The sequence below is a fragment of the Silene latifolia genome, chromosome 3 (genome assembly GCF_048544455.1).
Source record: "Silene latifolia isolate original U9 population chromosome 3, ASM4854445v1, whole genome shotgun sequence".
In the NCBI taxonomy this organism is placed as follows: Eukaryota; Viridiplantae; Streptophyta; class Magnoliopsida; order Caryophyllales; family Caryophyllaceae; genus Silene; species Silene latifolia.
In genome coordinates this window covers 109,230,658-109,302,746 of record NC_133528.1, presented here as the reverse complement: position 1 = coordinate 109,302,746, position 72,089 = coordinate 109,230,658, and the positions used below count along the sequence as shown (strand labels likewise).

The 72,089-nt window shown below is 36.2% G+C and overlaps 1 protein-coding gene and 1 long non-coding RNA gene across 2 annotated transcripts; one reads left to right on the top strand and one right to left on the bottom strand.

Moving 5' to 3' along the window:
- Window positions 1-42,893: 42,893 nt before the first annotated feature.
- LOC141647836 (uncharacterized) lies at window positions 42,894-47,102 on the top strand. Its single transcript, XR_012545870.1, has 3 exons — window positions 42,894-43,371; window positions 45,331-45,425; window positions 45,800-47,102. It is a non-coding gene; the product is annotated as an uncharacterized LOC141647836 (long non-coding RNA).
- Window positions 47,103-47,512: 410 nt separating this feature from the next.
- On the bottom strand, window positions 47,513-48,573 carry LOC141647835 (steroid 5-alpha-reductase DET2). The gene has a single exon (XM_074456185.1). It carries the CDS (start codon window positions 48,383-48,385, stop codon window positions 47,624-47,626), a length of 762 nt encoding a protein of 253 aa, XP_074312286.1. The 5' UTR covers window positions 48,386-48,573; the 3' UTR covers window positions 47,513-47,623.
- Window positions 48,574-72,089: the final 23,516 nt, after the last annotated feature.

Below are 72,089 nucleotides of genomic sequence, written 5' to 3'. Positions count from 1 at the left end.
AGATGGCTACTCTCTAGATGTTTTTGTTGTTGATGGATGGCCATATGAGGTACTATTTCTTCTTTGATTACAACTGTGCGGTTCTTTACATTCACTGTACATGATTTGAGCATAATGAATTATTGATGGTGCTTTTTAATCATCTTTTGATCCATTTCTTGGTCTCTTTTTGAAGATTGTTCATATCCATCTGTTTTTACTTTTCTTGTGTCCAGTGCTGAATACATTAAATTACCTGCCTTTTCTGTGTCCAGAGTATGTAGTTAGAGTAAATTCTGTAGGTAGATAGAGTAGTCAATAGGGTTGCTATGATTGGAACTTATGATGCAGAATTATTAGAGTAAGGCAGGTTAGTATGCTTATCCTGTGAAGGTAGAAAAATGGCCTGGCTATCGAGAACAGAGGGTCTCTGAGTCTTTGGTGTGATTATTATGGCTGGACAGGCCTACCTTTGCAGATCAAACTCAAACGTTTCACATAGGCTACACCTTGTGTACAATCACGTACTCTATTTTCTGCACGTCCTTGTTAATTAGTTGTTCTTTAATGCATTATTTATTATTTCGTGATAATTAAGTGTGACGTATCATCTATGCCGCCTATTGAGCCTTTGAATCCTCAAATCTAATAATGTTCTATTTTTTATGTTACAGGTTGCATTTGAGGTATTAACAATGATGACGGGTTGATTTTTTGTCCGGTTGGCAACATATATATGCTCACAATACAAGAATGAAGACTTATAATTAGTAGCTTTCAAATAGTCGTTAAGAATTATTATTTCTTCTATTTAAACATTTGTTATATTTGTTTTAGTTAAATAATTGAACATTTGCGATCGAAGTTCTACTTTTGATCCTTTTTTGAAATGTAATTGACAGATATTTTTGAGACTGAATCAATTGAATGCACAATTAGAGAGAATTACAATTGTTGTGTGCCTTACAAGTCCTTATGTCGTTGCACTTTATTAAGTGTTGTTTTTGAATAAATTAGTGTTGTATTTGTTTATTATAAGTGTTGTTTTGGGACGTAACGAGTGTTGCGTTTCCAAAATAAAAATGTTGCATTAATTTGATATAAGTGTTGCTTATCAACATGAAAAGTATTGCATTAGTTCAGGAAGTGTTGTTTTTTTTTACATAAGAAATGTTGCATTAGAAGATAAAAAATGTTGCCTTTGCAATTGAAAAAGCGTTGCATAAACATGACCAATGCAACACTTTTCAAAAGTGTTGCTTCAGATTAAAAAGTGTTGCATTAAGCGTTGCAATGACCTAATGCAACAAGACCTGATGTAGCACTTGATTAAGTGTTGCATAAACTCTATTGCAACATTTATATGACATTATGCAACAATAGCAAAGTGTTGCTATAGAATCTAAATGTAGTAGTGTTAATGAGTTCATATGAATGCTTGTTTATTGTTTTTCCAACTTATGCACATGTCATGTTTGATGAAATGCTTGATTGACAACCTATCATGTTTCTCTTATCCTTTCAACAAGACTTATAAGACATAAACCAACTCAAGGCTTGTTAGACCATGCATATAGTTGATTAGGTATAATTACGTCGATTGTAGGTGTTGTAAAGTCGTGACTGACTCGGCTCCGGAACCCAAACCTTCGTAGGACTCATTTATGTTATCACACCATGAATAGGGAAAACCAATTCAACTTGTAGGTGTTGTAAAGTCTTGACCGACTCGGCTCTGAGACCTAAGTTTCCCTAGGAATTATAAGATATATAATCGACTCCAACAATAATAATTCCTTGCGTCTTTATGATTCACTTATGCTATCTCACCATGCTTCCCCTATAATCCCATGATTCCCTAGTATTGTTTATCATTTGTTTACACCCTTGTTTCTATTTACTTGTCTTGTTTCTCAATTGTTTACATTTACTTGTTGTAGTTTAGAACACAACTTCAAACCCAAACCAATTGTGACACTAGCATAAATTATGATAGATAGACTTAGAATCCAAAGCACACCATCCTGTTGATCGACCTCGACTTAACCACTAACTAGTTGTTTGTTGAGAATATAAATGTGTTTGATTGAGCGTGCTGCGACAACGTTCATCAGTGACCCCGATCGGGGACACCCCACCCCAATCGGGGATGTGGTAATCTCGGTTTATTGCTTTTAATCCTTGATTAATTAGCAAATGGTATCCAGAGTCCCATATTAATGCTCCTAAATTTCTCGAGTTAAAGCACAATTTGGAATCCTAAGCTTCAATTTCCACTTGATCATTTGGACATTATTTCGGGCCTCATCTTCATTTATTTACTTGTGCATCAACCCATGCTAGTTTCTTCATGCTCGGGATTTCTTTCCTCGGAATTTCCTAAAACGCCCCTCCATGGTCAAGTATTGTTTCTTGTAGCCTCGTGAACTTTAGTGCTTGCAAATTTGACGAGAAAAAGCTACCGAATGCTTCATTTCCTACAAAAAGTACAATGAATACAAGCAAAGACATCTAGAACATGGAATTAGCTCACAAATAAACTAATAAAAGTGCAATAATCAAATAAAACCGAGCTAAAATAGGGAGTAAAATCATATATAAATTAGACACATCAAGCCACCTCCGTAATATTGCCATCCAAGTGATTGGAAAAGATGTTGATAAGAGACAACATATCAACACCATGAGGAGCAAGAAGGAAGTTCACTTGGCCTGTCGACAAGCCTAGCATGGAACGAAACTTCTCCTTATAGCACAACCGAGTAGAAGGAAGCACTAGAGTACAACTCGGCCACCCTCCAATAGCACCCACCTCTTTGGGACGAGGGTAAATTTCACCTTTCAGGAAGATGAAAACATGATGTTTCGCATCCCAAAAACGAGAGCATGCATCAAAGAACGAGGATTGCACCTTGACTTGATGAAGCACCAATAATTGACCCTTATCTTCTTATTCCCAGTGGATCTGGCCAGGGATAAGGAGATAAAAAATCAGACCAGGCAAAAGGTATAAGAATATTTAACGGAAAAGAGTTTGAGTTCCCTTCAACTTCCTTAACGGCTAGTGATGATAAATGAGGTAGGTTCATCAAACCCTAGGAGAGTCATGATTGGATTCATCCACTTGTGTTATCCTTTGGATTTTTGCGGTTATAAAATGTTTTGAGCCGTTTTTCTGCTTCTATATTCCCATTCTTCAATTCTCTAAAACTTTCTTTCTCTTCTCTCTAATTCCTTTGTGAAATAAACCTTCCTTTGAAAATCAACTTTATATTCCAATCATTCAAAAAATGGTCGGAGGAAGGAGAAAGGTTGTTGCACCAAAGGTTGTTGGGGTTGATCAGGCTCCGATGGTGGTAGATGTCCCAGAAACTATTCCTGAGGATGAAGTTATGGAAATTTTTGCCTCTGCAGAAATTCTGTCTATCACACATAAGGGTGTCACTTTTGCCCCTATAAAATCATTATCTGCTTCCTTCCTTGAGTCCAACCAATTGAAGCCTTTTTTCGAACATTATTTGAAACGTAGAGGTCTTCTTCCCTCTGGTGCTGAGGTCTGGGTCCCTGAGAATGGTCCAGTCATGGCTAATTGGTGCAGTCCTGGCTGGTTCTGCATCTTCGAATGGGCGTTCAAAGGGGGTTCCAGGCTTCCCTTTTCTCCATTTATGGTTGAGGTTATGAGGGCCATCAAGGTTGCTCCTTCCCAACTTATGCCGATGGGTTGGAAGATTGTTCAATCTGTTGAGCATCTATATACCAAGCACAACTTGGTGAATACTCTTGAGGATTTCAAGAATGTTTATCATTTGAAAATCAATACCACTGGACGCTTCAACCTTCGAGTCAGGGCAAAGATAGCTCATCTGATAACCAACTTTGATTCAGGTGATGATAAAGGTTGGGGCACAACCTATATGTTCATCAGGGCAGCTTCTGTTGCCCCTGATCTGGATTATCTTAACTATCCGGCTATGGAGGGTGGTAAGTTCTTTTTTCTTGCGTTCAATTCAAGTTATAGTAGTATGTATATTAAATTTTAATGATATAATTACTTGTGTTGTGCCATAGTGGCTGACTGGGCTTGTAATCCTGATGTTAAGGGGTCGGATGATCGAATTGCAGCTTTCATGGCTTTGCCAGATGAGGAGAGGGCATGGCTTGCTTGTCTTGGTTAAGAACCCTTGCCTCGTTTCAAAAAGGCTAACTTTGTAACACCCCCATACCCTAAGTGCCTTACCAGGACCATTTAAAGCATGGAAGTGCTACCATCTCGGTTACCCGAGGCAACGTATATCAAATAGACAATAAAGAAACATACTTTATTAAATAAGTTTTACGTGATACAAGTCCAAAACCAAAACTGATAAAGTAAATACAAATGTTCCTCAAAACTACCAAATTAATTAAAACAATGTAAAAGAACGTTTATGACACAACGAAAGACTTCTAAACAGCTCGTGGCGACTCAACCCAGCTATCCCATGCGCATCAACTCATACGTGTTCAATAACTGCTCACCACCCCCGAATGGATCACCATAGTTTTTAAAACAATTAAACGAGTTCAGTACTGATTACACAAGACAACACAGCTGCAACAACATACACTCCAAACTATACAACCAATCTCCTTCACAACTCCACACACCTGACTACACACTAAAATGTGTAGTCCTGCCAGAATACCCATCGCAACAAGTATTCCACACCGCCAGTGGTGGACCGCAGCCGTTCCCACCTAAGCCCCGCTCATCTCATCCGAGCGAAAAACCCAAGTTCCTAAATGTGCACATCCCCTCTGTGGCGGGTTCCATAGAGGGCGAATCAAGGGCGTGAAGCCACTCCTGCAAGTGACTCCACTTAGCCAAGGACGCACCTCGCAAACCACAGACAGTTATACAACCAACTATACAATCAATAATCACCAATTCCAATTCCGATATGATACAAATTAACAACAACAATCAATTATCAACAACGCCATGTAAACAATACTGAGTAGGGAAACCCTGCCTGGAATAGCAACAACAAGACCATCACAGCAGCTAATCAGTAACGTTCCTCTATGAATCCTCCTCCTATAACACATATACATACCATTACCACCAAATCCCCACAATACACCCAAGAACCCCAAAACTACTCAATTAGGGTTTTAACCAAACTCAACGAAACGTTATAAAAATTATACAAGAAGCTTACCCTTGACATGACGATCGCAACGGTGTAAAGAACAAGAAAATCCAACGATCCTAGCCTTGTGATTTGCTAACAATGCGATGAGAGAGAACTACGTAACTTTTTTTGTTTTGAAAGGTTTTAGAAAGGTGAAAAAGTGATTAAAGAGAATGACGGAAACCTTTTATATTAATCACGCGTTATTAACAAAACCCGGCTAAAATAACCCGTAAAACGCACTTACTCGATCGAGTAAGTGACTTACTCGATCGAGTGCCCCTTACTGGATCGAGTGTCACACGTACTCGATCGAGTACCCATCAGGCCAACTACTGTTTTGCGTAAAAACATACTTACTCGACATAGTAAGCCCCACTCGATAGAGTACCCAGAGACATAGAAAACTGTAGTATTAAAATCTTCCCTCCTTAAAAATAACTTCGTCCCCGAAGTTCAACCGATACACAAAAACAAAACATACTATCGCAACTCCGACACCACAACATAACCAAAAACTCAAAACAAACCCGAAACAAAACTCCTAACCAAAACTCAAACCAACTCAAAATAACTAGTAACTGAACTAAAACTAACATAAAGCTTACAAAACCTTATGCAACCATCTCCTACCCCCTAAAAGAAACATGGTTACGTCCCCGTAACCACACATACCTGATCAAAAAGAGATGGATACCGCTCCCTCATAGCCTCTTCTACCTCCCAAGTAGCCTCCTCAACCTCAAGGTTAGACCATAAAACCTTAAGCAACACTATTTCCCCATTCCTAGTTTTCCGAACCTTGCAATCAAGAATCTGTTTTGGCACCTCAAGATAAGACAAGGACTCATCCAACTCTATGTTCTCTACCTCTAACACATGTGAAGGGTCGCTCACATACTTCCGTAACTGAGATACATGAAACACATTATGCACTCTATCCAAAGTTGCTGGCATTGCTAATCGGTAAGCAACCTCACCCACGCGATCCAAAATCTCATATGGCTGGATAAACTTCTGGCTCAGCTTCCCTTTCTTACCAAATCTCATGACTCCATGCATAGGAGACACTTTCAAAAGAACCTTGTCCCCAACCTGAAACTCTATGTCACGACGATGTAAATCCGCATAACTCTTTTGTCGATCCTGGGCCGCTTTCATCTTTGGCCTGATTAGCTTAACCTGTTCTATCATCTCCTGTACCATCTGTGGTCCTAAAACCAATGCCTCAGCTCTATCATCCCAGCAGATCGGACTCCTACACCTCCTCCCATACAAAGCCTCAAACGGTGCCATCCCAATACTTGTGTGATAGCTGTTGTTATAAGAGAAGTCATTAAGATCCAATCTATCCCCCCAGCTACCACCAAAATCCATCACACAAGCTCGCAGCATATCCTCCAAAGTTTTGATGGTCCTCTCTGTCTGTCCATCTGTCGCATGATGAAAAGCTGTACTCATCTTCAAAGTACTTCCCATCAACTCCTGCAACTCTCTCCAAAACCTTGATATGAACCTCGCATCTCTATCTGACACTATATCCTTAGGCACCCCATGCAAACGAACTACATGCTTCCTATAAGCCAAAGCTAAATGTGTCTTGGTCCAAGTATCTTTCATCGGCACAAAGTGAGCTGACTTGGTCAAACGATCAACTATTACCCATATCATGTTGTTACCCTGTTGACTCCTCGGCAAACCCACTATAAAATCCATAGAGATAGACTCCCTTTTCCACTCAGGTACATCAAGAGACTGAATCTTACCTTGTGGTCGTCGCTGCTCTCCCTTAACCCTCTGACATGTCAATCATCGAGCCACAAACTCAGCTGTTTCCTTCTTCATCCCACGCCACCAGAAAGTCTTCTTTAAATCTTTATATAACTTGTCACCGCCTGGATGTACCGAATATGGTGTGCAATGAGCCTCTGTCATGATCGTCTTTTCCAACTCCTCATCATTAGGAACACACCACCTGCCACAAAATCTCACACTGCCATTTGTATGAATAGGGAACCGAGACATTGTCCCTTTCTCTACTCCAGCTCTCCACTCCTCAATCTTAGGATCCAAAACCTGTTTCCTGCGAATATCATCATAAATATCTGGCTCTACTGTCAAGTCCCCTTTAGCATCCCCTTTTTGTATCATATGTATTCCCATCTTCCCCACCTCATCTCTCAATCTCATTAAAGACATAGCTGTGCATAGAGAATGCACACTCTTCCTGCTCGCGTATCTACAACCACGTTTGCCTTCCCTTCATAGTATATAATATCCATGTCATAATCCCCTATAAGCTCCATCCACCTCCTCTGTCTCATGTTCAGCTCCTTTTCACTACAACGAAAACGCGGCATAATGACGGGCATACCGACGGAAAAAAGAAGCCGTCAGAAAAACCGGGATATATTTGGCGCGTTGACTAAGGCAATGGCACTAAATATATCTGACAGAATATCCGTCTGAATAATACTGTTGGTGATGGAATTTCCGTCATTAGCATTCACACAGAGTAGTGCATTACAGCTCTTAGACAGTTGGGTCATCTGACGGAAATTCCGTCAGTAAAATAAAAAAACTGACGAAAATTCCGTAAGATGTATTAGATTTTTGAATCCACTATGCTGCACAGCTGTCACATTATTTGTCCAACTGACGGAAATTCCGTCAGTAATTTGAAAAAACTGACGGAATTTCCGTCAGTTGGTCAAATAATGTGACGTGTACAGTATATGCATTATTGATCTGATAAAGTTGGCCTATGACGGAATTTCCGTCAGCTTTTTAGAAATACTAACGGAATTTCCGTCAGTAAATCTATTTAACTGGCGGAATTTCCGTCAGTCGTGCCTTATAACTGAAACACGGGTTCATTCCTTCATCACTTTACCAATTTTCACCCAAATTAATTAAAATCGCCAACCCTAACAAACCCGACACCACCACCACCCTCCTCCACTTCCGGTGCCACCACCACCACCACTAACACCACCACACCGTCACCGTCACTATAAGGTAATTAGCTTTGTCTTTTCTTCATCTCTCCTTTCTCTTTTTCCTTCTCCTTTTCTTGTTTTTAATTTTTTTGTCAACAGCTGCCTCCCTTGACGCCGCCCCTCCTTGCCACCGACCGCCGCCGATGCCGCCGACTGTCGCCCCTATCCCGCCTCATCCATCCTTTCCTTTTCATTTTTTTTCTTTGTCAAGTTAATTAGGTATTTCTCCTTTTAATTTTTTTTTTTTAAATTAGCTTAATTGATTTAAATATTAGTTATTGTTTTAATTGTTGTTGAATTATTGTTGGTGTTGATGAATGTTGACTTAGGATATAAGCCAATCTTATTTAAATGTATGCTGTTAAATTTTAATGTATGCATGTTGACTTAAGATAGCTATGTAATTTTATTGTTAAAAATTTGAATTATTGTTAATAATATTTTTAAAAATTAGAACTTTTGTTAATTAGATTATTGTTAAATTTTGTTAAATGTTAATTAGAATAGATATGAATTATACTAGATATGTAAAATGAAAAATATGTCATGTTAGTTTTTGTTAATTGAAAAAGTATTCATTGTTGTATGTTTTATTTTTAATATTGTTAAAATTATTATTAATATTGACCTAGTACCCGTTCAAAAATTACTCACTATGAGTAATTTTTGAATAGTCCCCGTTTTGGGACTGTCTTTTTACGTTTTAAGTCACTTAGGTAGTAAACATGTGCTTGTGATTTGTTAATAAGGAAAGATTTTGGTGACAATTCCTTTAATGTTCTCTAAATGCATATGTGGAGTAATTATTTATTCTACATTGTGTATTTGGAGAACGGATGGGAATTGCTGCCGAATTTTTTTCCTTATTAATAAATCACAAGTACGTGTTTGCTAGTGACTTCAAACGTACATTGAAGGGTTTAGATTGGAGTGATAAGGACCCAATTCAAAGAAATACAGATTATTTGTAGACAATTGTAAAAATATTTATATTGGTTAAAATGTTAAATTATTGTGTATTATTCTTGATTGTGATTGTTGTTAGGTTATTATCTTTTTTAATGACCTATATATATGTGTAGATACATAATAACATGAAAAGATTAGAACGGCAGTGGATGTATGAAAGATTAGACTGTTGGAATATGTGTCCTCCGACAATAATGCGATCACAACTGTCGATCATGATGATCACATGTTTAAGTCTCACTTTAAGAATACATTTGGGAAGTAATATTTTACTGTCAACTGGTCCACACATATCGGTAATGATTGGCTGACTAGAGTTTGACATTACTGTCGTGCGACGGTGGTGATCAGTTGATCCCCTTAGGTCATACCTAAAGGGTAACACTCTTAATTGATTATTTAATTGATCGTATGACGATACGGGTTAATTAAATTGCTTAAAATTGACGAACGATTTTGGAAGTAATATTTACGTATCTCGTTATAATTTGATTAAATAAGATACGGTCTAAGTAATCGAATTGGTTTATTACTTAGATGAAATTATTGTTTGCGGAAACAATTGAACTGAATGAATAATTTATTATAAATACAAGATGTTGTAATTTATAATTGGTAAATTATTTTGGTACAAGTAATTATGAATTACTAAGTCGATTTTGTACATGACGTATTTTATTAATGCGTTGATTTTAATACGTTAAAAATACATGACAATTTTACATGACTTGTGACATGTGACAAATTGACAAAGATAAAATGGAATCCATTTTATCTTAAATGGACCGAAATAGTGGGTATATTAGGCTAAATATTATGTTGATTAATTAAGTGGAAAACATAATCATTTTACCTAATTACTAGCCATGCAAACCTAGTTGTTTTTGTGAAGAGCGCCTTGATCATGCATTGGCCAAAGCCACCTCACCCTACCCGGTTTTCCTAGTGAAAGAGACCAATGGGTTTTCTCTATTATTCACCTAATACACTTATGAAAAGTTAGTGTATTATTCATTCATTCTATCATCTAAAAATATAGAGTTTTAGAGAGATAAAAAAAACACTTCTTTTTTCCCTTCTCTTAACCGAAATTAAGAGACCAAAATCAACATTTTTGGGTCAATTTTATATAGATTAATATTGTTCTAGTATTAATAATATTAATTTTATTAAGAGGTTATCTTGGGTATTATTCCTTGGGAGGGATTCTATACTTGAATCCTTTGTTCATCCAATATTTGGAGAGCTCAAGAACAAGTGAGTAGGAGAACTCATTTGTGCCTATATATCCGATTTCTCAATGTAAGGAAAACGATTTCTTATTTATCTTTATTCATGTTTGCATGCATAAGATCCAAATTAATTTTATGACTAAATTAAATTGTAACATATAAGAATATGTTGTATTAATGAGATATAGATTTCTAACAAGCGGTATCAAGAGCCTTAGGTTGTTTGCATGCAAATCGGTTATAGTTTTTCCGAGTTATACGACTAACAAATAAAACTTATAAATTTGTTCTTATTATGATATATCACGAAATTAATTATGCATGTTAAAGTTTCTGATCCTAAAATGTATTTAGGATATTTTGGTTAATTTATGGATTTTTATTGTTCATTTTATATAATAATGGCATTAAAATGTGATTTTATGACCTGTAAATTTTCATAATTTTATGAGTTCTTATGCTCGAAATATGGATTTTTCATGATAAAATCGAATTTAAATGATTAAATAGGTTAATATGAGAAATATTTCAAATCTGGTCATAAAAATTTAGTATAGTGTCACATGCAATTTTACAATATGTGTGTAAAATAATAGGCTATAATGAAGTCTTTATGCATGATTTATGAATTTTTGATGTAAAATAGCATAAATAGTGACTTTAATTAGTGAATAATTGCTAAAACATACTTCATGACTTAGAAAAAACGTCACATATTGCATTTTATCATATATTTCAGATCTAAAATTAAAAAGTTGATAAATATAATTTTTCTCATGTTTTTATAATTATAATTGATAAATCCGATAAACCGCAACATTGTTTTTCCCGATAAAATTCGAAATTTTTAACCTAAGTTTTTGAACATTATGAGTGTCATGGTATTTTTCCAGAATGTTCATGAGTTTAAATTTCAATTTTTGAATTTATTTGAAATTTTTGTGATTTATTTGAAGTTTATAGCATTTTATTGTAATTTTTGAGTCCATTTATGAACAATTTTAAGTAATATAAGTTAATTATTGTCAATATGTTAGTGGAGACTAATTTTGAGTCCTAATATGGTTAGGGTAATTAACTAATACATAAATGTGATTTTATGTAATTTATTGTGATTTTAAAAGGTTGAATCACGCAAATCCGTAAAAACCGTTTAATATACGATATTGGCTCCTTAAAGGCGATTTAGCATAAAATTGGTCATGTTTATACATATTATAATGCTGTATTTTATTTATGATTGTCATAATTTTATTTTATGTAATTTTTGAATTATGTAATTGTACTTAGTATGGCCTTAGTTTTTAATTGGTATTACCCGAAATGTATGGGAATATCGATTCGGTTGTAATTTATTGTGATCTCGTATCACCGTTTTGTAATTTAATAGATTTATTTTATTTTAATTACAAATGTATAATAGGAAATTATGTAATTTGATATGCAATTTATTTATTCCGGAGATCTTTGAAGACGGTGCCACTTAAGAAGGCGATCCATTAAAGACGGTGTTACCTCGAGATACGTGCCAAAACCGAAGTTCAAGGGACCAATGGAGTTGGTTTCCGAATTTGTAATAGTTTATTAGATTTACTATTTTAGGAAGGCCATACTAGGATTTTATTTATGTTTTGCATTTTATTTATATGTTGCATTCATCGCTAAATCGCCATAACTAAAACATGCATTATCATTTTAATCGAGTATATCGACCGTGTCAATTACAATTATCGTAGTTCACCGCTTTAGTTCACTTAAAACGTGATAGATAATAAATTGACATGACCTCTCTGTGGGAAATTATGTGTATACTTCCCTTATTATTAAGGATTATAACGATTCTATAAAGATGATTATAAGTCATAAATGAAAAATACATAAACAAAATAGTAAAGAATTAAGGAATAACCTTCGGTCCTATCAAAACCGGCCTAAGAACAATATCGCAATGATATTCGCCTATCAGTTGCACCCAAGATGATATGAGATATGCCCTTTGTGTTCTTACTAGAATCGATCCCCAATTTCTGTAAATTATCTAGGGTTTTTGTTTTTGTGTTTTGATGATTGTGTGCTAGGTTATAATTAGGGTAGAAATAATCTCTCCTTCCTCTTATTAAAACCGAAAAAGAGAAGGTAAAATGGAGATATTATTTTTCCCTAATTCGGCCCATAATACCGAAATAAGAGAGGTTATTTTCTCTCTTTTTCGGTATTTCTACCTACCCAAAAATAAGGAGATTAAATCTTCTTATTTTGGTAGTATGCAAAATGTATAAAATGTATTAAATATAAATTGTCATATATATTATTCCGTATTAACAAGTCTACACACAACAGCTTGCGGTTGATTTATTAATTCGGGTCAATAATAATTTATTATGACAATATCGTATAATTATCATTCGCTGATTAAATATAACTGATTACATTTAATTACGAATTAACATATTAATTCGTCCAAGCTAACATTATATACATTAATTAAATATAACATATTATATTCAATTTTACGAATTGACGGTTAATTCGTCTTGGCTAATATTATTTAATCGGCATTAAATAATCGTCTCATCAACACGTTGACTATCTGTTTAGTCAATTACGTGGACTAACCTTTTAGTCAGGCATCAATGTGATTATATTTTCATACAATCACATCTCTCAAACACATCCTTTAGGTGTGACTTTTAGGGACCAGTTGATTACCGCCATCAGTATGATAATAACGTCAAACTTTCTAGCAAGTCAACCGTTATTAGGTAATCGTTAATCAACTGATAAAATTCAAAGTATACCCTTGTGAACCTATAAGAGATTTATTAATGTTATCACACTAATTTGTGGAGGACACAAGCTCCAACAAACTCCCACTTGTCCTCACAAGTGTATGTGCGATAACCGATTCTCATATCCTAAAATTTCTCCCACTCAATGTAAAACAATTTGCAAAATCTGTATTCACAAAGGTCGTATTTTAAAAGTGATCTATATCAAGAGTGGTTTCCCCGACTAGAGAGTAACTTAACTGATCAACGAATCATCATTCGAGCATGGCCATGCATTTCAGTTACTACTCCTCGAGTGGCCCTGAGAAATAACTATACCTGATAAGGGTTGGATATTTTCCTCAACTCGAATCCTGTAGGTGTAAGCACGGTATGAAATGACCCAGAAAAAATCTACTTAGTCTCCAGTTACGGCAGACCGTAAGAAAGAAACCAAAGTCACCCAAAAACTGCCTTAATCTCAAGAGACAGACGATAGTCAAAAGAATCGACTCTAGGAACACAATGGATGTCCTATCCACGACCTGGCACCGAATGTTTTCAAACATTTAGGACTCCATTACGTTGTCACAAAATTTGTCCTACGAGGTATCGTTATAATCTCGCATCTGCGATCGATCAGTCAACCGTTTGACTTATGGCTCGTTGAACCCACCATCAATCGACTGCACAATATAATAGCCAGATTTATCAGCTCATTAAGGCGATTACGGATCAAACAAAATATAATGTAATTCAGTTCACTTTGTGTCGTTCAATGTTGTCAGTACAATCCACATGAAAAACAAAATATTATAAAAACGATGAAGTTATAAATAGTATATGAAAAAGATAATGTATCAAATCCATAATCAACTACTACAACTCAGGAACACGTTTAATTCCCATGGAAATAACGTGCCCTTCATGCTTATCAAAATTCAACGGTTTAGTGAGAGGGTCCGCGATGTTATCATCCGAAGCTATCTTGTCAATCACTATCTCTTCTTGCTCCACGTAATCACGGATCAGGTGAGCTTTCCGATATACATGTCTAGATTTGTTGCTAGACTTAGGCTCCTTAGCCTGGAAGATGGCACCTCTATTGTCACAATAGATGGTGATCGGGTCATTCGAACTAGGAACTATCGTAAGTCCTTGTAAGAATTGACGCATCCATATCACTTCCTTTGCTGCCTCCAAAGCGGCATAGTACTCGGATTCAGTAGTAGAATCTGCTACTACAACACTCTGTTTGGAACTCTTCCAGCTGACCGCAGCACCATTAAGAGTGAAGACGAACCTGGACTGAGATTTTGAATCATCTCGATCCGTTTGGAAGCTAGCATCTGCGTAACCGATTGCGCATAGCTTAGTATCGCCTCCATAAGTCAATACCCTATCCTTAGTCCTCCGTAGGTAATTGAGGATATTTTTAACAGTTATCCAGTGTGTTTCACCTGGATTCTTTTGGTACCGACTCGTCATACTCAATGCATATGCCACGTCTGGACGTGTGCATATCATGGCATACATGATTGATACTATTGCAGATGCATAAGGAACACGACTCATGCGCTCAATCCCTTCAGGCGTCGTGGGTGACTGAGACTTGCTCAACTGCATCCCAGACGTCATTGGAAGGTTCCCCTTCTTGGAGTTGGTCATGCTGAACTTCTCAAGAATCTTATCCAAATAAGACTCCTGACTAAGTGATAACGTCTGTCGTGATCTATCTCGATAGATACGGTTTCCCAATATGCGTTGTGCCTCACCCAGATCTTTCATCTGGAAATGGTTCTTCAACCATCCTTTAACCAAAGATAAGAGAGGAATGTCATTCCCAATCAAGAGTATGTCATCAACATACAATATCAAGAATATAATCTTGCTCCCACTCGACTTGATATATAAGTATGGTTCCTCGACCGATCGAGTGAAACCATACTCTTTTATCACCTGGTCGAAACGATGATTCCAACTCCGAGAAGCTTGCTTAAGTCCATAAATGGAACGCTTAAGCTTGCATACTTTCTTAGGATGTTCAGGATCTATGAAACCTTCGGGTTGCACCATGTACAACTCTTCCTCCAAATAACCGTTTAAGAAGGCGGTTTTCACATCCATTTGCCAAATTTCATAGTCATGAAATGCGGCAATCGCTAAGATTATCCGAATGGAACGTAGCATGACTACAGGTGCAAAAATCTCATCGTAATGCAATCCGTGCACTTGAGTGAAACCTTTTGCCACTAGTCGTGCCTTATAGGTATCTGGTTGCGCGTCTACAGAACGCTTTATTTTGTAAAGCCATTTGCACTGTAGAGGTTTTACCTTATTAGGTAAATCAACAAGATCCCATACGTCATTCTCATACATGGAGTCCATCTCGGATTGCATGGCTTCGAGCCATAACTTTGAGTCGGAACAGGCCATAGCACCTTTATAGGTAGCGGGTTCATTACTCTCTAGGAGCAAAATGTCATTCTCCTCGATCATACCAATGTATCTGTCCGGAGGATTAGAGACTCTACCCGACCTCCTAGGTTCCTCAGGAATATTAACCGTATCATCAGTTGGAGGAACAACTTCCTCCATCTGTTCCTCGGTTGTTGGTTCTGGAATCTCCGAGAGCTCGAAGGTTCTATTACTTGTCTTGTTCTCGAGAAATTCTTTTTCTAAGAACGTCGTACTAGCCGCAACAAAAACTCGATGTTCGGTAGGCGAATAGAAGTAATGACCAAACGTTCCTTTTGGATAACCTATAAAGTATGTCTTGACCGATCGCGGGCCGAGCTTATCCTCGTGTCTCCACTTGACATAAGCCTCGCAGCCCCAAACCCGAATAAAGGACAAGTTAGGGACCGTTCCCTTCCACATTTTATATGGAGTCTTGTCGACAGCTTTAGTCGGACTTCGGTTAAGTATAAGAGCAGCTGACAAAAGAGCAAAACCCCATAATGAATCAGGTACTACCGTGTGATTCATCATGGATCGAAACATATCAAGTAAGGTTCGATTTCTCCGTTCGGACACACCATTTAATTGAGGTGTTCCAGGTGGAGTTAACTGCAAAACGATTCCACAGTCTTTAAGGTGTTGATCAAACTCATTTGAAAGATATTCGCCACCCCGATCTGAACGGAGTGCTTTGACCTTTCTACCCAGTTGGTTCTCAACCCTGTTCTAGTATTCCTTGAATTTCTCAAAGGACTCACTTTTATGCTTCATTAAGTAGACATATCCGTATCTACTCAAATCGTCCGTGAAAGTGATAAAATATCTATAGCCATCTCTAGCTGTAATTGACATAGGTCCACAAACATCAGTACGTATGAGTCCTAATAGGTCACTAGCGCGCATTCCAACACCTTTGAAGGAAATTCGAGTCATTTTGCCAATGAGACATGATTCACACGTGCCATATGTAGAAAATTCAAATGCGGGAATAGTCCTATTATCGACGAGTTTTTTTACACGTTTCTCATTTATGTGTCCCATTCGGCAATGCCATAGATAGGTTTGATCTTTGTCACCAACCTTTAATTTCTTATTATTCACGTGTAATATTTCCGTGGTTTGATCTAAGATGTAAATTCCATTCATGGAAACCACTTTGCCATAAATCATTTCATTGAAAGAGAAAATACAGCTATTATCCTTTATTAAAAATGAAAATCCGTCTTTATCAAGTACGGAAACTGAAATAATGTTCTTCGACAAACTGGGTACATAGTAACAATTATTTAAAAATAACTCAAAACCACTAAGGAGTTGGATTACATATGTTCCCTTCGAGACAGCAGCAACTCTAGCTTCATTCCCGACTTGCAGGTCCACATCACCCTTTCTGAGAGGTGTGATGTTTCTTAGGCCCTGCAAATGATTACACAGATGAGAACCACAACCAGTATCAAGTACCCAAGTTCCGAAACTTGCATGGTTAATATCAATCATATGAATATAAGATGACATACCAACAGGAACGACGCGGCCTGCTTTAATGTCCTCACGGTACACGGGACAGTTCCTCCTCCAATGTCCAGTCTTGTGACAATGGCGGCACTCAATGTCACCGCCCTTGCTCTTTGCCTTGCCCTGTGAGCCACTAGTCTCACCAGGCCCACTCTTACCGTTTCCTGGCTTTTTAAACTTTGGCTTACCTACGCTTAGGTCGCCCGAGCTTTGCCCTTACCTTTACCCTTGTTGGAAATCGTGAGAACATCCTGCTTCATGCTCCCACTCAATTTCATATCCTTCTCGGTCTGTACGAGAAGTGAGTGTAGCTCATGAGGACTTTTCTTTAAGTCATTCATGTAGTAGTTCGCCCTGAAAAGGGCAAAACCATCATGAAGAGAATGAAGCATTCGATCAATGACAATGCTCTCACTGATTTTGCAATCAAGTTCCTCCAATTTCTCGACATTCTCAATCATGTTGAGAATGTGTGGGCTAACCGGTTGGCCCTTCTGGAGTTTCGCATCAAAGAATCGACAGGTATGCTCATAAGTAACGATTCTCGGTGCTTTTGAGAACTCGTTAGTAAGCGTGGTGAAAATATTGTTCGCACCTTGGGCAATGAAGCGTCTCTGCAAATTGGTTTCCATTGCAAAGATGAGTACGTTCTTTATCGCACCCGCTTCCATGACAAAATCACTATAAGCAAGTGACTCGTTAACTCCTGCATTGGGGGATGGTTTGACCGGTATTGGCTCAGTTAAGTACTTGAGCTTACCGTCAGAAATGGCAGCATTCCGTAGTGCTACCTCCCAGTCCGCAAAGTTGGACCGTCATTCTTCAGTCGCGTGTACTGATTCATGTTGTCCATAAAAACTTTCAGTCAGGACTCGCGTCCAAGTGTGGCACTTGGCATTGGGATTTCGTTATTTCCAGCCATTTGTTGTAACAGTAATATAAATGTGTTCTACACTGCGAAAAGAAGAATAAATAATAAGCATATGCATCGATTTTAATTTAAGTCTAATGAAATACTGTTATAACGCGAAGACTCATGCATTTATACAATTGACCTTCCTCAAGAATTATATAAATGATCCCAAGACTCAATTATCTGTAAATTGATAAGCCAACCTTTTGGCTAATTCTACTGTTAGAATTCTTGGTCGATAAATTTCTGTAAATTCTATCTTTAGTCCATCATAATCACGAGAAACGCTTCGGACTATAATGTTGAGATAAACTAAGTCAACACAAACTACTTACCCAACGTAGAAGGGGTCATATTATGCCTACCGACGAAGAAGGGATTCATAGTTGTTTGCCCTTATAAAGTCTAGTCTCAATTTCCGTTTTAGAGGAAGATCCATCAACTTTATTTTAATTCATTTTAAGTGAACTAATATCTAGCATGCGTGAATGAATAAACTAAGGTGATGGCTTAAACTGTGTGACATCTGTATGTTTATGAAAACTAACATACAATCTATATGAGTCAATTTTCATGCATTTTAGTAGGTGGTTTGGTTTTAGGCGGAAAATGATGCACTAACTAGCATGTGAATGAAAAGCAATAAGAACGGTAAAACGTAAAACAAAATAAAGTCCTAATGTGGCCTATCCTATCAAAATGAACATAAATACAACTTTGGAATCCATCCATGGACCCGAGAAGCTTGTCTTGATGTTCCATCTTGATCCATGTAGCGGGAGTGAGCTCCAATCTCCATCTTCAGTCTTCTCAAAAATTACAATTTAAAATTACATAATAAACCTATTTACATTCTAATTTCAAAACCGTAATAAATAAAGAAAACTAAACGGAGATACGAGATCTCAAATTACATTAAAAATTATGTTCCCATCATTATGAAAACATAATTTGACTAAGGCCACACTAGGTATTACAAATTACAACCGATTGCAAAAATACGTAAATAAAACCATTCAACGATTCATTCAACTAAATAAAATGCATCAACTAAAAAAAATTAAACATACAGGACATAATTCTTTAATTATGTAGACTAATTTTACCCAAACCACCTATTTAAATGATCAAATTAAGTGACAATTGCTCAATTAATCACATTAATTTTAATCTTAATTCACATTAAACTTGTAATATGAATTTAATCCAATCATTATTTTAAACCTCTTTAAAATAATTAGGTATCTATGAATTATGAACCGCTTCACAATAATTAATTGGACAAAAACAACAAAAAAAAAAATTTTAAAGTTTTTCTCGGCAAAAACCGAAACAGCCCAAAAAAAAACTTTTTCTCGGTTTTTCAGCAAAAACCGAAAAGAAAAAAAACAGAAAAAAATATTTTTTTTTAATTAATTCTGCCCAATCGTGAACAGTAACAGAAACAAAAAAAAAAATCTTTTTTTCTTTTCTCGGCTGGAAAAACGAAACAAAAAAACAGAAGCCCTATTTTTTGTGTCTCGGCTGTAAAAAAAATTAAAACAGCCCCAAATTTTTATCAATTCGGCATTATGCCCTAAACAAAAATTTAAGATGATCAAAATCGTTTATAGTTGCTATTAGAACAAGATTAGCATATGAATTAATGAAACATGATTAACTGTATATGCCAAAACTATATAGCAAAAACAAATTTTTATATCATCAACATGACGATTCCATTTACATTTTAACTTAATCCTCATTAAATCAAACATCTACAAATTTATCATATGATTATTTTAACTGACTAAAACAACAATATGAAAAATCAAAATGGAAATAAATCATCAAACAAGAAAAAAAATTCGGCTAAAAAAAATACTCCTCGGCAAAAAAAAAAATTCCAGCCGTCCCCTTTTTTTTTCGATTCAAACAATTTTGCTTAATTCAATATATGAAAATAATCAAAAATAAAATCTTGGCCTTGGCTCTGATACCACTTGTGGGAAATTATGTGTATACTTCCCTTATTATTAAGGATTATAACGATTCTATAAAGATGATTATAAGTCATAAATGAAAAATACATAAACAAAATAGTAAAGAATTAAGGAATAACCTTCGGTCCTAGCAAAATCGGCCTAAGAACAATATCGCAATGATATTCGCCTATCAGTTGCACCCAAGAGGATATGAGATATGCCCTTTGTGTTCTTACTAGAATCGATCCCCAATTTTTGTAAATTATTTAGGGTTTTTGTTTTTGTGTTTTGATGATTGTGTGCTAGGTTAGAATTAGGGTAGAAATAATCTCTCCTTCCTCTTATTAAAACCGAAAAAGAGAAGGTAAAATGGAGATATTATTTTTCCCTAATTCGGCCCATAATACCGAAATAAGAGAGGTTATTTTCTCTCTTTTTCGGTATTTCTACCTACCCAAAAACAAGGAGATTAAATCTTCTTATTTTGGTATTATGCAAAATGTATAAAATGTATTAAATATAAATTGTCATATATATTATTCCGTATTAACAAGTCTACACACAACAGCTTGCGGTTGATTTCTTAATTCGGGTCAATAATAATTTATTATGACAATATCGTATAATTATCATTCGCTGATTAAATATAACTGATTACATTTAATTACGAATTAACATATTAATTCGTCCAAGCTAACATTATATACATTAATTAAATATAACATATTATATTCAATTTTACGAATTGACAGTTAATTCGTCTTGGCTAATATTATTTAATCGGCATTAAATAATCGTCTCATCAACACGTTGACTATCTATTTAGTCAATTACTTGGACTAACCTTTTAGTCAGGCATCAATGTGATTATATTTTCATACAATCACATCTCTCAAACACATCCTTTAGGTGTGACTTTTAGGGACCAGTTGATTACCACCATCAGTATGATAATAACGTCAAACTTTCTAGCAAGCCAACCGTTATTAGGTAATCGTTAATCAGCTGATAAAAATACGAATTATACCCTTGTGAACCTATAAGAGATTTATTAATGTTATCACACTAATTTGTGGAGGACACAAGCTCCAACACTCTCGCTAAAAATAAACAATTGAGCCTTAGCCTTACCAAAAAGTAGAAACCATGAAAACCTATTTCGCGAGGGAGTGCACTCGGCCTTACCGGGGTACAAACCTTGTTACGTAGGGGAAGTGGGTGATAAATGTCTATCCACCGAATTCATGTTGATAAGGGATGAATCGGCCCTACCGTGCCCAAGTTGATGTGGATTTGGATCATGGACACATTTATTCGAAATTTGGATTGAGCTCAACGGAAGTATTCGTGACCGTAGTCGCATGTGTTCCGGGCTAAAGATAAATGTTAATGTAATTTTATCGACCAAGAGTTCTAAAAGTAGAATTGATTAAAGCATTAATCCACCGAGTTATATTGATAAGGGATGAATCGGCCCTTCCGTGCCCAAGTTAATATGAATTTGGGTCTTGGAATCATTTATCAAGTTGGGTAGAGGTCACTAGATAAATGCAATAAAACTTGTTTAAATTAAATTTTTATGAGTGTTATTATTATTTTGAAAACGACATATGTTTTATTCCTTCAATTTTCGTTTTGTAGACCGCAATTATTTCTCATAACAAATGGCCACTCCAAACACCAACGCCACACCTCTTACTAATACTTCATGGCTCCGATCCTTCATGGATCGTTGTAAACTTGAAAAGAATGGGTCAAATTTCTCCGATTGGGATGCCCAACTCAAATTAGCCGCCCAAGGTGACGACAAACTTCGTTACCTCACCGAGGCCTCTCCACCCGAACCTAATGCTAGGTCGAGTGCCGCTACTAGGGAAGCATATGAGGCTTACCACAAGGAGTCCGCCGCAATGAAAAATGTGTTGATCTTTGCGATGGAGGCGGATCTCCAAAGGAGAGCCTTTAAAATGGGCACCGCTAATGAAATCTATTCCAAGCTTGTGACAATATTTTCACAAACTCCGAGGATCGTCCAATATGAGGCGGCCGCGGCATTCTTTGATCTCGACTTTAAGGAGGGCCAAAAGGTTAGCCCTCACGTGCTCAAATTAATGGAGCTAGTCGAGACTTTGAAGATTCAAAAGGTTGAAATCCCCAAAGAGCTCATTGTAGATAGGATTCTACACTCCTTATCCAAAGTCAAGGCATATGTTCAATTCCGGGTGAATTTTAACATGCAAGACAAGGACGTGTCTCTTGAAGAGTTGCACAAGTTACTTGTGCAAGTCGAAAGAGACATGGGGTTAAATGTTAACCCACCTAAGGATGTGCTTAACATAAGCACCAAGAGCAAGGGAAAATTTAAGAAGAATGGGAAGAAGGGTAAGAAGCAAGCTCCCACTTTCACCAAAGCTAAGACTTTTGAAGCTAGCACTTCCAAGACCAAGAAGGGTCCTCTTGACAAATGTCATTATTGTAATGGTGTTGTACATTGGAAGAGGAATTGTTCCAAGTATCTTGGTGACATCAAAGCTGGAAAGATCACTCCAATAGGTAAATGACTATCCTTTCTTTTATGTTTCTAATTCAACTATGGTATTGTGATACAAAGTTGTGATAATGTATCCCCTTTTTATTGTAAATAGGGCCTCCACCAAGCAAGGGCAAGGGAAAGGAAAAACAAGCTTGAGAAATCATCAAGAAGCTAGGAGTAGCTTCCATGAAGCTTGGCTTTTTATTGTCTTATTTTAATTTATTTTTCGGATTTTTAGAACTATTTTGATTTCTGTGTTCGACATGGGAATGTTTGATCCTTTCTAAACAATTGTTGTATTTTGGATTATGGTGGCTTGGTTTGCAACCCAAGTCACCCGTTTTATCGTATTTTCTTTGTTCTAAAAATTCGTCTTTATATGCTTGCTCATAGAAACATATGATCATTCACTTAAAGTGATCTAATAGACAACTATAATGATGGGATTCATTATATGTCCACAAGCTTAAGGCTTGTGTATGATCAATTATGAAGTGATGATGAGTTGATGGACTCTCATAAAAGAATGCCAATAACCAAGTACACTTATCAAATCAAAAACTATTAGTCAACCTATGAGATAGTCCTCCTTATACTTCAAAAATCACTATATGTGTCTCATAAGTTATCTTTGAATCTCTAGTGTATTTATTTTAAAGATAGAGTGGGAGAAAAATGAAGACACAAAGAACACAAAGTAAATTTGTATACTTGTGTAAATGAGATCTACGCAAGAAAGAATGATTAGTATACCTATATAGATAGTGTACATGAATAGATGAGATCTATGGTCTCGAATAGATGAAATCTACATGACAAAAGAGACCAAGTGAAGTAATCAAAAGAATATGTTCTCAAGATAACTACACGAGGAGACCAAATGAAAGTTTTGGAAGAAGAATGGCTAATGTAAAGTCTTATCAAGAGATTTGGCTAGTATATGAACGACTTTTGACTAATAGTTTCAATATTGATATTTACTTAAGAGCCTAAATGAAACAAAGTTGCATCCTCGAAAATAAATGTGATTTATGACTAAAAGTTGCAAAGAAAGATATGCCGATATCTACAAAAGCTAAATTAATTGTTAACCACGCTAGTGTCATTACTTAACCTATTATGAAAATGAAATGGTTAAACCTCCTTCCGAAAAGGGTATTTTGAGAAGGACGTGTATTAGATGTAATTCACATTTAAATAATGACATTGCTACGCATCATTATAAAATGAATGAGTTAGAAATTAGAGATTAAAAATCTCTTTCCATAAGTTTAAGATTGAAACCTTTTCTAAATAGGTATTTTGAAAAGATATGTTGGGAACATTTGGTTTTATCTTAATAACTTGGCAAAGCAATATATATTTCAATTCTTGAAATGTTTCGATTGAGTAGTCAATTGAGAAACATGTGGAATTGAGTGGGAGTTGGAAATTATCATGTGAAGACATGGAATTTAGTGGGAGCAATCATCTTGTAAAATTGATAACTCATTACTCATTGAGAATGACGAGCTAATACTATCTTTCACAAAGAAGTATTTGAGTTTTCAATTATGGATGAAAATGGACTATGATGAATCCAATCACATCATGAGATGTTGGATAAGTATTGAGATATACACATCAAATCAACAAGAAACGTAGGTTATTCATATCGATGTAAATAGAATTACCATAAGCAGTCATGGTCATTCATTGAACCTAAGAATGGTTGATCACATGATTATAAAATTACTAATGTTTCTGCCATTAGAATAATCATGCACATGTCCAATAATGAATCATATGCATAAGAGCATGATGATTCATTGGCAAGCCATAGAAGAATCGTCATGAATTCTCGAGGAGAACTAATGAGCGATTATAGTGATGGACAGAACACTCTGTTATGTGACAAGAGGTTGCACATATTGAAGTTCGATCACACGTAAGGATTTATGAAAATCCTAAGCTATTCAAACTAAAAGGAGAAATAAGAAGCTTTGAAAAATACTTAGTTGAAGTAAGAAGTTACTCAAAACTGATATTTTCTAATATGCTAGGACTTATGAGAAGGGCTAGGCTAATCATCTTGACAATTGTTGCAAGACCCTGCAAAACGTATACCTAGTGCATTGCGAAATGGTAGAACACTTGATCAGTGCAAGTTATATCATCCACCACTAATTCGTTGGTTTTGTAATAAACAACAAGAAAGTTCTTTCAAGATAAAGAACCTAAACCAAGGTTGGGAACCTATATGTGTACTTGGTAAGGTTCATGCTATGAGAGATAACATGATTATAAAGGATAATGCAATATAAGAAGTTTGAACACATGGACACATGGTATGTTAAACTTCTATTGAAATCGACTAGTGTTTACACACTTACGATATGCATCACAAGGTTGTAATATGGTATTGACTACCTAAATGTGATGTCGACATTTGTCGTTTGAGTTATTATTAACTTACCTTATACTTTGTTACATCCAAAGGGGTTGTAGAGACAATTGAACCCCGTTAAAGTGAACACGGATTAGCATTGTATTCGCCCATAGTTACTTACATGAGGTGACATCTCGAAGTGACTAGAATGTGATGCGATTGATGGCAAGTTCAAGTGCCACGAAGTGATATGAGATGACTAGTCGATCACATAGGCAGACTGTTAGGAACACTTTGTCGGGCCTTATGACCGCTTATAGAGTTCTGGCAAATTTATATAGCCTGGTCGTGGCGAGAGCTACTATAGTATTCTAATGAGTCTATTCTTTTGACTAAAGACTGTTCGCCTAAGATGGCACAGTTTCAGATTAACTTTGATTTGTGTTACTACGACCTTCGTAAATGGGGTCAAATGGGCAAATTTTGGGTTATGATGGTTGTGGCTAGTCGAAGGGAATGAGTGCAATAGGAATTTTCCACCCCTAGTCAGGGTTATAACAATATCTCAGGGCCACTCGAGGAGTAATGAACTGGAAATGCGTGGCCACGCTCGAAAGATATCTATGGTAGATAAATCCGGTCAATCAGTTATTCTCCAGATCGAGGAAAACACTCTCGATATGATCACTTGAAAGTACGACCTGAAAGACACCTTGCATTGACTGGGAGATAATAATAGGACAAGAGAATTGGTGACGCACACTTGTCGAGGACAAGTGGGAGATTGTTGGAATATGTGTCCTCCGACAATAATGCGATCAGAACTGTCGATCATGATGATCACATATTTAAGTCTCACTTTAAGAATACATTTGGGAAGTAATATTTTACTGTCAACTGGTCCACACATATCGGTAATGATTGGCTGACTAGAGTTTGACATTACTGTCGTGCGACGGTGGTGATCAGTTGATCCCCTTAGGTCATAACTAAAGGGTAACACTCTTAATTGATTATTTAATTGATCGTATGACGATACGGGTTAATTAAATTACTTAAAATTGACGGACGATTTTAGAAGTAATATTTACGTATCTCGTTATAATTTGATTAAATAAGATACGGTCTAAGTAATCGAATTGTTTTATTACTTAGATGAAATTATAGTTTGCGGAAACAATTGAACTGAATGAATAATTTATTATAAATACAAGATGTTGTAATTTATAATTGGTAAATTATTTTGGTACAAGTAATTATGAATTACTAAGTCGATTTTTTACATGACGTATTTTATTAATGCGTTGATTTTTAAGACGTTAAAAATACATGACAATTTTACATGACTTGTGACATGTGACAAATTGACAAATTGACAAAGATAAAATGGAATCCATTTTATCTTAAATGGACCGAAATAGTGGGTATATTAGGCTAAATATTATGTTGATTAATTAAGTGGAAAACATAATCATTTTACCTAATTACTAGCCATGCAAACCTAGTTGTTTATGTGAAGAGCACCTTGATCATGCATTGGCCAAAGCCACCCCACCCTACCCGGTTTTCCTAGTGAAAGAGACCAAAGGGTTTTCTCTATTATTCACCTAATACACTTATGAAAAGTTAGTGTATTATTCATTCATTCTATCGTCTAAAAATATAGAGTTTTAGAGAGATAAAAAAAACACTTCTTTTCTCCCTTCTCTTAACTGAAATTAAGAGACCGAAATCAATATTTTTGGGTCAATTTTATATAGATTAATATTGTTCTAGTATTAATAATATTAATTTTATTAAGAGGTTATCTTGGGTATTATTCCTTGGGAGGGATTCTATACTTGAATCCTTTGTTCATCCAATATTTGGAGAGCTCAAGAACAAGTGAGTAGGAGAACTCATTTGTGCCCATATATCCGATTTCTCAATGTAAGGAAAACGATTTCTTATTTATCTTTATTCATGTTTGCATGCATAAGATCCAAATTAATTTTATGACTAAATTAAATTGTAACATATAAGAATATGTTGTATTAATGAGATATAGATTTCTAACATAGACGAAAAAAAGAAACCCAAGAAAGCATTTTCAGAGGGGGTGAAAGAGTTTATTAAATTCGCGGAAGAAAGTAGTGAGTACAAGAATTTAGGTGAAATGAGGTGTCCGTGTAAGAAATGCAAAAACCTAGGTTCTAAAAGGAAAAGAGATGTTCAAATTCATCTTTGGTCGAATGGTTTCGCCGATAATTACTATGTATGGACATATCAAGGTGAGAAACTACCTAGTACAAATGCTAGTGAGAATCCTTACCGTGAGTTCGTGGAAAATGCATTGCATGATACTGTTGACCAAATTTTGGAGGATCAACTTAATCTTGATGACCTTAACGATGAAGAAGTGCGTTATGAAACCCCGAACCCCCAAATTTCTTCGTTCTTTAAAATGTTAGAGCAAGTCGAACAGCCAGTGTATGAGGGAAGTGATATGAGTTTGTTGCAAGCAGCTGCTAGGTTGTTATCACTCAAATATGAGAACAACATATCTCTTAGATATGCTAATGGTTTTGTGTCGTTCGTTGGTGACATAATTCCAAAAGAAAATCAAATGGAGCGCAATTTTAATGAGATTAAAAAAGTTCTAAAGGGACTCCAATTACCCCATGAAAAGATTGATGCATGTCTCAATGGATGCATGCTTTTCTGGGAGGAAAATTCTAATCTTGAAAAATGTACAAAGTGTCGTGCATCTCGGTATAAAGGTAAAAAGAATTCAAGTGGGAGGCAAATTCCTTGTAAACCAGTAACTTATTTCCCGCTTGCGCCAAGGTTACAACGACTATATGCAACCAAGCACATAGCAGGTGAGATGAGTTGGCACTACAAAAACTCTCGATTAAGAGAAAGGGGGACAATGGCACATCCAAGTGATGGAGAAGCATGGAAACGTTTCGATAGAGAGCATCCAGATTTTGCAAGTGAACCCCGGAATGTTCGGCTAGGTTTGTGTACGGATGGATTTCAACCTTTTGGGCAGTTCGGGACGAAATACTCTTGTTGGCCCGTGATTGTGACTCCGTACAACTTACCTCCTTGGTTATGCATGAAGAGACAATTTCTGTTCTTATATGTGCTAATTCCCTATCCTAAGAACCCTAAGTCAAATTTAGATGTTTTCCTCCAACCGTTGATCAAAGAGTTGAAACAACTTTGGGAAATCGGTGTGGACACCTACGATGTCTTCAAGAAACAAAATTTTCAATTAAAGGCTGCATTAATGTGGATGATCAACGATTTTCCGGCATATGGATGCTTTCTGGTTGGTCCACAAGTGGGTATCATGCTTGTCCTTATTGTCCAGAAAATGATCATAGATCTTTTTGGCTTAGAAATAGCAAAAATGTTTGTTGGTTTGATTGTCACCGTGAGTTTTTAAGACCTGACCATCCTTTCCGCAACAATTGTAAGCATTTTCTAAAAAACAGAAAAACCGAGAATCGCATAGCCGCATCGAAACTAACAGGTGATGAAGTGTGGGATTCCGTAAAAGACTTGCCAAAAATAGTTGATGCTTCTGATCAAGAATTGAAAAGATTGAAAGATCAGAATGAAGGTTGGTGGAAACAAAGCATATTCTGGGAACTTCCCTCTTTTTGAAAACGTTCTTTGATTCGACACAACTTGGACGTTATGCACATTGAGAAAAAAAATTTTGAATAACTTATCAACACCATGATAGATGTACCAGGTAAAACTAAATTTGGCCCTAAGGGTAAAGACGACTTTAATGAACTTTGCTATAAACGGCCCATATCATCTAGGTTTGTTTTATCAACCGCGGAGAAAAAGGATATATGTGACTGGGTTGCTAATTTAAAATTCCCGGATGGTTATGATTCAGATTTGAGTCGATATGTTGACCATAAAAAGATGGTGTTGCATTCCATGAAAAGTCACGATTGTTATGTCTTTATGGAACGACTACTCCTTGTTGCCTTGAAAGTGTTGCTCCCGACAAGTTCTTGGAATGCAATAACTGAGATAAGCCAATTTTTGAGAGACCTGTATACTTCTACGATTAGAGTTGATTCTATGGAACGTCTGGAGTCAAACATTGCGGAGATAATATGCAAGTTAGAGAAGATATTTCCCCCATCTTTTTTCAGTTCCATGGAGCATTTGCCTCTTCACCTACCTTATGAAGCGAAAGTTGGAGGACATGTTCAATATCAATGGATGTATCCATTTGAGAGATTTCTTAATCATTTAAAAAAAAAGGATTGGCAACAAAGCTTGGGTGGAGGGTTCAATATGCAATGCTTTTTTTGTTAGAGGAAATTTCAAATTTCTGTTCTTTTTATTTAAAAGATCACATTGACACAAAAGCAAAAGACTTAGATGTTGGTGTAAATTCCGATGGCCAGTTAAAATCTAAGTTACCTGAGTTATTCAATGATGACTTGGGAACTACAACCGGAAAATGTATACAGAGGTACTTGACTGAGAAAGAGTATGAAGAGGCTCATTTTTATGTGCTATGGAACTGTGGAAAATTTTTAAAGACTTATGAAAAGTAAGTTAATACTTCATCATTACTCAATTGTTTTTTAATTATCAAATTAGATCGAATTTATAGGTAATACATAACTAAAACATGCTTTCCCTACTTATAGGGAATTTGAGACACATATCAAAATCAATTTTCCTGATGTCACGTCCTTTGATGATGTTTGGGCAAAACATAAGAAAAGTTTTCCGAAATGGTTTCGAAATCAAGTAAGTGATGATACATTTTATTTGAAATTAAACTACACATTTAGATTTCTTATTAAATATTGCAAAAAATATAACAACTTAATTAACATTTTTTTTATTCATAGGTTCATAGATTGAAGGATCATCTAATAATAGCTTTAGCATTGGGTCCTAGTAACATGTTTAAGTCTTGGAGACGGTATTCTATCAATGGCTATAAATTTCGAGCTTTTAAGGAGGGAGTTGATGTTTCGAAATCTACGTTAAGCAATGGAGTTTCTGCGAATTCAACTGAAGGGTTGGACTATTATGGAACCCTAAATGAAGTAATTGAGCTTTCTTATTATGCCGAGCAAAGGGTTTATAGGGTTATATTGTTTAAATGTGATTGGTTTGATAATTCCCCACAAGGACTTAGTATCCATAAGGTTTATGGACTTGTAGATGTAAACGAGAAAAAGAAACTTCGTGGACATAACCCATTTGCGGCAGCTTTTCAAGTCGATCAAGTTTGTTATGCTCCTTATCCAACCATTAAGAAAGGTAATCAAGGTATTCAGTGGTCCACGGTTTTTAAAACCAAGGCAAGATCACAAGTTGATGCTCCTATTGAAGAAAGTGTCTTTCAAGAAGATGCGGTTGTGAATGATCACTCAATTTCACCGATTTTGTTGGAAGATATAGAGGATGAATATGTATACAGAGTGGCAGTGGAAAGAGGTCAAGGGGAATATGACAGAAACGTCGGAGAAGAAGGGGATAAAGATGAAGTTGAAGAACTTATTAGATACGAAAATGAGGAATCAGAGGAAGAAGTAAGAGTGCTTTTTTCAGATGATGAACCTCTTTTGATTTGTAGTGACCGTGATAGTGAGGAGAACTAGTTGTAATTGTACAATTATTAATACATTTGTAAAAAAGTTTAAATTTTAAACATTCAATAAAATTTGCATTGTTTAAAATTATACTCCCTCCGTTTTTTATTACTTGTCGTTTTAGCCTATTTGGTTTTTTGTTTTATACATGTCGTTTTAGCTTAACATCAATAGTGTGTTTCAATTTCCAAGGTTTGGTTATAAGAAACCTCTCAATTCAGCCAATAAAATGCATTAAAGAAGAGGCAAGTGGTAATTAGTTCACATTTTTCCATAGGACACGTGAACACCAAATAAAACAATAATGATAAAAAGTAGTACAATTGCAAATCTTAATTTGTGTGAATCAAGTTAAAACGACATATACCCTGTTTTCCATAGTTAGTGTTTGTTTCCATTGTTTATATATATACCCTGCAGAAATGGTTGATTTGAACTAACGATTTTTTCTTTGAACTAACAATTTGAATTGTTTTCAAGTAGTGATTATGCCGAATATTTTTCGCCGTATTTTTGGGAGCAATAGTAGTGCATCTCAACATGATCGGGAGGACGAGGAGGTTGAGGATGAGGATGATCCTGACACAACCAATAGCTACTGATACGCACACCCTAAACAACACTCGGTCGAGTGCTTGGTTACTCGGCCGAGTACCCCCTACTCGGTCGAGTACCTGCCCTGCTCGGCCGAGTAAGACCAAAACAAACTACAACTATCACAAACTTACTTAAACATGCTTTTCTACCAAAATATATACGATATACACTGCCCATTTGAAAGCCATATAATAAACACATAACATGTTCAACATTTCTTTTCCATGCTCAAAATCTAACATCGACAATTTTTAATGCATCTTTCACATACTATCACGTTCCACTTCTTTCATCATTGTTGGAAATCTATATCTCATTACTTAACATGTTCATATATGTGTTGATTTAATTTAGTCATAAAATTAAACATTGATCTTATGCATGCAAACAATAATGAAAATAAGGAAGAAATCATCATCTTACATTGAAGATTTCGGATTATTTGGGCACAAGTGAGTTCTCCTACTCACTTGTTCTTGAGCTTCCTAAAATGGATGAACAAGGATTCAAGTAGAGAATCCCTCCCAAGGAATAATACCCAAGGTAATCTCTTAATAAAATTAATATTATTATTACTAGAACAATATTAATTTTGAATAAAATTGACCAAAAATATTATTTTGTTCTCTTAATATTTCGGTTAAGAGAGGGAGAAGAAGGAAGAATTTATCTCTCTAAAAATTCTTATTTTTAGATGTATAAATGAATGAAATAATCCTCTAACATTTTTATGTAATGTATAAGGTAAAAATTAGAGGAAAAACCCATGGTATTTCCTCTCACAAAACCGGGTAGGAGGGGGAGTAAAAGGGGCCAATGCATAAGCTAGGTTGTCTTCACAAGAGCAAGTAGGTTTGCATGGCTAGGTTTAGGCAAGAATGATTATGTTTACCACTAAGTTAATTAACATAATATTTTCCTAATACTCCCCATTATTTCGGTTATTTTAGATAAAATAATGGACTCCATTTTATCTTTGTCAAATTGTCAATTTGTCACATGTCACATGTCATGTAAAATTGTTATGTATTTTTAGCATATTAAAAATCAACGCATTAATAAAAATACGTCATATACAAAATCGACTTAGTAATTCATAATTACTTGTACCAAAATAATTTACCAATTATAAATAACAACATCTTGTATTTATAATAATTTATTCATTCAAATGTAATTGTTTCCTTAAACAATAATTTCATCCAAGCAATAAAACAATTCGATTGCTTAGACCGTATCTTATTTAATCAAATGACAATGAGACACGTAAATATTACTTCCAAAATCGTCCGTCAATTTTAAGTAATTTAATTAACCCGTATCGTCATACGATCAATTAAATGATCAATTAAGAGTGTTACCTTTTAGGTATAACCTAAGGGGATCAACTGATCACCACCGTCGCATCGACGACAAGAATGTCAAACTCTAGTCGGCAATCATTACCGATATGTGTGGACTAGTTGACAGTAAAATATTACTTCCCAATTGTATTCTTTAAAATGAGACTTAAACATGTGATCATCATGATCGACAGTTGTGATCGCATTATTGTCGGAGGACACATATTCCAACAATCTCCCACTTGTCCTCGACAAGTGTGCGTCACCAATTCTCTTGTCCTATTACTATCTCCCACTCAATGCAAGATGTCTTTCAGGTCGTACTTGCAAGTGATCATATCGAGAGTGGTTTCCTCGATCTGGAGAATAACTGATTGACCGGATTTATCTACCATAGATATCTTTCGAGCGTGGCCACGCATTTCCAGTTCATTACTCCTCGAGTGGCCCTGAGATATTGTTATAACCCTGACTAGGGGTGGACAATTCCTATCGTACTCATTCCCTTCGACTAGCCACAGCCATCATAACCCAAAATATGCCCATTTGACCCCATTTACGAAGGTCGTAGTAACACAAATCAAAGTTAATCTGAAACTGTGCCATCTTAGGTGAATAGTCTTTAGTCAAAAGAATCGACTCATTAGAATACTATAGTAGCTCTCGCCACGACCAGGCTATATAAATTTGCCAGAACTCTATAAGCGGTCATAAGGCCCGACAAAGTGTTCCTAACAGTCTGCCTATGTGATCGACTAGTCATTCTCATATGACTCCATGGCACTTGAACTTGCCATCAATCGCATCACATTCTAGTCACTTCGAGACGTCACCTCATGTAAGTAACTATGGGCGAATACAATGCTAATCCGTGTTCACTTTAACGGGGTTCAATTGTCTCTACAACCCGTTTGGATGTAACAAAGTATAAGGTGAGTTAATAATAACTCAAACGACAAATGTCAACATCACATTCGGGTAGTCAATACCGTATTACAACCTTGTGATGCATATCGTAAGTGTATTAACACTTGTTGATTGTGATAGAAGTTTTGACATACCATTTGTCCATGTGTTCAAACTTCTTTTATCACATTTTCCTTTTACATTCATGTTCTCTCTCATAGCATGAACCTTACCAAGTACACATATAGGTTCCCAACCTTGGTTTGGGTTCTTTATCTTGAAAGAACTTCCCTGTCAATTATCACATAACCAATGAATTTGTGGTGAATGATATAACTTGCACTGATCAAGTACTCCACCCACTCACAATGCACTAGGTAAATGTTTTGCAGAGTCTTGCAACAATTGTCAAGATGATTAGCCTAGCACTTCTCACAAGTCCTAGCATATTAGAAAACATTAGTCTTGAGTAACTTCTTACTTCAACTAAGTACCTTTCCAAACTTCTTATTTCTCCTTTTAGCTTGAAAAGCTTAGGATTTTCATAAATCCTTACATGTGTTCGAACTTTAATATGTGCAACCTCTTGACACAAAACAGACTGTTTTGTCCAACACTGAAATCGCTCATCGGTTATCCTCGAGAATTCATGACGATTCTTCTATGGCTTCCCAATGAATCATCATGCTCTTATGCATATGATTCATTATTGGACATGTGCATGATTATTCTAATGGCGGAAACATTAGTAACTTATAATCATGTCATTAACTATTCCTAGGTTCAATGAATAACCATGACTGCTTATGGTAATTCCATTTTCATCGATATGAATAACCTACGTTTCTAGTTGATTTGATGTGTATATCTCAATACTTATCCAACATCTCATGATGTGATTGGATTCATCATAGTCCATTGTCATCCAGAATTGAAAACTCAAATACTTCTTTGTGAAAGAAAGTATTAGCTCGTCATTCTCAATGAGTGATGAGTTATAAAATTTTACAAGATGATTGCTCCCACTAAATTCCATGTCTTTACATGATAATTTCCAACTCCCACTTAATTCCACATGTTTCGCAGTTGACTACTTAATCAAAACATTTCAAGAATTGAAATATATTTTTCTTTGCTAAGTAATTAAGATAAAACTATATATGTTCCCAACATATCCTTTCAAAATACCTATTTTGAAGAGGTTTCATCTTAACCTTATGGAAAGAGATTTTAATCTCTAACTAATTCATTTTATAATGATGCGTAGCAATGTCATTATTTAAATATGAATAATATCTAATATACGTCCTTCTCAAAATACCCTTTTCGGAAGGAGGTTTAACCATTTCATTTTCATAATGAGGTTAAGTAATGACATTAGCGTGGTTTAACTTAGCTCTAGTGGATATCGGCATATCAATATTTGCAACTTTTAGTCATAAATCTCATTTATTTCTAGGATGCAACTTTGATTTATTTAGGCTCTTAAGTAATCAATATTGAAACTATTGGTCAAAAAATTATCATAAACTAGTCAATTAAGACTTTATATTAGTCATTCTTCTTCCAAAACTTTCTTTTGGTCTCCTCGTGTAGTTATCTTGAGAACATATTCTTTTGATTACTTCACTTGGTCTCTTTTCTCATGTAGATATCATCTATTCGAGACCATAGATCTCATCTATTCGAGTATACTATCTATATAGGTATACAAATCATTCTTTCTTGCGTAGATCTCATTTACACAATTTACACAAGTACACAAAATTTTTGCTTGGTGTTCTTTGTGTCTTCATTTTCTCCCACTCTATCTTTAGAATGAATACACTAGAGATTCAAAGATAGCTTATGAGACACAAATAATGATTTTGAAGTATAAGGAGGACTATCTCATAGGTTGACTAATTGTTTTAAATTTGATAAGTGTACTTGGTGATTGACATTCCTTTAGGAGAGTTCATCAACTCAATCATTACTTTATAATTGATCATACACAAGCCTTAAGCTTGTGGACATATAATGAATCCCATCATTATAGTTGTCTATTAGATTACTTTAAGTAAATGATCATATGTTTCTATGAGCAAGCGGATAAAGACGAATTTTAGAACAAGGATAAAAACGAAAAACGGGTGACTTGGGTTGCAAACCAAGCCACCATTATCCAAAATACAACCATTATCCAAAATACATTTCCATGTCGAACACGGAAATCAAGAGGTTCTAAAATCCGAAACATAAATTAAAATAAGACAATAAAAAGCCAAGCTTCATGGAAGCTACTCCTAGCTTCTTGATGGTTTCTCAAGCTTGCTTTTCTATTCCCTTGTCCTTGCTTTGGTGGAGGCCCTATTTACAATAAAAAGGGGATACATTATCACAACTTTGTATCACAATACCATAGTTGAATTAGAAACATAAAAGAAAGGATAGTCATTTACCTACTGGAGTGATCTTTCCAGCTTTAATGTCACCAAGATATTTGGAACAATTTCTTTTCCAATGTCCAACACCATTACAATAATGACATTTATCAAGAGGACCCTTCTTGATCTTGGAAGTGCTAGCTTCATAAGTCTTAGCTTTGGTGAAAGTGGGAGCTTGCTTCTTACCCTTCTTCCCATTCTTCTTGAACTTCCCCTTGCTTTTGGTGCTAATGTTAAGCACATCCTTAGGTGGGTTAACATTTAACCCCATGTCTCTTTCGGCTTGCACAAGTAACTTGTGCAACTCTTCAAGAGACATGTCCTTGTCTTACATGTTAAAATTCACCAGGAATTGAACATATGCCTTGACTTTGGATAAGGAGTGTAGAATCCTATCTACAATGAGTTCTTTGGGGATTTCAACTTTTTGAATCTTCAAGGTCTCGACTAGCTCCATCAATTTGAGCACGTGAGGGCTACCCTTTTGGCCCTCTTTGAAGTCGAGATCAAAGAATGCCGCGGCCGCCTCATATTGGACGATCCGCGGAGTTTGTGAAAACATTGTCACAAGCTTGGAATAGATTTCATTAGCGGTTCCCATTTTAAAGGCTCTCCTTTGGAGATCCGCCTCCATCGCAAAGATCAACACATTTTTCATTGCGGCGGACTCCTTGTGGTAAGCCTCATATGCTTCCCTAGTAGCGGCACTCGACCTAGCATTAGGTTCGGGTGGAGAGGCCTCGGTGAGGTAACGAAGCTTGTCGTCACCTTGGGCGGCTAATTTGAGTTGGGCATCCCAATCGGAGAAATTTGACCCATTCTTTTCAAATTTACAACGATCCATGAAGGATCGGAGTCATGAAGTATTAGTGAGAGGTGTGGCGTTTGGGTTTGGAGTGGCCATTTGTTATGAGAAATAAGAGCGGCCTACAAAACAAAATATAGAAGGAATAAAACATATGTCGTTTTCAAAATAATAATACTCGTCAAAATTTTAATTTAAACAAGTTTTATTGCATTTATCTAGTGACCTTTACCCAACTTGATAAATATTTCCAAGACCCAAATTCATATTAACTTGGGCACGGTAGGGCCGATTCATCCCTTATCAATATAACTCGGTGGATTAACACTTTAATCGATTCTACTTCTAGAACTCTTAGTCGATAAAATTACATTATCTTTAGCCCGGAACACATGCGACTACGGTCACGAATACTTCCGTTGAGCTCAATCCAAATTTCGAATAAATGTGTCCATGATCCAAATCCACATCAACTTGGGCACGGTAGGGCCGATTCATCCCTTGTCAACATGAATTCGGTGGATAGACATTTATCACCCACTTCCCCTACGTAACAAGGTTTGTACCCCGGTAGGGCCGAGTGCACTCCCTCGCGAAATAGGTTTTCATGGTTTCTACTTTTTGGTAAGGCTATGTCTCAATTGATTATTTTAGCGAGAGGTCATGTCAATTTATTATCTATCACGTTTTAAGTGAACTAAAGCGGTGAACTACTATAATTCTAATTGACACGGTCGATAAACTCGATTAAAAGATGATGCATGTTTTTAGTTATGGCGATTTAGCGATGCATGCGACATATAAATAAAATGCAAAGCATAAATTAAATCCTAGTATGGCCTTCCTAAAATAGAAAATCTAATTAACTATTACATATTCGGAAACCAACTCCATTGGTCCCTTGAACTTCGGTTTTGGCACGCATCTCGAGGTAACACCGTCTTTATGTATCGCCTTCTTGAGTGACACCGTATTGAAGGAACTCCGGAATAAATAAATTACATAACAAATTACATAATTTCCTATTATACATTTGTAATAAAATAAAGTAAATCTATTAAATTACAAAACGGTGATACGAGATCACAATAAATTACAACCGAATCGATATTCTCATACATTTCGGGTAATACCAATTAAAAAAACTAAGGCCATACTAAGTAAAAATTACATAATTCAAAAATTACATAAAATAAAATTATGACAATCATAAATAAAATGCAGCATTATAATATGTATGAACATGCCAAATTTTATGTTAAATCGCCTTTAAGGAGCCAATATCGTATATTAATCGGTTTTTACGGATTTGCGTGATTCAACCTTTTAAAATCACAATAAATTACATAAAATCATATTTATGCACAAGTTAATTACCCTAACCAACATAGGACTCAAAATTAGTCTCCACTAACTATTTGACTATAATTAACTTACATTTCTTAAAATTATTCATTATTGGACTCAAAAATTACAATAAAAGCCATAAACTTCAAATAAATCACAAAAATTTCAAATAAATTTGAAATTTGAAATTTAAACTCATGAACATTCTGGAAAAATACCATGACACTCATAATATTCAAAAAACTTAGGTTAAAAATTTCAAAATTTATCGGGAAAAACTGTGTTGCGGTTTATCGGATTTATCAAATATAATCATAAAAACATGAGAAAAATTATATTTATCAACTTTTCAATTTTAGATCTGAAATAGGTAATAAAATGCAACATGTGACGTTTTTCCTTAGTCATGAAGTATGTTTTAGCAATTATTCACCAATTAAGGTCACTATTTATGCTATTTTTCATCAAAAATTCATAAATCATGCATAAAGACTTCATAATAGCCTATTATTTTACACACATCTTTTAAAATTTCATGTGACAACATACTAAATTTATATGACCAGATTCGAAATATTTCTCATATTAACCTATTTTTCATTTAAATTCGATTTTTATCATGAAAAATCCATATTTCGAGCATAAAAGCTCCACAAATTCTGAAAATTTACAGGTCATCTAAAAATAATACATGTGATAACATATCCAAAAACCACTGGAAAATTCGAAGTTTAGCTAATTTTAGTCCGAAAATGACATTTTAATCATAAAATCACATTTTTAATGCCATTATTATATAAGATGAAGACTAAAAATCCATAAATTATTCAAAATATCCTAAATACATTTTAGGATCAGAAACTTTAACATGTATAATTTATTTCGTGATATATCATAATAACACAAATTTACAAGTTTTATATGTTAATCGTATAACTCGGAAAAATTATAACCGATTTGCATGCAAACAACCAAAGGCTTTTGATACCGCTTGTTGGAAATCTATATCTCATTACTTAACATGTTCATATATGTGTTGATTTAATTTAGTCATAAAATTAAACATTGATCTTATGCATGCAAACAATAATGAAAATAAGGAAGAAATCATCATCTTACATTGAAGATTTCGGATTATTTGGGCACAAGTGAGTTCTCCTACTCACTTGTTCTTGAGCTTCCTAAAATGGATGAATAAGGATTCAAGTAGAGAATCCCTCCCAAGGAATAATACCCAAGGTAATCTCTTAATAAAATTAATATTATTATTACTAGAACAATATTAATTTTGAATAAAATTGACCAAAAATATTATTTTGTTCTCTTAATATTTCGGTTAAGAGAGGGAGAAGAAGGAAGAATTTATCTCTCTAAAAATTCTTATTTTTAGATGTATAAATGAATGAAATAATCCTCTAACATTTTTATGTAATGTATAAGGTAAAAATTAGAGGAAAAACCCATGGTATTTCCTCTCACAAAACCGGGTAGGAAGGGGAGTAAAAGGAGCCAATGCATGAGCTAGGTTGTCTTCACAAGAGCAAGTAGGTTTACATGGCTAGGTTTAGGCAAGAATGATTATGTTTACCACTAAGTTAATTAACATAATATTTTCCTAATACTCCCCATTATTTCGGTTATTTTAGATAAAATAATGGACTCCATTTTATCTTTGTCAAATTGTCAAATTGTCACATGTCACATGTCATGTAAAATTGTTATGTATTTTTAACATATTAAAAATCAACGCATTAATATAAATACGTCATATACAAAATCGACTTTGTAATTCATAATTACTCGTACCAAAATAATTTACCAATTATAAATAACATCTTGTATTTATAATAATTTATTCATTCAAATGTAATTGTTTCCTTAAACAATAATTTCATCCAAGCAATAAAACAATTCGATTGCTTAGACCGTATCTTATTTAATCAAATTACAATGAGACACGTAAATATTACTTCCAAAATCGTCCGTCAATTTTAAGTAATTTAATTAACCCGTATCGTCATACGATCAATTAAATGATCAATTAAGAGTGTTACCCTTTAGGTATGACCTAAGGGGATCAACTGATCACCACCGTCGCACGACAGTAATGTCAAACTCTAGTTAGCCAATCATTACCGATATGTGTGGACTAGTTGACAGTAAAATATTACTTCCCAATTGTATTCTTTAAAATGAGACTTAAACATGTGATCATCATGATCGATAGTTGTGATCGCATTATTGTCGGAGGACACATATTCCAACAATCATTTCATCCAACCATGCATAAGATTCAAGTTTCAAGTACTACACACACATGACTCGACATACAACAGTTTTCCCCCATGTGACCAACTTGAGATCGTAAGGACCTTAATGCGACTTCGGGACGTCTCCCAAGTCTTTGCGGTAGCTCCAAATAACTCTCCCCGGGTTGAATTTATTTGACTTCCTAAGTTCATTGGATTCATTAGTTATAGGTTCCAGAATCGTCGCTCTGATACTACTTTGTGACCCCCCCCCCCCCCACATACCAAGGTGCCTTACCAAGACCACCCTAACATGAGAGACCGTCACCATCTCGGTTGCCCGAGGTCAGTATATCAAAGTTAACAATTCAAACACAATTATTAAAATATAACCGATTAAAGTTTACAGGTTCTCCAAAATCCAAAACCAAAGTATAACTATGAAAGCTAAACAAACTAGAAATGAAGACTAAGTCTCTTGACGGCGGAAGCTAGACTCGAGTGATGACTCCTCATGACTGCCCCATAGCTAAAGAACTTCATCACCTGTCAAAACCTGCTCACCATCCCCGAATGGATCACCACAGATTTTACAAAACAACAACGAGGTCAGTTACTGAATAAACAAAATAAGACAAGTACAAAAAGCAACTAGCTGATCATCATCCATCTCCAAACTTCCGATCTCATATAGTAACCGACTACACACCGAAGTGTGTAGCCCTGCCAGATTACCCATTGCAACAGGTAATCCTCACCGCCAGTGGGGGACCGCAACCAATCCCCACCTAAGCCCCGCTCATCAACGAGCGATAACGCTGTCCATTAATGTGCACATCCCCTCCTGTGGCGGGTTCCACAGAGGGCAAAACTTGGGCGTGAAACCACTCCTTCAAGTGACTCCACTCAGCCGAGGACGCACCTCGCGGACATCATCATCAACCATCACCTCTCCAACACCCAACTCCAAATCAACAATCAGTAGATAAGCACAATATCAAATCGTACAACAATTACCACATAATCTTAAATCATTTAAACAGTAACCGAGTAGGGAAACCCTACCTTAGCACCACTGCAACGAGACACAAACAAGGCAATCTAGAACGGCTCCTCTACGAAGTCCTCACCTAACTACAATCACATAAACTCCAATTACTATATGCAAAAACCCCTTTTTTCCCCCAATTCATAATTCAAGCCAAACCTTAAAAGATTAATCAAAGGAAGTGATGAAATCAAGGACTTACCGACACCGACGATACAATGAAAGATGGAGAAACTTGCTAACAATCACGCACTATGTATATATTCTTATAATAAGTGTACTCATTTTATTTTTAACCATGTTTTTACCTGTTTTATTGCCCGTGGTACTGTTATGTATTACAATTATAAAATAAGCTCATAATAAATTTATTGTGAGACCTTCTCTAAAGACATTTACCCAATGCTTCTCAAATTCAATTTGTTAGTTGTTAGATTATTCAATTTACTCGTGCAAGAAAAGGGGAGATTCTATAATAACATGATAATCAAAGATCGGCAACAAAACATTAAGTTCATAGTAAAAAAAAAAAAATTAATCAAGATACTATGACAATTGTTATTGTTTTATTAATTAGTATAGATAGTTAGATTGAAACTTATGAACACTTCAATATGACTGCCCACTTTAACAAATAGCTATTCACACCGGTTTAAAACATAAAAGAAATGATTTTGAACTAACGATTATCTAATTTGCATGATTAAACAATATTGTCTAATAGAGTAAAAACATGATACTTAAAAAATTTAAATTCATGCCAAGCAATTGTATATACTATATAGGATATTAAAATTATTTTTTAAAAACCACAAAATTCTAAAACTAATTATGATATTACGAAGACCTTAAAATATAGAGAAGTTAGTAAAAACAAAAATAAAATATGGTGGTATAAATTTTATATTAACAACATAAAATAAATTTTATATATTGGGCTATTTAGTTAGTGAGCCTATTTTTAAGGAATCCTAAAATCTATATTAAATGTGGAGTGAGGTTTTTGAGGGAAAAAATATGTTATGGTTGTTGTTCTATTATTTTACGTAATTGCTAAATCCTACACGCGATCTTGCTATATCCCGCACATTTTTCCTTTCTTTTCCACTACTATCCTTTATCCTAAAATCAATAAAAATTATACAAAATAAATTAAGGGATATTCTACATGGTATCCCTCAATTTTTCGACTTTCTACATGGTACCCTACACTTTTTAAAACATACATGATACCCCTAATTGTTGTCATTATCAGTAAGTGTACCCCTAAACTTTATTTTCCGTCAATTAAACTCAGTTTTAGGCGTTAAGTGATTATTTGGACGCGTAACCAAGCTTGTCATTTATCATCCCATGACATAAGGATTCTATTAGGCTCAATATCCATCTTTGGACGTGATAATTTGGCAAGGAATCAATAAATTTCTCGTCAAATTTTTTTAGCCCATATAATCAATAAATATTAGGATCGAGATGGATATTAAGCCTAATAGAGTCCTTATGCCATGGGATAATAAATGACAAGTTTGGTTACGCGTCCAAGTTATTACCTAACGTCTAAAACCGAGTTTAATTGATGTAAAATAAAGTTTAGGAGTACACTTAGTGATAATGACAAGAAGTAAGGGTACTATGTATGTTTTAAAAAGTGTAGGGTAGCACGTAGAAAGTCGAAAAATTGAGGAATAGCATGTAGAATATCCCATAAATTAAAAAAGCTAAAAAGTCTCAATCCCAACCCGACATCTTTGCACACCCTCCTCTACCCCTTGCGATGGCCACCCTATCGTCAACCACGAACGTCGTTGCTCCAATTCCCTTCTTTCTTCTCCGTCGCCGAAAACCTTCCCCTTACTCTGTCTCCGTCGACCTTGATTCTCCATCGCCAATCGGTTGGTGGGTGCAAACATTTGGAGCTAGGGGATGAGGGTGGTGGTCCATCGGGGTAATTAAAGTTTGGGAAATTTCTTTTTTTTTTTAGGGTTTTTTATTTGTCTCCATTGAGAGGGTGAGAAGTGAAAGGGGTAGACTCGAAAAAATGCGTAAATATGTGCGGGATTTAGTAAAAATGTTTGCGGGATTACTCCGACCAACTTCATTCAATCATTTTATCTCTTGATTCTCGTCTTCATTACCCTCTTTTTATTGAGTAATTTTCTCTAATTTCATCCTTACAAATTACCTTTTTTTTGTAGTAGAGATTTCCTCTATTTTAATCGGTTGTATGAGCTGTTTGTAAGTTAAGACGGTCTTAAACATGAATTAGTGTTCCAAGCTTATGACAATGTTTTCCTTTTTTTGTTGCAATGATTAATGCTTTCTTTTACAAGTTCGGTAGGTCTTGCTTAATACCGTCTTAAGTTAAGGCCCACCTCTATTTTAATCGGTTGCGTGAGACTGTGAAAGGTTGAAAGTTAGGACGGTGTTAAACAAGAACTAGTATAGATCCCGCGCAAATGCGCGGTTTTTTAGATAGGGATATTAGAGAATGTAACAATTATACTATTGGTATTTAATAGTGTAAATCCCGCACATTTGCGTTATATATAGAGGTTTTATTTTTAGATATTATTTAAATATTTTAAATTGATACATTATTAAATTTTCATATTTTTCATATACTTCATCGTATTTCGATATGAGAAAAATCCTTCTATGAAGTATGAATTAATCAAGAGAATTTAGTAAAGTTATAAAATATGTTTAATGATTTTTTCTTTAACATAAAACTAATGATTACAAATAATAAATTTTCTCAAATTATGTTAATGATTTTTTATTTTTTTTTGTGATGAAGCTAATTATATCAGTTTAATATTTTATTTTATACAAAATGTGTCAAGTCATTCTCTCATATATAATAATACATAACAAAAATTTAGAAATTTACAGTTTATAAAATTATAGTGAATTTATCTTCTTTAATTAAAATATTATAATTTAGATTTTCAAAGAAAATATTATTATTTGATTAAAAGGTTATATTTTGATGAAGTGATAATAATTTAAAGAAAGAAGTATTTTTGTTTTCTTATTTAGCTTGATACCTTTTGGAGGAAAACTTTGGAGAATTTTATTCTCTTAGTATATAGGAGGATTCATTCCAAATTTTATACCTTCAAATTTTTATATTTCACCTAATTTATTTTAATAGAGAAAAAAAACGTAGTATGTCATGAATTTTTTTTTAACATAAAGTTAATGATTTTATTTTATAACTGTGCTTAAATTATCTTAATGAGTTTTTTTCACGTAGCTAATAATATTATTTTATTGTTTTATATAGTTTAAGTATGTATTAAGTCATTTTCGAAGAAAAATTAACAATTCTGTATTTTATAATTTTGATTAAAACATTATATAATTATAATTTAGAATTTAATAAAAAAAATCATGCTTTAAGAAAAAGATTATAGTTTAATGGAAAAATTTTATTTCTTTCCTTATATAAGTAGGTGGAGTTTGGAGGGAAAACTTTTGAGAATTTTTATTCTCTTAGTAGTAGGGGGATTGGGTGTTCCGAGTTTATAACAATGTTTTCCGTTTTTCTAATGGTAGAGCTTATGAATTGATCATCCAAATGTTGCTATGCTTGTTTTTTCTAAACCCTCGAACTATTTGCCAAATTTGATTATGCTGCTGTTTCTGCTCAGGTACTGTTTACTCAATTTGTTTTAATTTTGGGAAAAATCATGAAAGTTTTGAGCTTTTTTTTATGCGTAATTGAGATTTGAGGCGGCCTTACACAAGTATTTTGTGAAACGGGTTCTTGGATGGGCATGATTTTTTTGTAATTTGGATCTTTTTTACACGATCTTTGTGGAAAACCGCTTTACACGCGAGTCGCGACTGATCGATTTTTCAGGTAGAATGTATATCTGGGTATGCAATTAGTGAATTAGGTTATCTGGGTATGTAATTAGGGATCTTTTATGAACTGGGTTGGTTGGCTTTGCGCTCGTAACCATGAAAGTTATGAGCTTTTTGTATGTGTAATTGAGTATGTAATTAGTTAGAAAATGATGTATGGTGGTAATCTAAGGTTTACTGTTTTAGGAAGAAAGATTATGTGGTTTAATGAACTGGGTTTTGTTGGCTTTGTGTATAGAGGTCGATTATGAAGGAATGTGAGCCCTGTTTCGATTATCAAGGACAATGTTCATGTTCGTGTTAATATATTGGATTCTCCCCTAGAATCACCTGGTATCTTTTCGTTATCCTACAATTTCATTTGATTTTGACAATGTGCAACTGGTTGAATTTGTCGTCATAGATTTCATTTAACAACATTCTGCTTGTGAATTTTAAACTTGGTACACACTTGATGAGAAATGCGATGAGTTTATGCTACTTTACTGTAAATAAGAAGCACGGATGTTTACCTTAACCATTTTGTTTCATTCATGTTGCATTTTGCCCCAATTTCAATGCATTGTTGTGTTACTGTCATGGACTCATGGTCCGGGCTGTTTGCAGATCATCACACTACGGGTGGGATCGTTTTTAAGTCACTAGGTAATGTTGTCATATAAGCTTTTGATTCTAAAATCCTGGTGCCAATTATTTTATATTTTCAGGAGCTTGTAAAGATGGACACGCATGCACTATTACAACATCGGACACAAAAATTTCGTAAGCTTGGTGGCGTTCAAGAAGGATTGTCAGTCGACCTGATTAAGAAAAGGAGTATGAAGTTGAAAGAGGAACACCTAGTAGGCCAAACCTCAACCCTGGAACTCGAGAGTGAGGTTGAAAAACTGAAAGACCATGAAGTCCAAAGGATTTGCCAAGAGAGATTCTGAGGTTGGGTCCCAATGAGATGATAGAGAAGCTTAAGGCGGAGGTTGACCATGAATATACTGAAGCTGCTGAAGCCTTGGGATTGAAGGACAAGCTTTTAATTCTGAAGAGAAGAATTGCAAAAGTAAGGAATTCCCAAGATGAACCTATGCACCTGGCTTTTCAGGACAAAATTGAGAGGTTTAAGTGTGAGTTCAGCTAACATCTGTCCTTGGCCTCTAATTTTGCAACCCATAACAACAAAATTGAGAGGTTTAAGCCAAGATGGCAGAAACTAACAGCAAATCAAGCTTTCTGAAGCAAGAGATAAACAAGAAGTTCAAAGAGGTGATGGAACATTCTGATTTAAAGGAGAAGCTTGATACGATCAAGTCAGAAATTGAGAAATGTGGGGCCGCAAATCCAAGTGATTTGGGCCCGGGATTGATGACGAGAATCATAGAGGTGAAAAAACAGGTACAACAAGAATTTGCAGCTGTTGTAAAGTCCATGGATTTGTTGGACCTAAAGATGGTAAAGTCAAATACTCTTGATGGTGAGAATTTGCCCTTAAAGTTGAAAGGCATGATTGGAGAATTGAATGAAAAATACAGGATAGAATTGAAAATGTTGTGAACTCGTCAAATCCGAAGGACAACATTAATTTACTGACGTCGGAGGCAGGAAAAGCGGGAAAGGACGCTGATGTAGAACAGAAAAATAAAATTCAAGCACTGATACAAGTAATAATGGAGAATCTTGCAGAGGCTTTGACTACGACGGAATTAGTGGAGAAACATGAGAAGTTGAAAGCCGAGATTGAGAAGGTAGTCGAATCCGACGAGTTCTCGAGTAGAACTCAAACCAACCAACCAACCAACCAAAAGTAGTCATCAGATTCATCTAGTATTATTTCTTCCTTTTCTCGGTTTGTTATCGCTTTTCCTTGCACTGCTTTTCTAATACAGGATGTTTATAGAATGTTGTACTGTAATAATAGAAAGGTGCCCATTTATTTGATTTCAGGGGGTTCAGCTTGTGATATACTTGTACTTTCGATTGGTTTTGTTTCAATAAGTTATGTGCAAATTTGCTACTCTATAATTGTGATTTTGCATATGTATGTATGTACTAGATCTTTCCCTAATTTGCTACTCTGCCCATTTATTTGATTTGAGGGAGTTCAGCATGTGATTTTGCTATTCTGTATTGTGCCTTCTAACATACTATGTACTCCATATTTGTTACTGCACCTTTTGTCAACACTCGTTCCTCGCCTTTGTCAACAACACTAGTTCCTCAACTCCAAGTCTAGAATATTATGGATGATGATGTAAGATGTTTCCTCGCAGTCATTAGCAATGGCCTTTTCAGTTGGGTTATTGTATCATTGATAGTTTCGGGACTGTTATGTACATATAACTAATTTCATAAATGACATGGAGTACTCCGTAAATGACATGTATGGGTTGTACCCAATCAAAATTCGTCACAAGTCACAACACTAATTACCGATATAATAGGACAGTTGGGAGGTGCATATTATAATAAGTGCTTCATCAATTCATTTGATTAAAATACACTTGACATATATTGAATACATAATACACGAAATAAGTCGGTCAGTAGAGAAAGGGAATAACGGCTTTCCTGTGCTTAGGATAATCCTCAGCAAACTTGTTCAAATACCATTGATGAGTAGCACGAGCTCTAGGAACTAAATTAGCACAAGTGTATACAAAAAACCCAAAACCAGCCCAAGAAAAAGTGATAATAGCCCAACCAAACCACTCGGTAATCTCCCCAAAATAATTAGCACAACTAACAAACTCAAAAAACCCACCAACAGGAATTTGATACCCTTTCCCTTGAACCTTCAACCCAACCAACACCCTATCAGACCTCACATTAATCACCATACCAACCCCAAAAACCAGAACCCCAACCGCAAACCTCCACCAAAACCAGTTCCCAAAATGAGCGTAATTGGAGATCCACCTCGTTTGGACATACGCATTGAACAGGTTAAACGAGAAGGCCATGAGTGCGATTGAGACCGGGAAGGGTGCAACTGAGGTGGCGTTTCGGAGGCGGAGAGGGTATATGAATGTGCGATGGAGGTAATGGAGGAGGAATACGGAGAGGAGAGCGAGTGATTGTGGGGAAGCGGCGTTGCGGCCCAAGGAATAGATGAAGAGGGTGGCAATGACGGAGGGGCTCTCCATTAGAAGCCATGATATCCAAGATGGGAGTGTTGGACCCCATCCTTTTTGGGTGTATCGACCGTATGGTGCTTGGGTGTAGAGACATGAGAGGTATGTTGGTAAGCTTATTATGTTGAGGATCAGGATGCATGTGCTGTGTATTGTTGAGTCGCTTCTCATTTTGTTATGGAGGATTGCTTGGATAGAGGCTGCTACCTTTAGGTCTGTTTGTTTATTTATTAGTAGGTGATGGATTGATGACCACTGTTGATACTGATCGCGATATGTACCACCTGGTGGGTCGTCGACTCGCGGGTGTTATTATTATTATTAAGTCAAGTGATCCACAATATCTTTCACTTTTATAAACAAATCTTTGTGGATATCGCCTTTTCTTTTCTTATTGTTTTCCTCCACTGTGATGACCCCCAACTTCAACATCCTAAAAAATCCCATTGATACAGTTTAAATTATTTTTTGGGTTTTTCTAAGTGGTATTTTTATTTTTATTTTTATAATTCTGCATGCTACGATTAATTTATATAATTAAATTCAACTATTACCATGAGTTATGTAATCCATTAAGGTGTCTTTAGTTTTGTAGTTTGGAAAGGGAATGATTATTATAACGATGTTTAGGCCTTGTTTTTTTTGGACTGAAACGAATCTGATCTGAACTAAACTGAATTTATAGGATCTCGAATCGAATCAACTTATAGGATCGATCTGAATCGAATCAACTTATAGGATCGAATCAACTTATAGGATCTCGAATCGAATCAACTTATAGGATCAATCAAATCAAAAAATCTAAATTGAATCAACTTATAGGATCTCAATCAATCAACTTATAGGATCTCGAATCGAATCAAAAAAATCAATTAGAATCAACTAAACTTATAGGAGCCGAACTTAACTTAATTTTATTTAACTTAATTTTATTTAACTTAACTACTACTACTTTTAACTTAATTTTATTTAACTTAACTACTACCACCACTACTACTACTACTACTACCACTACCACCACCACTACTACTACCACTACTACTACTACTACTACTACTACTCCTCCTCCTGCTGCTGCTACCACCACCACCACCACCACCACCACCACTAATATTAGTATTACTATTACTATTACTATTATTTTTTCTAACCTATGCCCACTAGGCACTACTACTACTACTACTACTACTACTACTACTACTACTACTATTATTATTATTAATTTTTTTTTTTTTTTTTTTTTTTTTTTTTTTTTTTAACCTATGCCCACTAGGCATAGGATAAGAAACTCAAAAAGGAAAGAAATAAATGATATTTGTATGGAAATTGCAATATCAATTACTTCTACTTTTATTTACAAGAAAATACATTTATTACTTTCCTTTTTGGGTTTCTTATCCTATACCTAGTGTGCATAGGTTAGAAAAACCCTTATTATTACTATTACTATTACTATTACTATTACTATTACTATTACTATTATTACTAGTAGTAGTAGTAGTAGTATTAGTACTAGTACTACTACTACTACTACTACTACTACTACTTGCCAAGAGAGAACATTGTTAAAAAAAAAAATTATAGTCTAAAACACTAGGTAAAATAATAACATTTTTCCTCTTTATATGCATTGGTTTGTTCATACATTATACTACGATTACATTATGATAACAAATAAATCACATATTATATCTTTTTTTCTAACCATTTATTTTCATATTATCATAATCCTCATCAATTTCATCTTCACTATCACTCTCAACAACGGATCCATTGCCTCGCCAAATATTTTTGACTATGTTGTTTCGTACCTAATACATGGCCTTATTCCGCTTTTTATCAAACATGCTCAAATCTATTGTGACGCTGAAATTATTAATGAGAGGAGTGATTTTTTTTAAATAATAATGTATGTATCGAATAATTAATGTCAAATATTTTTGTATCGGTCTTTAAAAATAATACTCCTTATATAACTTTTCTGAACTAAATTTATAGGATCTGAATTTTTCTTAACTGAACTTATAGGATCTGAACTGAACTGAACTTATAGGATCTGAACTGAACTAAACTTATAGGATCTGAACTTAACTGAACTTATAGGATCTGAACTGAACTTATAGGATGTGAACTGAACTGAACTGAACTTATAGAATCTGAATTGAACTGAAATTAAGTGACTTTAAGTCCAAAAAAACAGGGCCTTAGTGCTTAATGTCATCTTCTTCAAAATCATCATAAATTGTCTTTCTCTTTTTCCTACCCCACCATTTCCACCATTAGTATGCGTATCACTAAGTTACGTAGAACAAACCACCCATAACCTTCCTTGATCAACCAAGTAAATCATTTTCTTCAATAATTACAAATGTAAGAAAGAGAGATGCAAGTAGGGATGACAACTAGGCCGGTTCCACCTAGACCCAAACCCGGATCCATTATGCCCAACCTAAACCCATTCCCGACCTAGAGCCGTAAGGGTCCAAAATCAATAAACCCATACCCGCGGGGAAAGGGTCCGATATTCAACAGATCACTAACAATATAGTGTATGGGTGGAACCCTATTACCCTAGGATCTAAAAATATACTTGAATGTTAGATAGTTGTCATTGGTCAATGGTGGCCGCGGGAAACCGTCTGTGGTGGAGTTGAAGGTTTCATAAGTATAACGGAGTTGGGGTTTCCTGGGTATTGCACTTCATTATTGTTTCTTATTTTTTAGAGTACAAATTATGGGATGAGTGAGGGAAGAGAATCACAGGGTGTGGACATGGGCCACCTACGCGCCAAGCTAATCCGTGGACGTACAGCAGTCGGAAAACCACGCTCGGTGCCGTAGAAATGCTTTTGACCGGATCGCTTTAGATCGGTCGGTTTCGTCTCGGTGAAGGTCTCGAAATGATGCAGAGATGTTCGGAGTCGCCACCAAGCAATTATGGGATGCCTGGAAACCGTTCGTATCCACTTTATATCTCGGTCAATCAAGGCAAAAAGTGATGCTTGACATAGACACTAAAGATAAGGAATCGTCCCTCTTTAGCATCCTATCGCTAGAATGACTCTCATTCGCCCCGGATAAGGTAATACACTATCCAAAGTTTCTGAGTAAGAGGTGAGGGTACGTATTGGGAAGCCCTTTAATCGGACACCTAATCCCGCCCGCGGTAGCGGCCTCTACTGATCGATCTTGGTTGATTAAGTGCAAAAGTTGATAAAACGGTTTAAATGCATGAATGCGCATCCACAAGTGTAAACCTAACATGTGAAAGTTTGCTAAGTTGGTTGTTTATCCAAATATCAAGTAATTGATGTCGAGTTGGATTTAATGTTGATTTGCATGCAAGACGGAAATTATACAACCATTTACCAAGTTAGGTTTATGGTGCTTAACATGATCCATTTGTCTTAAAAAAGGTGTTTGCAGTGTAATATGCAAGGACTCACACAATTTGACAATCGTGACAATGAACAAAGGACACTTTTAGGGAATGTAATGAACTTTAGGATTTTTGTAAAAATAGCAAATGACCTTGATAAATCATGAAAATTGGTGACAATTTAGCTAAGATAAAAAGAACTAAAATTGAGCCAAAGTTCAAAATTTTACAAGCACTCTAAGTATTTTTAATTTTAGAAAACCAGACTGAAATGGTTTAATTCCCAGACAGGTTTCTCAGCATATTTGTGTGACTCTTGTTGTGACTAAAAACCAGGATATAATTATCAAATTCACCCTCAAGTAAGCACAAAGGTTAAACTTAATAATTTGGGAAGTCTAAGACTAAATTATTCAAGCAAGCACAAAATAACTCAATCTAAGACAGACAATGCAACTTAAAACAACTCAAGCAAGCACAAACCTGTTCTAAAGTACACCACAGATCCTTAATCACATTCTAAGCAAGCACAAGAAGATATTAAGTCTGACTTACAACTAAGACTCGACAAAGTTAATAAGATTTGCAAATTTTGAGAGAAATCTCAAGGTTTATCATTAATCAAGTCTGCGTAAAACAGACTGATCGAGGAAGGGTCCTTATATAGGCCTTTCTTGGTGAAGTTTCATTACAAATAAAACCCTAGATACCTATATCTAAGGGCCTGGATTGTTTTAGGAAGCAAACAAGAATAATAGAAATATATTACAACGGATACAAAAAGAAATAAAGCAAACAGAGTAAGAAACAAAAGTGTTGCAGGCATGATAGTGACAGGTTGCTCCTTGACTGTTGCATTTCTTTGGCTGGGTGTGTGAAGATCAAATGGCCTTGGTTTAGGCACCATCTGTTGCTCAAGGTGCTATCTGAGGAATGCTGAAAACAAGCCAAGAGTCCTTTGCTAAGAGTTTTCCTCTGCTTGGCCAAAAATGGCAATTCTGCTTTAACCAATTTACCCTTCTTGCAACTTGCTCTTTAGTTTGATTTTCTGTGAAATGCATTGGGAATTAAGCCTGGATCCCTAGGATTGATTTAAACTTAGTTGAATAAAGATTCAGCTGGCCAAGGTGGCAGCTAGTGGTTGGCCTGGAACGTGCACTTGTGACCTGAAGAAAATGGATTAATAGTTAGGGTGGTCTGAGCATTGTTGTTGTGATTGTTGTTGGCCTGATTGTGGCCTGCAGGGGCTGCTGTGACCTGGCCTGTGCCTGGTAAAGTAAGGCCATGGCTAGGTTGTCCTTGACCTCCCTCTAAAAGATCAGTGGCCTGGTTAACAGCTCCTGCTGCAGTGTTTTAGAATGCAAAGTGTAAAATGCAAACTCAACAATCTGATCCGTCCTGTATTCGGGTTAACCGAAGTCGGGATCGTCCTGAACGAGTGCTGGAAATGGGGCAGGAGCAGCCTCAGGCACCCTATTGAGGCGCGAGCCTGCTGACGATGTAAGGGAGCCTGCTGACGATGTAAGGGAGCCTACCCTGGTTTGAAATGTAAAAAATAGAGAGCCTATTTAGGCGTGAGCTAGATGACGACCCAAAGGGGTGTCTCCTAGTTGTTGAAAATGTTTGTGAAATCGTTTGTAAAAGGGTGTTAAAACCCGCTTTTGTTGAAGAGGTCATTAAGCCCACTTTTGTAATATGAAGAATGATACTTGAAATAATTATCATTGTCTCGATAATATTCGATGTCGGGTTCGTTTTTGCAAGCTTGACATGGATAGTTTTGTAAGAAAAGGTGCAAAAATGCTTGATATGAACTAATTATATTAAGTTCATTGCTTTGTAAAAAAGTATAAAAAATGCTTGATATGAACTAATTATATTAGTTCATTGCTTTATAATTAGTCAAAGTTTATCATCGTACTCGGGTTAAACCGACATTATGTGTAGAACCAAGGATGATTATCCATGTATGACTAATATGGTTTTTGCAAACGTAAACAAATGAAAAGAGGGCTTTAAAATACCCTTTAAAATGTAATTAACCAAATATTGTCACCGAGTCACGGATTAAACCGTCATGGCATGAAGAGCCAAGGGTGAATATAATTCATGGTTAAAAATGCTTGTTGTAAAAATGATTTGAAATGGTAAAAAAACTGATTGCAAATAAGAAATGAGATGAAGGAAAGACGAACTCAAACACATTTGAGTTCTGACCTGGGGTGCCATAAAAGGCGCGAGGCACTTAGTTGTGACTAGGACCTTCTGCCTCAGGTCAAAACCCGGTTTTGGCTCGATCAATCCGTATTTTCGATCATGTTATGCATGTTTTTATCATGTTAAAGTCATAAAAACAGATAAAAAGAACATGAAAGAAGAAGATTAATTACACTCTCATAATTACATGCTAGGTTGCTTGACGAGAAATCGACAAAGTGTAAAAACTCGTGAGTCGAAAAACTCGATTTAAAACCGTTTTTGTGAAGTATGGAGTGTTGCTTTGCTTTAGTGATGGTGTAGTTGGTCAAAGTGGCAAGTCAAGTGGTTTAATGCACGTGTGTAAGGCTCGTATTTTCAATCGGTAGGTCGAAAATACACGTCGTTTGTTTACTCAGGAAGTCGAGGTCTAGAATTTAAGGGAGAAAAGAAGGGTTGGATTCTCGCGTACCTTCAAATGGTGGCATTTGAGGAGTATTAATAGAGGATTGTGTGGTGGTGTGCGTTTTGGGCGACGTGGCCAGATAGGCTGCTTGAAGAGGCGCGAGCATGTCCGCGGGTCTTCGAGTTGTCTTGTCACTATCACGCATTTGGATTTGTGGTTTGTTCTATCCTAGGTTTTGTAGGACATGATTGTTGTACTTGACCATCAACTATACCGTGCATACTTAGCATGGAAGCACTGTGGGGCATGTTTTTTGTGCTTGACTCGATTTAGCCATTGAAGTTGCGTAGAGGCTCGCCGACCATTAAAGGTCGAGTAATCAACTTTGGGAAATAGCCTGATTTATCAGGCTTATTTCAAGAGGTTATTCGCCGTCGGTGCGTGGAGACTCGCCAGTCATTTAATGGTCGAATGATCGACTGCGGGAAATATCCTGAATCATCGGGGCTATTTCAAGAGGTTGTTCATCTAATCGACCCAATAGGGAGCGACGTTTATGTTGCTGGGGGCGGAAGGTGCTAGATTTCGCTTTGTTCAACGCCCGATCGTTGCTGCTTATGTAGGTAGTTTTGCCAATTTGCTGAAAAATGACTCCGTGCGGAGGTCTTCTGGGGTTCCGCTGGGGCAATTTTTAGTGTTCATAAAGGATGTTTGCGGTGCTCAGAAGAGAGAGACCTTTTGTAACTTGGGCCTGGCTTTTGCGGATGGCGGCCTCTATTATTGCCATTTGTAATTTTGAATATTGAGGAGAAGTAACGGTTTTTATTGCCGTTGCTTAGAGTTTTCGCGAGAATGACGAGTTTGAATTTCGCCATCTGCAGTTCTGAAATAACGGTTTTTATTTCCATTGTCCTGGAATTTTGTGAGAAATAGCGAGTTTGAATTTCGTTATTTGCTATTTGTGTTTTGAAAATAACAATTTTTAATTTCGTCATTTGGAATTTTTGTTGAGAATGGCGAGTTTTATTTTCGTTATTTGCTAATTTTGTTCGAAATAACGGCTTTTAATTCCGTCATTTGGGATTTGTGAAGATAGCGAATTTTGAATTTCGCCATTTGCTATTTTTTGTTTTGAAACTTTGTTGTGATAATAGCGGATTTTACTTTCATTATTTGCTATTCTCGTTTGAAAATAACGGTTTTTTAAATTCTGTCATTAGAAAATTTTGCTGAGAATAGCGAGTTTGAGATTTCGCTATTTGCTATTTTTGTTTGAAAGAACGGGTTTTTTTAATTCCGTCATTGCATTTGCGAAAAACAACGATTATGTGTGAATATGGGCCAAAGCCCAAAATTTCGGTGAAAGTTGCAGAGTCACCCCAAAGAGGCGCGAGCCCTGAGGCGACATAAGGGGCTTCCCCTTTTTTCCTCAAAAAGACGCGAGAAGCAGTAGCTCCTCATTCGCCATTTGCCTTCGACAAAATCACAAAAGCTCTCAAAATCGCCATCGTTGATCTTGTTTTCTTGCGTTGATTCTTGCCATTGCCATCATGTCATCTCAAGGTATGTAAATCCTCTTAATTCCACTTGAATTTGTTTGCCTTTTGTTGATTGAATTAGGATGAACCCTAACTTGTTTGAAACCGATTTGTGCGTTTTTGATTTACCCATTTTCTAGTTGAATTGATGCTTGTATTAGGTTAGAAACCTGTTTAGGAGCATAAAGGTGCTTTTAGTTTGCATTTTGGTCCTCGTTCCCGCTCGCTAGGTGCGAAAAACGCGAATAAGGTGGAAAATGCGTCTTATTTTGCAATGTCGTGCTTGTTTGCTTGAGTCGTGTGTCCCAGTAGGTTGCATTGTAGTCAGTGATACGAAAATTACTCGAATATTCGTTGGTAGTGGAAGCAAATCAACAACTCGTGACCAGAAACAAAGCGAATCGGATATTTGCTTGAGTTAGAGCTATAACTCAAGCAATGGTGATCGATGTTGCAAGACCTATTGCTAGTCGATCTAGTTAGAGCCTGAAAACGCGTCAGACTAAAACCGAGTTTGGAACGAAGCGCGTCGATCCGAGTTAAACAATTGCAATAGCAAAAGCTAGGGTTTTTATTTCAATCATGCGTAGTAAAAATAATACAATTGACCCCCTATTTATACTAGTAATAAACCGACCTAGTAGCTGCTAGAAACGCCCTAGACCGAATAGAGCACAACTTTTGTAAACTCGAGTTTCCTAAACCTAATAAAATTGACTTATTATTCTTATTCTGAAAACTGAAATTAGGAAATAAAAATAAACCAACTTATTACTAATCTGAAATTCTAATAATAATAATAATTAAATAAGATGACGATATTCCATTTTCGAGCTGAACTTGAGCTAATTCGCTTCCTCGTTATGCGTGATTTAATTCTAATATTATGACACCGTCATTTTTGGATCATCCCCTCACCCTTAGAAGAGAATTGACCTCAATTTTTGTAGCTTCAACCCACCAGGATCAAACACCAATACCACAAGCATACAAGCGAAACGAACGATGTAAACAAAGAACAAACTCGAACTTAGCAATGAACCACTTCCGAACTCCAACACCGCTGTGCTTCTAAACTTCGAGAATCTCTTGTGCATGGCTGCTTGTGCTTTCCTCCCCTCAACCCTCCGAGCACAAACAGAGACAACTCACTACGAAGTACTCCATTGTCGAAAAATGAACCAAACATGATGAATCCTCCTGGCGTGCAGCACACCCTTTTGCCAGATGCTCCAACCAACAATGACGGGCCTGATTTGAACCTTACCATCAAAATTGAATGAAACGTATAATCCTTTGGTATTCGAGCTGAAATTGGCAAAAACAAACTCGCAACCAGGAACCAACACCTCCTCATCTTCATACGTATCAAATATTGGAGGTTGACTTAAGTCTATGGAAGAATGAATGTCGAATTCAGAATGTTCCTCACCTTCAAACACCTCTGGTTTACTCGTGTATGCAATAGAAAACATAGATAATTTCGGGCCTTTCCCACGACCAGAATGCAAAGCTTGGATAGCCTTTGTTGCCATAGGCTTCAACACAATTGTCTTCCCATTAGAATTCAACACATACTCATTGCTTCTTCCTCTATGCATTACGTCCCTATAATATTGCCAAGGACGCCCTAAAAGAATGTGGCAAGCATCCATAGGAACCACGTCATATAAGACTTCGTCCTGATACGAACCCATGGCAAAGCACACACGAACCTATTTGGAAACTTGCACCTTCTTACCATCATTTAACCAATGTAAAGCATAAGGCTCGGGATGCGCCATGGTAGGCAATGCTAGTTTCGAAACCATCTCACTCGACGTTGCATTTGTACAACTCCCACCACTAGATCATACTACACCACTTAAAATTTACTTGGCACTTAGTATGAAACAATTGATCACGTTGCTCCAAGTCCATCGGCACCGAACTGATTTGCAAAGAACGAACCACCAAACAATTGATCACGTTGCTCCAAGTCCATCGGCACCGAACTGATTTGCAAAGAACGAACCACCAAAGTGTCATAGATAGGTGCAACAAAAACCTCCTCGGCCTGTCTCTTCTCCTCCTCGGTATCATTGATGTCGAATACACCACTCAAAGTCTCGTCCTCCTCGGCAAGCGCTCATCACGTACTGTCACTGCTATCCTTAAAGCAATATTTCGTTTATTTGGGCTCGCATTCTGATAATGCCCGAACCCTTGGCTTTTAAAACAGCGAACCTTCATCACAATCTTCTCCCTCAAAGTTGCAGCGGGTTATAGGTATTAGGAGTTGCAATGGTCTCATTCACGGCCTGAACCACCGTGTCTGTGCTTGAACTCGAACCACCTAATTCCATCACGTTGGTCTTAGATCACGTTAAAGCCTTACCCGAATCATTGGACCCAAATCTCGACTTACCCCGAGCTTCAATTTTCAAACATAAGCTACAAAGTGTATCGAAGTCAGAATATTGTTATAGCTCAACTGTATTAGCTATACTCCGATTTAAACCATGTAAAAATCGAGCCATCTTCTTCTCCTCATGCTCTTCTATGTCACCCATTAATGTCAACTTCTCAAACTCGTCAATATATTCGCTAGCACTCAACTTTCCTTGCATTAAATCAACAATTCTCCAATACAAAGTAAGTTTATACGTCGATGGCACATACCTTTTCCTTAGCTTCCTTTTTAACGCCTCCCAAGAAGTTGTGGACATGGGCCACCCGCGTCGCGCGCACCCGCGCGTTGGTCTCGAGGCAGCGACACTTCTCCCACGGAGCCTTGGGTTTGCCAAAGCACGTCATGGGCCGTTACCGATTCGTGAGGCATTGAAACCGGTGAAAGGTTGTATAAGCCTGCATTTGTGGAGTCGCCACCAATGTTTATGGAAAATTAGAACCGTTCGAATACCTCGTGTCATGTCAAGACACAAAGTAGTGACATGAACACTAAAAACTCATTATCCTTAGCATTCTATGTCTAGAATGACTCTCGAAGATGCCAATGGACACGAATGTCCAGATATAACTGGAGTAAGGGGTGAGGGTACGTATTAGGAAGCTCTTTAATCGAACACCTAATCCCGCCCGCATCGATAGCGGCCTCTACTAATGATTAGGGAAATTGTTCATATTTGATATGTCGTCGATGTAATGCATGCAATGCAACAAACATAGATTAATACTAGCATGTGAGATTAGACTATGTCGGTGAACACATAATTAGCAAACAAATTGGTCGAAGTAGATGTTAGATTAAATACATGTGAAAGCCAAGTAAATAAATCATACATAATAATGAATAACAAATTAAAATAATTAAAATTACAAGAATTACAAGTTTTATTTAAATTACATCAGAAGCACGCTCCAAAATGGGATTTCGAAGAAGAAAATAAAAGAAAAGTAAAATTAAAATAAAAGTATGAAAATATGTCAGATTAGAGGTGATAATATGATTAATAGTTGATTTAAACCGTAATTAGGAACTACGTCAAAGCGAGAAAGAATTCAGGGACAGAAGGCAACCCAGAACAGGCGCAGCATCTGCTGCGTCCTCTGGAAGAGGCGCAGCACTTCCTGCGTCTGTTCTTGAGTTGGGTTCTGGCTGTGAAGTCAGAATCGCGGATTGTTATCGTTCATTGGTAAATTTAGGATGGGTTATCAATATTAGACTCGAGTTAAAGTAGTTTAACGTGTTTATGCATACTAATATCGTCACAAGTCAGATTAAAGAACAAGTTTAAATTATTACGGTGATTTACATAATTATACGATGTCGGATTTGTAAAGGTCGAAACTTGGAACTTAAAAACGGAATTAAATTTGGTAAACTGAAATCAAATAAAAAAAACTATGTACAAAAGACGAACTCCATAGAATCGATATGAGAAAATCGAACCTCTAAAATCCGGGTTTGAATAGATGACGAAAACCCGCAAATATTGAATTATAAGGGATTTAAGTCGAATTAACATTATAATTTGAAAAGTATTAATAAAACATGATTTATGTACTGAAACGAACAAAAGTAACGAAAGAAATAAGAGAAATAGAAAATTGTAGAAGGTCGAGGAATAAGAAGAAGAGTAGGAGCAGCGACAACCTTTCGAAGAGGCGCGGCAGTTGCTGCGACCGTTCAAAGAGGCGCAACTGCTGCTGCGTTTTTCTCAACGTCAGACCTTTGTAGTTTTGTAAGTACGGTTTTAAAAGATGGTTTTTAAGACGGTTTTGAACGTGCTTTTGATATAGACCTTACATTCGATGATACAAAATAAAAGTACAATAAAAAATAGGATTTACACCCTCAGACTTACATGTTTGTTGAAACGAGATTGACTAAAGTTATCGTTTAGTGATTGCTCGACTCGAATATGCGTGGAAAGGGCCCTTGTTAAAGGATTTAAAAGATTGATTAGATTGATTAAGTGGAGTTGGTCAAATTGGTCGGTCTATGCATCATGACTGGGACTCAGAATGATCTGAGCTTACGTGGTCAATTGATCAAGCACGTAGGCATCGAAAGCAAAAGCGTAGTCTTGAATACAAAGAGAGAGAAAGAAGGGGAGGAACACTCGCGTGCCAAATATGGAGGCCGAAGGTCTCTATTTATACTAAACACACGAAGGAGTTTAGGAATGACACGGATACGGAAACAAATCACAAAAATATTCTCGAAAGCGTGGAAAGAGGGCTGGGGAAGAGGCGCAGCAGCCACTGCGACCCTTACAAGAGGCGCAGCACCTGCTGCGTCATTTCCCCAGAGGTTTCCTCCTCAGCAAGAAAGATTTCCGCTTTTTTTTATGGAATTTCGGTAGATATACACTTTCTTATTCCGTGAAACACAATATACGGAAAATATTTCCTTAAAAATATTAAATTTAATTAGGAATAAATATCCAGAGAATTCTAGAACATTCCGGAACATTCCGACTTGGCATTTAAACGGTTTTTAGAAAATGAAGCGGTTTTTTGACCCGGACTCCAAATGAACTCTAATTACTGTCAAAACGAACGTATTGGCGCATAGATGACGACCATAAGGTTGACTCGAGTGTTTGAGTTATCACTTGTCGATGAACTTACGAATTGTCATAAAATCGTTCCGTGTATCAAACATGCCGCCCAATCATCACTGGGTGGTTGGCGGGAGGTGAATAAATGAGGTATCTATAGAAGCAATTTTCTCCTTTCCAGCCGGTGCTCTTTGAACCTTCAAATGTTCATACCATAAAAATGCACTTCGAGCAAGATAAGGATTCCATACTTACAACTCTTTTCATCGGACAAGTCTTTGAACTCGAACATGCGTTCGATCTTTCTCTCCCACTCCAAATACCCCTACAGATCGGTGCCTCCTGCGAACTCTGGAAGCTCTGTGACCTTGAACTCGTCTACGGGCTTCTATCTAAGACCAGTTCGGGGTCCTGTCGGCCTAGTGCGTAGAAAATATCATACCTAGGCGAGTAGGGTTTAATCGTCAAATTCTTCCATTGAATTAGGACCCGTAAATTGTCTCTGATGCCAAATGATACAAAAATTACTCGAACTTTCGTTGGTAACGGAAGCAAATCAACAACTCGTGACCAGAAGCAAAGCAAACCAGATGTTTGCTTGCGTTAGACCTATAACTCAAGCAATGGTGATCGATGTATCAAGACTGATTGCTAGTCGATCTGGTTAGAGTCTGAAAACGCGTCAGACTAAAACCGAGTTTAGAACGAAGCTCGTCGATCCGAGTTGAACGATTGCAATAGCAAAAGCTAGGTTTTTTATTTCCATCATGCGTAGTAAAAATAATACAATTGACTATCTATTTATACTATTAATAAACCGACCTAGTAGCTGCTAGAAAAGTCCTAAACCGAATAGAGCACAAGTTTCCTAAACTCGAGTTTCCTAAACCTAATAGAATTGACTTATTATTTTTATTCTGAAAACTTAAATTAGGAAATAAAAATAAACCAACTTATTACTAATCTGAACTTCTAATAATAATAATAAAAAAAGATGACGATATTCCATTTTCGAGCTGAACTTGAGCTAATTCGCTTCCTCGTTATGCGTGATTCAATTCTAACATTATGACACCGTCATTTTTGGATCATCCCCTCACCCTTAGAAGAGAATTGACCTCAATTCTTGTAGCTTCAACCCACCAGGATCAAACACCAATACCACATGCATAGAAGCGAATCGTTCTATTCCATAGAACTCGTTAGGAATCGTTCTATGCAAATATAAGATTAGCATCTTAAAATTCCTAACATGCCTATGCATGATTTCTTGTGGAGAAATACGACTAGAGGTAAAAATTAGTCAAAATATGTTTTGATAATTCTTCTATGCGTCAATGGTTCAAAAGTCTTATTGCTCAAACTAAACACTTATCATAAAGCTCTTAATTTGTTAAGCACATGACAATGTATTATTGGTAAATTAATTTGTTAGAAATTTTGATTGACCAAATACCATAATAAAGTACATCTTTGTAAAGGATTAACTAGAAATTTATATGAAGATAAGTCTTCATCAAATAGAAATTCTTGAAGAGAGTGGGAACAAGAAGAAGTAAGTATCTATCTTAATTTAAGGATAGAATTAAGCTCGAAAGAGAAGGTGTTAGACACTAAAATGGATACAAACCCCAAATAAGTAAAGATTAAGGAAGTTGGTTGTGTGACTCCAACATATTCCTTCTTGAATATCAATGACATTGACATTGCATTATTGCGAATGATCACGTCATGAGTATTTGATACAAATCTGTGAATCATGTTAGAAATTGCCACATTTCATGATTATGAAATATGGCAAAATATGTCGAAACCACCTTTCTAAATAGGTATTTAGAGGAGGATGTGTTCATAACACAATCCGAGGGATTTGTAAATCCTGAGAATAATAACATTGAATAATCGTACGCCGACTAGCAAGAATAACTTCATAAATTTGCATGAATGGAACTAGGGTAGTTGCCATTTCATCCATGAACATATGCATATTGTAGTGTACTCATTTTAGTTTCGTATTTAGAAATGTATCTCAATAATTGTTATGATATACACCAACTCTATTTAAGAATATAATTCAAGTTTTTGTAGAAAAAAGTAAAGGGTTTCTCTATTATGCAATTAAAATAAGCGTTGTGCCCTTACATACCACGATTAAGTTTATGGTGAGACAATACAAATCAAGGTAATTATATTCAAACTAAAAATAAATGTCATATATGCAAGACTCAAATTGGTGACCACAATCATTTCTCAATTCTTGATTGAAAATTGCGTTTAGAAACGAGTTTTGACTAGTGTCCCAAACCATTTGATTGAGAATCTCTTGGTGTGTGCGAATCTTGTATTCAAAGCAAGATTAATTCATGACTTCTTACTAGAAAAGAATTATGAATAGAGCAAGATATTCGCCCTATTTACACTTTGAAGTGTATGGTCGAATACAATTTCAATCAGAAAAGGTTATTACTTCTTTATCTCTTCTACCAACGAACTAGGTAGATACTTGGTATCCACTTAATGAGGTTAGAAGAGAAATTCTTTGAATGAGTTCAAATAAATGTTTAAAAGGTATCAAAACCTAGAGGTTATGAAACCAAGGTATTAATACTTTGTTAAAATAAGGAACAATGAAGTGAAGACTTTCATATGCACCAAAAAGAGTGTGATATGGTATCACAAGTTCACTTTCATTATGATATGATTGAATCTTTACAATAAAGTTGGAGGAGGTTTCTGTTATAAAAATTTGTCTCGCATTTAAATTTCCACTAAAACAAAACATAATTAAAGCAATCATCTACATTTCATATGATATATGATTAGGCATAGTACCTAAATTGTAGCTTTTTTCAATGGTGAAAATGTGGTCTCTCTTCCTACATGATCACGAGAACAAAGGGTTTGTGGCTCGTGATGCTGTCTATTAAAGAAAAGAGGATTATTTCTTATAGACAGAGCGGGAGAAAATGTTCAAGAGCCACGAACTGAGAATAAGACGTAGGAAGATGTTCCTTCTTGGTCAAAATCAGTTAATATTTATTCGAAACTTAAGTGGATAGGAGTCATGTTATTTTGCTGTAACTTATTTATAAGATGCTTTATCTAGTTTCAACTCCGCAAAAATCCGAAACGACCATAAACATGAAAATGTTTATTTAGCTTGGTTAGTTGGTAGCAAAGGTTTTGCACGCAACCACAACGCTTCATTGTATTCAGATATGATTTGATATAGTTGGATTTTAAAATCATTTTGCATACGTTTTGTAAATCGCAACTATCCTAAGGTAGGATACAAACTTAAAAAGAAATCTTAAGTAGTAGTTAAGAAGTTGAATTGTATGATCATCTGATAAACATGTCTCGAATTGTCGAGTAGTTCTGTTTATACATGGAGTTTAGTGGGAGTAATGTGGTGTTAATAGTCTTATATGTAAGGGACATATTGATCATTGTGAATGATGAAAGACTTAGGAGAGGAATAATACATCTCTAAGGTATCCAGACCTATAAAGATAGTTCTAAGAGGATATTAGCGTTAAATGAATATTCTTATATTGATAAGAGTTTAGACATGTTCAAAGGTATTGAACATGTAGAAATTGAATCCACTTGCTTCCGCTGTGGGAATAATTCATTAAGCTAAGATGTATCGTCATTCTGATAATTCGTATACTAGAGTATGACGAAAGGTTATAAATCGAATTTATGTGAAAGTCACTATATAGCCATATTGTCTATCTATTAGTACTCAAGAAGCACTAATGATTTGTCTTCCATGTCTCATATGTTGATAACATATTATTCATTAAAAATAATGGGCCAATACTCTCTTCCGTGAAGAAGTGATTGGGAGCTAGGAAGAGGTATAAAACATCTTTAGTATCCGAATCAATTGTAATAGATTAGAAAGGATAAGTGTGTAGAAATAATTAATGGATTTGTGTGCAAGGAGTTACACAAAAACCATATTCTAAACACACAAGAATGGTCAGAGAACCATCTTGGCTATATTATTATTGGAGGACATCTGCTAGAAATATCCTAGGCAGTTGAACAATGAGATATATACAACAGAAATTGAGTACACTTGCAATAATGAGATATGCAAGAAAGAGGGAATGATGTTAGGATTCGGTTTTGTGAATTGGAAGAACTATGGTAGTTCGTTCTAATAACCAAAGGTCCTATCCCTACTCACTGTGAGATCAGTTGGAGCTCTTCAAGGCTCGGAAACCTATGTCTAGATTGGATTTAGACACGTACTCAAAAGTTTTATAATAAAGATTATACATAACAAGGGAAAAAGTATATAATAAGGTTAGGGAAAGTGCAATGTGTTTTTAAGACTTACTAACCAAAGCCTTCTCATAGGCTTAGCATGATAAGTCATGCCATTTCAATTGAGTTGAGATGTATAGTTGTATACAATATTAAGTATGAATTATAGATTATATAGTAATTGATATAGTATCAATTTTACATATGTGATAATACATTCATCGTTTGAGTTTTATTCAAAACTCTTTTCTTAAAATACTTCATTTTCCAAATAGGTTGTCGAGACAATATTGAACCCTATTTAAGTGAACTAGATTAACATAGTATTGGCCTCTAGTCACTTATATGAGGTGACGTCTCCAAGTGACTAGAGTGTGATGCGATTGATGGCAAGTTCAAGTGCCATAGGGTCATAAGAGATGACTAGTCGATCACATAGGCAGACTGTAAGGGAGTAAGGGACACTCTGTCGGGAAGTGACCGTTTATAGAGTTCTGGTAATTCATATAGCCTGGTCGTGGCGAGAGCTACTATAGTATTCGTTTGAGTCAAATCTTTGACTAAAGACTATTCGCCCAAGTTGGTATAGTTTCTGAGTGACTTTGAGTTATGCTCTACGACTTTCGTAAATGGGGTCAAATGGGCATCTCTTGGGTCATGATGAGCTGTAGCTAAACGAAGGGAATAGTGCGATAGGAATTGTCCACCTCTTGTTAGGATTATTTGAAATCTCAAGGCCACTCGCAGAGTAGTGAACTGGAAATGCGTGGCCACGGTCGGAGGGTATCTACGGTAGATAATTCCGGCCAGACACTTACTCTCCAGATCGAGGAAACCACTCTTGATATGATCACTTGCAAGAACGACCTGCAAGACACCTTGCATTGAGTGGGAGATTGTAATAGGACAAGAGAATTGGTGACGCACACTTGTCTCGGATAAGTGGGAGATTGTTGGAGTATGTGTCCTCAACAATAGTGCGATCACATTAATAAATCTCATAATAAGAATACGTAAAGGGATGATTCATTTATGTAATCAACTGATCAACATTAATTGGTAATAATTGGCTGACTAGAGTTTGACATTACTGTCGTTTAACGGTGGTGGTCAGTTGATCCCTTAAGGTCACTCCTAAAGGACGATTCCCTCAATTGTAAAGTTAATTGATTGTATGACGATACATATTGATTAAATCCTTAAATTGAACAAATTGATATATAAGAGAAAATATTATATCTTGTTGTAATTTGATTAAATAAGATTCAATTTAGTAATTAATATGTTATATTACTAAAATTGATTAACGTTTATGAAACATTTGAGATAAGAGAAATCAGTTAGCTATAATTACAAAATATTGTAGATTATATTAAATAGACTTAATGTGACCCATTTTATATACATGTAATTGTGAATTACTTATTAATTTGTTATTTGTAATTTATTTAATACATAATGATATTTAATTAGTTAAATATGCATTATTATACCTAATGACATGTTACATGTCACACAAATTACAAATGACAAATTACAAAGATAAAATAGAGGTCCATTTTATATGTAAAAACCGGTTTTACAAGTAGTAAGTGGGCTTTGATGTTCTTTTTTTAAATAATAAAAATAGACATCATGATGACCATCTTACACACCTATTTACTAGCTATTGTTTTGAGAAGACAAAAAGCAAATGCATGGCCCTATTTCAAGTGCAAAAACCGGTCACCCCACATATAGAAGAGCATGTTCTCATTTTTATAAGGTCTGGTCATATGATGCTTATCTCTCTTCTTTTCTCCAAATTCTTTAAAAACACATAAAATGGTTTTATGATAAATTTGTTCAAATAATCTAATATTGATATACTTACTAGTGTAGTAAATAAAATAATATTAGATTAAATTTAAGGTAAACTACATCTATTATCTAGTTAGTAATATTTGTCGGATTTTGGGATAGTCTTGGAGCAATTGAAAAGAGGTTCTCATACTATTGAGACAAAGGGGATCATCCATTTATTTTGAGATCAAGAACAAGTATAAAAAGGTGTTCTTACTTGTGCCCAATAAACCGATTTAATCAATGTAAGGAACATGTTCTTTACTTATCTATTTATATTAAGTTATGCATGCATAAGATCAACATCTAATTCTATGAAAATTTTAGATATATAATTAAAGAGTTTAATTAGAGGGTTAAAGAATCCTTTCAACGTAAAGCGATGATTCACTTTTATACGTCAACTGATCAACATTAATCATTAATGATTGGCTGACTAGAGTTTGACATTACTGTCGTTTGACGGTGGTGATCAGTTGATCCCTTAAGGTCACACCTAAAGGACAATTCCCTGATGTGACTCATATCTGAGCACATTTAGTCACCGAATTAGCCTCGTTCCTATGCTTTATAGTGCATAATTGGGTTATTTACTATCTTTAGTTTCCCATTTTGCATATTCTTTGAGGTTTTGTTTCCTTGGTAGGAGAGGAGTGCAAACCTTGCATTTACATGGCGAAATGGAGCAAAGTTGATCGTATCTAATGACCAAGCATCAAAGGAAAGACGATACTAGAAGGCCTATGTAGATAATAAAGTGAAACGGGCAATGACGAAAGGATCCTTGCATCCCCGGATTGATCCTCGCGGATTATGAAGGAAGAAAAGAAGAAATATTGTCTGCCAAGGGATCCGAGTGGATCACAGTGGATCCGAGCATCTCCCACCACCATCCGAGCGTCCCGTGACCAAGACGCTCATCCTGAAGTAAGAATATTCGAGCGTCTCCCTTGACAATCCGCTCGGATCGTACCCCAGAGAGCCCGTGCCTGTCTTCAAGTCGCTCGGATCATGGCATGACTAGCAAAACGGAGACGCTCACTTCCTTCGAGAGGAGCATTTGCTCAACTTTTCTTAAGGATTTAATAGTCATTTAAGCCCTTAGTAACCCTAATTTATGTACCTAATCTTTAGTATAAATACCCTATTGTACTACTTAGATTAGCATGCTCTCTTAATCATCTAGTAATCAAGTTCTAATCAATTAGTAATCATTCCTTAATCTTGTAATCAACTCTTAATCTAGTCTTGATACAAATCTCAATACTTAATCTTTTCTTAATTTCTCTATTGTTCATCATTTATTTTGGGTAATTAGAAGATCATTTGGGTTTATTGGGAGATTGACAACCTTCCATCAATCATCAAGTACTTCTATTATTCTTTGCATTATTATTTTGGAATCTCCATAGGTATATTTCTCTTAATACTTGCTTTAATTATTGTTAATCATTTTGATTCATTCATCATGTTTTGCCTTGTTAATGTGATTGACAACCTTGTTAGCATGTTAAACTTGATCATGAGTGAGTAGTTTTCTTAGCTAGGGTTAATGGGTAATTAGGGGAAACCAACATGGGGAATGATTCATGCTTAATCTAATATGATCACATAATTTATTTGCTTGCTTGTTGATACGTGCCTAATGTATAGTCTTTTTGGCCTATTTCAGCACGTATTTCTATGCATTTCTCTACTATTTTTATAGTATTTTGCCCCGAATTGGCTACTTTGGTGTATTTTGTCCTTTTTATAGGAATGATCGCGAAAGTGGTGGAACCATGCTCCTTTTCGTCCTTTTTGCATGCATTTAGAGGAGACGGGATTGTCCCAGAGTGAGATGTTGCACCTGGAAGCGTCGTTGCACGCATTACGAGGCACTTGGGTGAAGACGTGAGCTGAATTGAAGATCCAAGTGGTCTATCGAGCTGTTTGGTGGTCGATCGAGTGGTTCCCAAGCTCCCCAAGGCTCGATCGAGCTATTCCTTACTCGATCGAGTAAGATGCACATGATCCAGGCCTCGATCGAGTGACCTGTTGGTCGATCGAGGAGTTTCTGCTGAGATCTTGGTCGATCGAGTGGTTTAACCTACTCGATCGAGAGGTTTTCGACATATTGGGCTTTAATCAGTCCGTGTTTTATATTTCCGCATAAACACTTAGGGGTTTTGGCTATTTAACCTATGTTTTACTAGGTTATTAGTCATTCATTCTTACTATTCCTTTGATCTATCTCTTTTACTATCTTTCACATTAGAACTACTGCTACTTTCCTACGTTACTTTTTCTCCTTCTACTGTTGCTTGCATTTTGGGATTATTTCACTCGGACTCGGTTGTTCTTTACGCCGGAATCGCTTAGATTGTAATCTCCTTTCTTCTCTTAATAATAATTAACCTTTTGTTGCATTATTTTCTTGTTATTGTTATCATTCTTTACGCCTAATTTCTATTATTGCATTTTATTGTTATTTCGTCATGTCTTCTGCTGGAATCTTGTTTGCTGCTAGTTCCATTAATAATATGAGTAGCTAAACCCTTTCATGTTGGGATTAGGGGATCTGCGGTAGAATAATGACGACGCAGTGAATGAATTAGACGAATTGACATAAGAGACTCTGTCACTATAGCAATATAACTGTAATTCTCGACCTAGTTGAGTGCACGCTTCTATGTCACCCATTAAACCGGCTACAATTAATCCTGGATCGAAAGATTGGACTAAATAGGCCTGCTATAAACAGGAGACTACCCTAATGAGGACGAAAGTTAAGTTAGTGGTATTTTAGGGTGGGAAGTGGACCGAAAGGACCTTCTAATATCCGTCTCGCATTAGTTAAATGCCTGAGTCATTTCTTGCTAAGTTCTTTGTACTACCGTAGTGAACCGAGTTCCCGACATGTCCCCCTCTTATTGATAGTTTTAAATCATTTTCCTGCTTATCTGCTCTTCTCTTTTTTTCTTCTTTTTTACTCCGTAGTTTAGAACCAAAAATTTAATCAACACCAATTGTTACCATAGGATTAGAAATAGATAGGCTGTAGTTGCATTCCTCCCCGTGGATTCGATACTCGACCGCTCTCTACATTTTTAGTTGAGACCGTTAGGTTTTATTTTTGACAGTGTGCACGCGACAGGACGTGTCAAATTTTGGCGCCGTTCTTAGGGAGGCAATTGTTTAATTTACTAGTTTGTTTATCTTTAATTCTTCTTTTAGTTTAAGGAACATCGTTCCTTAAACTATTCTCATATCTTGTCTTTAGTTTCGTCTTATGCGCAGGTCGCAAGGTGGTCCACTACTACCTTTTGATCCCGAGATTGAGAGATCTCTGCGCGTAAAAAAGAGACTATTTCAAGAGCAACAGGCAGAGGAAGAGCCTAGTTCTCGTGGTAACTTTTACGAGAACGAGCTTTTCAAGACAATCCACCATCTTCTCCGCTTTCCAATTCATCACTTGAGTCTATCACTTTCCCAGAATTTCCCGAAATGGCTGAGGAAGCAACCATTGCTAGTCACTCCGAGCCCACGGCCGACAATCTCTATAAAGGGTTCGAATTACCAGGAGATGCTAGGAAGTTCGAACCGAAGCCTTCTTACATTAGCATGGTCGAGAAAAATCGGTTCGGGAGCTGCGAAGGAAGATGCAAAAAAGATATGGAGACCTTCATTGATTATCGCTGCTCCATACCTCCTCCCACCGGCGTGACAGTGATCGATCGATCAAAGAAACTATGTTCATCTTCTCACTCCGCGATGCTGCAAGGGAGTGGTATAGGGATTTGGACCGAGCTGCTCACGGCATAACGGATTGGAATACGCTAGCATTAGCGTTTTATAAGAAGTATTTCTCTGCTTCGAGAACCATCGCCATTAGAGCTCAGATAACCAGTTTCAAACAAGGGCCCGACGAGAACTTCCACGAGGCATGGCTTCGATTTAAGAAACTAGTGCGAACCATACCGCACCACGGTTTCGAAAAATGGAGTCTGTGCAACCATTTTTACAATGGTTTATATGATGATCAGAGGGCTATACTAGATGCGGCAGCCAACGGTCGATTTTCTGACAACTTGGGGCCGACGAAAGGGTGGAAGATTATAGATGATTTAGCCACTCACAGGGCTGAATATGGGAATTCAAGAGGAAACCAAAGGAGAGCCGTTGAATCCTCTTCAGTGGCCGCGTTAGAGGCCCTTACCGCGAGGTTCGACAAGTATGAACTAGGGGGAGCTCTCAAGCCAGGGATTTACCAGGTTAATGCCATGACAGACGGGCCTTTCGTCTGTACGAGATGTGGGGTAGATGGACATGTCGCTGATTATTGTCCTAGTCCTTATGAGCAATGTGCTGCCTTTCAACACTACAGGCAAAACAACACTCATTACGAGCCGAATATCCACCCCAATTTGAGGTGGAGTAATCGAACAACGTACTCAATCCCACCGCTCCTCCAAATCGGCGGCGGCGACCCTATATTCCTCCACACCAGAAGCAACAAGGCTATCAGAAGCCTCCGTCTTTCAACCCTCCTAACCAAGGTGCTTCGTCATCTAGTGGGGTGAGTGAGATAGGTGAGTTAAAGTCCATGATGCAGTCCATTGCAAAGCAATTACAACAGAAGGACACGGCATTCAAGGCACTTGAGACTCAAGTTGCTCAACTGGCCGAAAATCAATCTTCGAGGAAGCCCGGTCATTTGCCAACTCAAAATGACAAGAACCCAAATGAGACGGTGCATCTGATAGAGTTGAGAAGCGGTCTCTCTTATGAGGGACCGAAAATGAAGAAATCGGACACGAAATAGTCAGAATCGATGATGAAACGATGTTCGTAAGAAAAAGGGCTCACGACGAAGCGATTACTCGATCGATCAAATCGGTGTTCGATCGAGTGGAAATGGTGAAGAATCTGTCGATCGAGTAGTCTTTCTGCTTTCGATCGAGTGAATGAAGTCAAGATGGTCGATCGAATGGGAATGTTGCTCGATCGATCGAGTTCTTTGAAGAAGGTGCTCGATCGAGTGAACACATTGCTCGATCGAGTGATATTGATGATGGGAAGCTTATTCGAGAGCCTGCTAGTGCTCGTTTAAGCGAGGAATTACCAGAAAGGCCTCGTTCGAGAGGTAAGAAGCGTCCAAAGGATACCGAACTTGCTCCGGAAGACACTTTGGAGGCAAGAAACAAGGGACTTGAGATTCCAATTACGGTTCCCTTCCCGAGGCGGCTGC

Excerpts from the sequence above, each read along its gene's own strand:
- LOC141647835 (XM_074456185.1), bottom strand. The coding sequence starts at position 48,385 with ATGAGAAGCGACTCAACAATACACAGCACATGCATCCTGATCCTCAAC.